The sequence below is a fragment of the Phascolarctos cinereus genome, unplaced genomic scaffold, assembly GCF_003287225.1.
Source record: "Phascolarctos cinereus isolate Bilbo 61053 unplaced genomic scaffold, phaCin_HiC Scaffold_726;HRSCAF=1367, whole genome shotgun sequence".
Taxonomy (NCBI): domain Eukaryota; kingdom Metazoa; phylum Chordata; class Mammalia; order Diprotodontia; family Phascolarctidae; genus Phascolarctos; species Phascolarctos cinereus.
Window position 1 is genome coordinate 167,491,316 of NW_027556098.1, and position 72,089 is coordinate 167,563,404.

Genomic DNA, 72,089 nt, shown 5'->3' on the forward strand with positions numbered 1-72,089 from the left:
TATATAACATTTTAAGGTTTTCAAAATAGTTTATGCATATTATTTCATTTGATTCTCAAAATGACCCTGTGAGGTAGTTGCTATTATTATCTTCATTTTACAAATTGGGAAACTGAGACTAAAGTCTCAGAAACTATGACTAAAGGGGTCAAATGATTTGCCCAGGGTCACATAGCTAATATCTAAGGTAGAATTTCAACTGAGGTCTTCCTCAATCCAGCACTCTAACTACTATACCAGCTGATTTCATGTAGGAGCTCAATATGTCTTTATTTCTTGATGTAATGTTTCCCTTGCTGCTGTGTGATATCAAAGAAGCTGTTGAAACTTTCTATGCCTTCCCTCCTTCAGCTGTTAAAACAACAACTTCACAAATAATAAGCAATTCTTTTCTAATGCAGGTCTGCTAAAGGAACAGGTTTTTTTCTTTATGCTTTTTTCTATCTTTTCTGAAACCTTTCACTGAAGAATTTCAGGCTCAGAAATATTCTTCTTGTTGAACCTGAAAGTCTTAGTAAAGTCATCTATACTGCAGTGCATATGCAATCTCCTGGATGTGGGGATTTTTTCCACAGAAGCCAATTTATAAGCCTTGTATTGCTTGCTCATCCTTTGTCATCCACGTTCTCGCCTAAGTTTTCTACAGGTAGCCCACTAAACATATTGGAGAGGGGAGTCTTCCTTGTATTCTTTTGACATTCCGCAGAAAACACAAAGTCCTACTCATATGGTTCACTGGATGAGGAGGGTGACCCTGTGTTCTTGAAAGCTACAGCAGTACATCACAAGGAGTGACAACATCTAGTATGTTGGAAAGACTTTGAGTATGAATCAAACCATGCCTGCTTTCTGAGGACCAGGCTGGTTGTCCTTCATGCTTGAAGAAGACCAAAATGACATCACTATGTCAGGATCAAGGCACAGCGTGTGTGACTATGGATGATCAGACCAATATGAGTTGCAAAGGCTCTACTACAAAAATAGATGCCTCCAAACTTTTGCATCTCATGTTTCTTTTGAGCTGGTGAAATTCTGTTTTATTCATAGAGCACAGTGCCTTTTTTGATTCTGGCACACCATGCTAGGCAGTCCTGCAGCAGTGTCACCAATGTCTTAATCTGGAGATGCTCACGACTAGGAGCTTGGATGCTTGGCGATCAGTTCTTTGGCTATGGCAATAAGCAGTCAAAATCATTTTGAAATTCCCCTTTTTTCCCCAGCCACAGTTGATGATGCATATTCTCACCCTTGCTCTCTGGGAATTAAACTTAAGGAATTAAACTTCCTTATTAGAACTTGAGAGATACTAGTCAATTTAAGGTCTGCTGAGTTACTAGTACCCAGTCCTAGAACATCATGACAGAATGAAAGAACAGCTGACTAGAAAGCCAGGGAACCTCAGTTTTAGCTAGGACTTTCTAGCTGAGTGACTATGGATAAGTCTCTATGTGTCGTTGATTTTCTGTCTCATCACTTATGATAAATTGCATATTTTGTAAGGAAAAATACTTTGTAAAGTGTTTTATATAAATCATCATTATTATTGTATAGTATCAGGATTGCAACCCTAGGAAAATTGTGAAGAAAGTGACTTATTTGGGAAGCCTTTTTTTCCTGTCTAATGGTCCCCAGCTACTCCAAACTTTCCATTATTATGCCACACCTAGATATGTCCTTCTTACTCTAGATCCTTCTGTCCCTTTTATAATCTTAAAGTAAAAATATGCTTTGTCTATGTTCCTTTCCCTCAAGGCCTATGAACTTACAAGATGGCTACAGATGATAAAGTAATATGATATCCCATTTCCATAAAAGCTATAGATGCCTTCACCCAAAAGAGTAGCTAATATTAGGCAGTGTAATGAAGAATTTTGTTTTGGCTAAGGTGCTTTTTAGCACTCTTCAAATCATACCATCAAGGCATATCTAACTGGTTATGCAAAGATCTGTCCCTGCAGGGTGGCCTAATTCATTCACTCATTTTGGATGGAAAAAAAATATAGTCGATATTCTAAAAATTTTTAAGGAGATAACACTTCATTAAGGGAAAAATAATTCAGGTTGCTAAACTTTAAATATGTGTCTAGCCCATATTTCTCTCTTTTAATTTTATATTTTTTCTCCCAGGGGAAGAGAAGCCTAGAAATTAAAATGAAATAACAGAGCCTCTTACTCTTTCCAGGTGTCAGATGTTGCAAAATAATGAAACAAATTTCAAATTATCTTTGATTCCATGACTATCTTAAGATACCTTTATAACTACTTGGTAAATCACTTATTTGCTTGACATGGAGTGTGATTATCCATTGAAATATCTAATCTAAGTCCAAATTCCTTAGTCTGGCATTCAAGGCTCTCTCTAAATTCTTTTTCAGCTGAATCTACTTATATCTCCAATCAGCTGCTCCATTCTTCAAGCAAACTAGAAGCTCTTGCTGGCTCTTGAAACATATTCTGTGGTGTCTACCCCTATATTTTTGTTCATTTCATTCTATCCTCTACCTGTTTGAAATCATACTTATCCTTCAAGGTTCAACCCAAATGTGAAGTCTTTTATTAATACTGACTTACATAACTAACAGAAGTTGCTCTCTTTTCTGAACGTTCACGTAACTTTGCACCTCTTTTGGGAATTTATCAAATTTTGACCTCTATAAGTGTCATTTGCCTCCCTGCCAGATGATTATGAATTTCTTGAGAGGTGTCCATCCTTTCAAAGGTCAGAATGGAAAGGAACCTTCATACCACGTCATATAAATCATACCAGATAAAGAATCCCTCTACACCATACCAAACATGTAGTCATTCAGTCTTTGCTTGAAGACCTCTAAATAAAGAAAACCCACTGCTTCTGGAGTGTCGGAGACTGCTTTTGTAAAACTGATTGTTAGGAAGTTTTGTTTTTGTTTTATTTTCTTTGACATTAAGCTTACATTTGCCTTTTTGCAATTTAAACTTACATTGCTCTTAGCTTTGCCCTGTGGGACCAAACAGAATAAAGGTAATTCCTATTCTGAGTGGAAACATTTCAAATATTTTAAAGATAGACACCAAGTCCCTGATGTTCTTCCCACCCCTACCCCAGACTTCTAAAAATCCTTAGTTCCTTTCTTTGTTCTTCAAATAGCAGGATCTGGACACCCTTTTCTATCTTAGTCACTCTCACTTTGGATATTCTCTCATTTATCAAGCAATTCCTCAAATGTGAAACCCAGAACTGGACTCTAGATGTGGCCTAATCAGGAAAGAGTAGGACAGGGCTAGCACATCCCTAGACCTTGACATTGTACCTCTATTAATTTACTTTAAGACTATGACAACTTTGTTTGACTATCATATCATAGTATTAACCCACACTGAGTTTGTAATCTAGTAAAAAATTGATTAGCAATAAAATATTAATCAGTTACCCTAATAAATATGACAATCATCTTTTATTAATGAATATTTCTCAAAGTAAAACATAGACTACAAAACCAAATTTCAAATGATTTTTTTTGAGGCAATTGGGGTTAATTGACTTGCCTAGAGTCACTTATGTGTTGTGTTATGTGTCTGAAGTCACATTTGAACTCCTCCTGACTCCAGGGCCTGTGCTCTATCCACTTTCCACCTAGCTGCCCAGAAAGGATTTTCTTAAAGAAGAAAGAAAAGTACTACAGTTGGGCTGTTTAGATATAAATAGGCAGCAAATGGATTGGGAATGGGATTAAAAGATGAATTATGAGGATGGATAAATGGATGAGATCAAATATATTTGAACACAGAATTTAAAAGAGAATAAGGAGAAATGAATAAATGAAAAAGACAGCAAAGTCTACCAGGAGGCAGCAAGGGATGGAGTCAAATTTATTCATTCAAATATATGTGTGTGTGTGTATGTATATATGTATATATACATGTATGTATATATACATATATACATGTGTATATATGTATATATACACGTGTATGTATATATACACACACACTTATATATAATCTCAAAATTCTACTACAGACATAGTGCTGTGCTAATTGCTGTGGGTGAAACCAGGTGTGTGCATACCATATTTAAACAAAGTGGTAGAGTAAAAGGTATATATTGGGTAATAGTGGTAGAAGAGGTTGGGGAAAAAAAAAACTAATTGGAGAATGATTATCTATGCCATGCTTTAGGAGTCTTGGATTTTTCCTGCTTCAGAGGATGGGTGGAGAAAGACACTGAAGGCTAATGAATAGGAAAGTGATGACAAGATAAAGGACTTTTTTTTTCTTTTTAGAATACTCATCTAGTTGAAGTGTGGAGGGCCAACTGGATAGGAGAGAGAAAGGGAGAATGGTTAGGAGTTTTTGTTGTTATTGTTTAAAACAGGCAGGAAGGGATAAAAGCTTGAACCAAGCCGTGAGAACGAAAAGGAAAGGATAGATACAAGATATGTTTTCCCATGTCTAGATCTGTGATTCATAAGTGTAGAAACTTCCCCTCCACACACACACACACACACACACACACACACACACACACACACACACACACACACACACAGTCGACAACTCATCTGTAACACATTAACCTTAAATGGCCCCTTTTGCTCCAGGAAAAAATTCAAGACTTCTTAGCATGGTTTACATAATTAGGCTCCAGGGAAACTGTAAAGTTGAGCCCAGACACAGTATATATATGCTAAGAGGCAGGATTTGAACCCAAATCTTCTTGACTCCAAGGCCTGTCTGCTCTCCATTATGCAAAACTGTGTCATGTGAAAAATATCACAAAACATGGAATGACAGGGCTTGTTGACTAGTTAGAACTCTGAATTAGAAAGGCAAGAAGGAAGAAAGGAGGGAAGAAAAAAGAGAGAGACAGAGAGAGAGTGAGGAAGGAACAAGGGAAGGAAGGAAGGAGGGAAGAAAGAAAGAAATTTCCCATCATTCAAGTAGATTTCATCCATCTGAGATTATGAGAATAGTAAGAAGGTAAGAAGACTGAGCATGGTTTTGTGGGGCCCTTAAGGTAGAAATGAACTAAGAGGTGAGGGAGAGGATCAAGAGAGGCAATAAGAAAAGAAGGAATTACAATCTAATAACTTCAGGTTTTTTTTTTTTAATGAAAGAACATTTGGAGTCATCAGTGACATAAAGGGGAAGTAAGATGGTCTTGTAGAAAACTTCCCCTTGGTTATACTAGGGATGGCACAGTAGATAGAGCACTGAGCCTAGAGATAAGAAGACCTAAATTCTGGCAAGTACTTAACCCCTATCTGCCTCAGTTTCCCCAACTATTGAATGAGGATAATAATAGTACCTATTTCATAAGGTTGTTATGAGGATCAGATGAAATAATATTTGTAAAGCACTTAGCATGATGTCTGGCAATAGTAGGCACTTAATAAATGCTTGTTCCTTCTCCTCCTCAGATTCAAAGTAGACCACACAAGGAGGCTAGTTTAACAACAGTATAAAATCTTCCCTGTGACTTCGCTTATTTCTCTCTGTACCTTTTAGCAGGGTGAATGGGATGTTAAGGGACGACTAGCACCTCTGGTAGGAGGGCTGGCAGAGCCCTTTGCTACACCTGGTAAAATCATCTCAGCAGGTGGGCTAAACCAGGTTGAGGATAGCTGACTGGCCTTAAACCTGTGGGTCAGGTAAAGAATGTCTGCCTCAAGCATGCGAAGACTTTCCCTCCCTGCCCTCGGATGACTAAGTGGTGAAAGTGACTGAAACAGGCTTTGTGGAGCGCTTGGAGCTTGGTCAGACGTTGAAGAAGCCAAGGTCATCCACTTCTTCCCAGGCCTTTTCTGGTTGTTCTGACTTTTTGTCTCAACACTGGATTTGACTCCAGAAGACAGAGTGAGGCTGATGACTTCATAAAACTCTATGTGCAATTCATGGGCAAGTCAAGACATCACCTTGGTGTCTCTTCAAAATGAAGGACAAACAAAAACCCTTTACCACTTCTCCATTTTTTTCATTGTTTTGTCTTTTTTTGGGGGGGGGGCAATTATTATGAAAAGTCCTTGGGAAACAATCCCCAAAACCTAAATTGTTACTTCAAATATTAAAGGGTATGTCCAAAATGGAGTGGGCAAAATTGAAATTCTTCACCTCCCTTTCTAACTTTGTCAACAGGTACTTAGACTTCCTGTGCTGGTCTGTGAATATTTTTATAGAGCATATTTAAAACATTTGGAGGAATAAAAAAAAGACAAAACAGAGTGAGTCTCTAGAGCTGCTAGTTTTCCTGTCAATTTGAGACAAGTGGCATCTGTAAGACCAGTGATGATAGAGATAGAGATAGGGACTGGACATGTCTTTTAATTGATATGGGTGAGTGGAATAATGACCACTTACCCAAATAAAAACTCAGAGGTATCTCCAGGTAGAAAACAGAAGGTTTTATTCTAGCAAGTCTCAAGCAAGAATTGGGCATCTCCTACCCAGGCCAGACTGGTATAGAGAGGCGAAGCACAAACAACAGCAAGCAGTATACATAGTCTTAGATAAACCACTCCAAAAAGCCCCCCTCCCCACCTGTTTGTCTCAATCTCTTAATCCTCATTGGCTGAGGCAAGAGACCTCACAGTCTATATTTGGAACCGAAGAGATACATTTTACTCAAAACTAGCTTGGGAGCTAGAGGATTGACTTATTTGGTAAAGTTAAGGCACAAAACAACAGAGGGGGTGGTTACAAAACAAGGGAGCCAGGTGGGCAGCTGATGCACAAACCCCTTCTCCAGAAACGAAAGTAAAACTTAGGCCCAGCTCATGCTGAAGCCTTACTACATTTATGGAGCACAACTTACGTCTTACATGAGAAACTTTCACTCGTCCCATACATGGGGTACTTCCTTGTGAGTAAATTAATCGATACAGATTATTTGTAATCTTAGAGTTTTCTAGAGTACTGTGTCTTGCCCAGAGTCATGCAGTTAGTATGTGTCAGATGGGACTGGAACCAAGGTGTTCCTAGCTTTGAAGCTATCACATCATGTTACATCTTTTAAATATTGAGGTTCCTAAATTTTTTGTTAAAAGATCCATCTTCAGAATAGATTAATCAGATTTTATTTTTTTAATCATTCTATTCCAAATGACTTATCAAGCAGAAAGATAAGGATAAAAAAGAAGAAAAAAGTAGAAGTTGTGAAAGTGAATTCTTGTGTCTAGGGGGGATAAATGGAGATAGGCATTGTTAGAAATGTTCAACTAGATAGCTTTTTGGTTGGTTAATAAGAGGAATAAAGACAGCTGTGAGTTAGAAAAGAACAGGAAAGGTCACTTTATAATTCTTGTGCTTCGATGAGAGTGCTTTCGATGCCTCATCTTGTGAGGGTGAATTTGAGTCTCTGAAGGCTAGGCCAAAGGAGCATAAATTCTCTCAGGTCCTGGTAAATTGAGCTAAGGTGTGGAGAAAGGATATATACACACACACACACACACACACACGTATACATATGTACATATATAAACACATATATACATATGTACATATATACACATATATACACATGCACATACATACATATATATGTATATATATGATTGTAAGCTCCTTGAGGGCAGGAACTGTCTTTTGCCTTTTTTTGTATCCCTAGTACCTAGCACAGTGCCTGGCACTATGGTAAGCACCTGGTAGGTGCTTAATATATGTTTATTGATATGTTTTTATATGCCTATATATAGACATTCTCTCTCTCTCTCTCTCTCTCTGTATAAAACTTTCTCAACTGTAAAATGGGGGTAATAAAAAACACCTACTTCACAGGGTTGTTATGAGGATAACAAGAAGTAATATTTGTGCATACACACAAAAAAAGCACATTATTAAAACACTTTGAGACATGTTGATAGTAAAAATAAAAGGAAGCAAGATAGCCCCTACCCTTAATGAGCTTACACTCTAATGGGATTGCAGTGGAGGGTGGGGGATAGATGAAGATGATATCTAGAGTGTAGGCAATGTGTTGTGGAGATCACTGGGAAGATTAATACTTAACACATTTGGCCTCTTTAATTAACCTCATTTAACCTAATTGAATTCACCTTTTATGTAAGTTATTGGTATGGTTAATAATTTTAGCTACTTCTTTGGGGTATAACAGAAAGAAACCCTTGGCCCAGCATGCATCTAATCAAGTATGTTTTACTGTCATTCAGTTCTATTGAATCAAAGAGTTTTAGTGCTAGGAGAGATGGTGTCCTGAAAAGAGCATGGTCTGAGAGTCAGGCAACTTGGGTTCTAATATCAGCTCTGTCACTAATTAGCTGTGTGACCCTGGGCAAATAGGAACTCCCTGGGTTTCTGTCCCCATATCTGTAAAGTGAAGAGGTAGGCAGAGAAAATCTCAAGATTATAGAACTTTAAAGTTAAGGGAGATTTTAGTAATTATCTCATTTTATAGAAATTAAGCTTTAAAAGCTTCAGTGATTACCCAAAATCTGACCAATTCCAGGGTTCCAGTTCTTTTGGTTCTAAAGTCTGAGATTCAAGTAGACCAAATCATAGTAAAATGTAATTAATCGGATGAATGCTGAGACAGTGTAACAATTTTCCAAATAGAAGGAGATTGTTAAAGTCACTGTGAGCTTGATCTATTTAGAACTTCATATTCCTTAAACTTTTAAAGCATTTAAGCTGTCATATAACTGTATATGTCCATTTAAAAATGTGATGGCTATTTAAGCAAAGAATGAAATTCACAAGACATTTCAAAATGCTTTTGGAAAATATTGGAAGGGGGGTAGGGAAAGAGTGACCGGAAGAGAAGACGGTGGGGGAAAAAAATTGAATGAAATTTGTTTTCCCCCTTTGGGGAAACAGCTGCACTACTGATAGTCCTTTTTCTTCTGTGGAATTGAGTACTTGCTCCAAAACCTAGGACTATTTGCAACATATTTCACTTGCAAGAATTTCAGCAAATAGATAATGTCTCCTCTTTAGGTAATTTCTTGTTCTTTGCTTGGCAATTTATCCTATGTAAGCTCAAACATTAACTATTGAACAGAATTAATGATCTTTATAGAGATGTCTTTATACTCAGGAGATTACTAAATAAACCATAGATGTATCCAGGTAAGAGTTGGAAGATCTCAGAGGTCATATAGTAGAAGCCCTAAGATCATACTACTGAGTGGTAATACCCTTCATTCATTAAATACTATAGTAGTGGGTCAGCCAGTTGGTGCCAGGCCTGAAATCAGGAAAACTCATCTTCCTAAATTCAAATCTGGCCTCAGACACTTACTAACTCCGTGACCCTGGATTTCACAATTAAGAGATAATTCATAACTCTGCAGAAAGTTATTCCAGTCAAGTGATGAGGTCAGAAGCTAGAATGTGAAGGATTGAGGAATGAGTAAGAGGAGAGGAAACAGAGATGTCAAGGGTAGACAACTATTACTACAAGTTTGGCTGAAAAAGAAGAGGAGTATATAGGATAGAAGCTTAAGGGGTTCATGGGGTAATTGAAAGATTTTTTTAATATGATGCAGGAGACTTGGCCATGTATGAGGGCAGTGGTTGAAGATAGGTGGGAATGTGTGTGATAGAATTTGCAATCTGCTAGGGAAGACAAGAGGAGATGTAATCAAGGGCCCCTCAGTATAGGTTACCCTTGGCAAGGAGAAGTTGTCTGAAGCCTATTGAAAGGAGAAGGAAATGGGGAATGATGTCAAGGGGTTTTCATATGGAGAGAAGTTGAGGAGAAGGTGCTCATTTTAATTTTCTCAGTGAAATAAAAGGCAAGGCCTTCAGCTAAGAGAGAGGTGAAAGAAGGAGCTATGGGAGGCTAGGGGAAAAAAAGTGGCATTTGGAATATTTTATGAGGGGAATGAGACATGAACTTGATTAGGGAGGAACACAAAGTTTACCATGTTACAGTGAGTCAATTAAGTTGTGTAATGTGAATTTTAATGTACCCAGTCAACATGGCTGTGGGACTTCCTCCAATCCATTTTGCCGATGTTGGAAGTAATGCAATGTTGAGATTTAGGAAGGGATAAGTAGTGATAAAACAAGAGGCTGTGGCGTTCAGAAAAGGGCAATGTAGAATTTAATCAGCTGAAGTCTAAACGTGGTAGACAACCTATGAAAAGGCATGGGGATGAAGGATGGGGTGTCATCAAGCAAAAATGATAGTTTGGCTGGAGGTTAGAGTGTATAGGATGGAGTACTATTTATTTGGCCAAGAAAGGAAGACTGATAATGAAGGACTTTAAATGCAAAACAAAAGAATTCATTCCAGGGGCAAGAGGGAGCCACTGAAGCTTTTAGGGAGGTGGGGGTGGCATAGTCAGGTCTGTGCTTTAGGAATATGGTTTTTGGCAGCTATGTGGAGGATGAATTGGAAAAGGGGAGAGACAAGGTAGGTGCTTATTACAATACTCTAGATGAGAGATGCTGAAGGCCTGAACTCTAGTCATTGTGGTATGAGTGAGTAAAAGTTTCTGAATGAAAAAGTAGATTTTCTAATGAGCCTTGGAAAGAGCAAAAATCTCTAGGGTCCTCATGGATTCCCAATCTGATACACTAGAAAAATTTTTATCTGGCATTTAAGGCTCTCCACAATCTGGTCTCAGCCTACCTCTCCAGCCTCATTTAATACTATCTCCCAGGCTAATTCCAGCTGAATTGGAGTAGTTTGAGGGCAAGAAGGGACTTGAAAGATCACTTGTTTTCAGCACTCTTCCCTCTCTCCCAATTGACATATGAGAAACTGAAGCCAAAATAAGTCAAGTGGCTTCCCTCAAATCACACAGATATTAAATGGCAAAACCAAGATTTGAAGGCAGCTATAGATACCAGAGGCAGTACTCTGTCATACAACCTATTGCCTTTCATTCTACCTATTAATAGGTACACTATCATGGTGCCTTCTCCCCGCAAATTCATTAGTGCCTAGCTCTTCTCTGTTCTCAAAATCTTCTTTCTTCAGGGTCCAGGTTGGATGCCACTTTCAAGTCTCCCTGCACCTCCTAACTGAAAGTAATCTCTCTCTCATTCTCTCTCTCTCTCTCTCTCTCTCTCTCTCTCTCTCTCTCTCTCTCTCTCTCTCTCTCTCTCTCTCTCTCTCTCACATTGCTAGAACATCATGTCCTGATTTTCCCTTTCCTTATCATCACATTCTATCCTGTTTCATACTGGTATATAGTTCTTTAAGGTCAGGGATGAATTCAGTTTTCCATCTTTGCATCTTCTTCTGGCCAACCACCTAATAGGTGCTCAGTAAGTATTTATTAAATTGAGTTGAACTTTATACCCTGTGCTGCATCTGCTTCCTCCCACTAAACCCCCTTTCAGCATGACTGGTAACTTCATCACACAACTGAAATTACTCTCTTCAAAATTACCTATGATATTTTAATTGGTAAATCCCATGACTTTTTTCTTAGATTCCATCCTTTGTGACCTCTGCAGCATTTGGCATTGTAAACAATTTTCTGTATATTCTTTCCTTTCTGGCATTTTGTGACTCTGCTATCTCTTTTACTTTTGACATAGTAGGCTATTTCTTCTCAGTCTACTTTGCTAAATCATCAGTCACATCCTTCTCCTTAACTGTGAATGTACTCCAGTACTCTCTTGGGCCCTCTTTGCTTCTCTCTTTATAGTCACTCTCTCTGGGATCTCATCAGCTCCCTGGGATTCAATTATCTTTTCCCTGTACATGACTCCCAGATCTTCATACTCATCCCTAGCCTTTCTCCAACTGTTTTTCGAACACTTCCAACTGTATTTCCTCTAGATATATCTAAGTTAATATGTACAAATCAGAAGCCATTATCCCTGTCCTAAAAACCACTCCTCTTCCTAACTTCACCACTTATGTTGAGGGTACCATTATCCTTCAAGCCACTAAGGTTCTCAATTTCAGTAGCATGCTTGACGGTTTGACTCTCCTGCCCTGTATCTGATCATTTGCCATGTCTTTTTTCTTCAACATCTCTTGCATCTGTCCTATGCTCTCCATTCACATGGGCATTACCCTTGTTTAAAGTCTAATCATTTATCACCTGGAATATTAGAATAACCTCCTGATTGGGTTCACTGTCTCTAGTCTCCTCTTTCTAATCCATCCTCCATATATCACAAAATGAAATACCACAGCTGTGACCTTGTTATTCTGGTGATCAAAAAGCTCCAGAGGTTTCCTATTGTCCCAAGGATAAAATATAACAATTTGTTTGTCATTTAAGGCCCTCTACAATCTGGCCCCAGTCCTACCATTCTAGGCTTATTCCATATTTTTACTCTCCCTATACTTTTCTGTTTAGGCAAAGTGTTCTATTTGTTATTCCACAAATAGGTAATATTCCCTCTCTCATCCCTGTGCGTTGACCTAGGCTGTTCCCCATGCCTGTAATGTCCTCCCTTCTCATCTGGACCTCTTAGGGAACCCTTAGATTCCTTTGAGAGCTCAGGTCAAGTAGCAGCTCTTTCAAGAGGTCTTATACAACTCCCGTTGTAAGTTCCTTCCACCAACTTTTATTAATTTACTTTGTATATGTTTTCATATATGTAAGAGAGAGAGAGAGAGGGAGAGAGAGAGTTAGTTTCTCTTCCTCTTACCCTATATCCACAGAATATAAACTGCATGAAGTCAGGAATTGTTTAATTTTTGTCTCTATATGCCCAGTGCCTAAACAGGGGTGGGGAACCTTCGGCTTTGAAGCTACATGTGGACCTCTCGGTCCTCAAGTGTGGCCCTTTGACTGAATCTAAACTTCACAGAACAAAGGGGACTGGGGATCTATTCTGTGAAGTTTGGATGCAATCAAAGGGCTGCACTTGAGGACCTGGAGGGCCACATGTGATCTTGAGGCTGCAGGTTGCTCACCCCAGTTTAAAACATAGCATTGTTGTTAGTCAACCACTTCAGTCATATCTGGCTCCTTGTGACCCTATTTGAGGTTTTCTTGGCAAAGATACCAGAATTGTTTGCCTTTTCCTTCTGCAGCTCATTTTACATATGAGGAAACTAAGGCAAACAGCATTAAGTGATTTGCCCCTGGGTCACACTGCTAGTAAATGTCTGAGGCCAGATTTGAACTCAGGAAGATGAATCTTCTTGACTTTAGGCTCAGAACTCTATCCACTGCACCACCTAGCTGCTCTTTGGAACATAGTAGGTGCTTAATCAACATTTATTGAAAGACTGATTGATAATAACACGGTGTGAAGCACTGTGGAAACACTAGAACAAAGCTGTCACACCTGGAGAGGGGGTTAAGTAACATGACAAATTATCCCAGCTTTTATTTCTGAAGTAAAAAATTTCCTTGAGTAAAAGTTCTCCAGTTTTGCTACTTTTATCTGGCTTATATTTATACTTAGTATGGTTTTCAAGTTATCCCTTTCACTTGCCTTTTTTCTAATTAGCTAAGATATAGTGAACAAAGATTCCTCTATATTAGGGACAAACTAGCAAGCATCATGAGCAACAGATAATGATCTGACCCACAGACTGGGTCTTGGAGGTCCACAAACAGCTTTAAGTCTTGGTTGGTGGATGGTTCAGATGTCTGGTTGGAGACGTTGATCATGGGATTGTCAAGCCTGGTTTTGCATAGATTTAGACATCTATCATGCCAATCAATAACAAGTTTAAATGAATAAATTTATTACCAAGTGACAAGTTGTTTCCACCTATAGACCAAAAATTATTTTTGTTATCTTGTCCAGACCACTTATAGGAAGGTTCCCTTTCCAAAACTCATGGCCAGTAGTGTTTTGGAAAATCTGAATTCTTGAAGTGGCACTATTTCAAATGACACTTCTATAGAGGAATGGAAAGGGGTATACATCAGAAAGAAGCAGTGGTTGGTGCATATATGTATGTAGAAAGGAAGTGCATGTAATCCTGGGTGGATATAAAGGAATATACTGTAGGAGAGAAAATTTAGGTATCCCAATTATTTTTTTCAAGGGTTATCAAAGTTGTTTGTATAAGAAAAGCTGGTACTTAGGTAACAAAATTAAGACAGCTACATCCATGAGCTATGGAGAGGGATCATTGACAAGAACAGCTTTGGGAAAAACAGATGTAACATATATTTAAGAAACTAAGCCAAAGTCTCATCCTCCCTAACCCTATGGTTTAGGTTTCCCAGGGGATTACAAAGGATGCAGTGCTGGGACAGCGTGTTTTCTTTCTCACAGTCTACTTTACCTTTTCCCTGTATCTTTGGAAATATCTGCTATTTGTTGCTGCCCATTTTGGTTTTCTGCCTTTCTTCATTTTTTTGCTTTTCCACCTTCACTGAGTCCTGCACTTGTGTTATTAGGCAGGGAGCTTGCTCCCCACACAGTCCAAAACAAGCAAAAGCCCCTTCAAAAGGCTCCCTCTTCCATCGCCCCCAACAACAGCATTGTCCATTTTAATGTATGCCTAGAGAATGTTACAGTCTGTTTCCTTCCCTGTGTTAGAACAGCTGGAATGAAATGAATAGAGGCGGGTTGAGCAGCTCAGCAAAATCTTTGATAATAGAGAAGTCCAAGTGCTCCCCGTCAGCAGTGGGAATGATAATTTCACTTGTATGAATGATGTAACAAAGTAGTTGTATATCACTGCCCCATTCTTTTCTTGTCCCAAGACACCCTTGGAAATGTGATGCTACATCTCAATGGGATTTTCCAGTACAAAGATCCTTTTCAAATAAAATAATTGTGGACACACACCACTCCTACAGAGGTAAGTATACTGAAGATGTGCCAAAACACTGGGGCTGAAATGCAGTTGCTCTGGAACATAAGCAGGAATCCAACAATTTGCTATTATAAATAAGTTTTTGTAGACCCCAAGACAACAAAGTATATGTTTTCCATGACACTCAAATTGCTTGTTTATTTGTTTTTGAGGAAAACAACTTTGTAAATGAAATAAAATGCTTCCAGGGAAACAATATTTTTATTCAATGGCTGTTTCTATAAATTTATATTATGCACTGTCACAAGGAGTCACATAGAAGTTTATATGCTAGTGATACAGTGAGATAGTACCTTCCTTAGTATTGCTACTAGACATCTTTCTTTCCTTGCTCCTTCCCTTGCTTCTTTCCTTCCCTCCTTCCTTTTCTCTTTCTTTCTCTTCCTTTCTTTTTCTTTTTTCTTTACTTTCTTCCTCTCTCTTTCCCTCTCCCTCCTTCTTGACCTTCTTTCCTCCCTCTTCCCTCCTTTTTCTCCTTCTTTCTTTCTTTTTTGACTGGGTATCCCTATCTTACCAAGCTTAGAAGTACACTGGCCACTCATTGAGCCAGTCCCCAAACTGATCAGTAGGGGACAATTAGATTGTTTTCTGTTTCTAGCCTGGACCAGTTTGCCTCTCCTGTGGTAGCCTCATAGGCCTTAACTCCAAGAAATCACTGTATTTGTGCCAGATCATTGTGGACACTCAAATGGATCAGTACATTGCATCTAGGTATTGCCAAGCTCAAGTGATCCACCTGTTTCAGTTTTACTATTAGCAGGGACTAAAGACATGTAACACTAAGCCTGGCTGGAGATAAAATTTGCTCAGAACTCTCTTCTTGTTACTACCAAAAAGAAAAAATCTCCAAATTGTCAAAGCTATAAATAAGGTAGGATGACTGGGGCTCTGCCACAGGTCTCTGAAATTTACAGAGCACAAAAAGTTAACTTATGCCTTCCTTGTGCAGAAAACACCATAATAAATTCTTTTTTGCCCAATTAAATTTGTATATTATTATTATAATTGCTGTTATTATGTTTAAAATGAAAGGCTGAATGGCATGATTAATTGAAAGATAGATTTAGAGTGAAGAAGAATTGAGTTCAAGTCCTCACTCTGACACATAGTGCCTGCATTTTTCTGGGCAAATCACTTAAACTCTTAGTGCTCTTGCTTTTCTTTTTCTTTTTCTTTTCCTTTTTTTTTTTTTAAAGTCAAAGTAGTGAAGTTTTATTATAATACCAGAATGGCAGGCAAGATTCCTTGTAAATCTGCCTTGGTCTTGCTTTTCAAAGACAATAATTTACTTGCTGAGTTTCCCGATGCCAATAAATCTCAGGTCCCATCACATCCCATTATTTTTCATCATATATTGTAAAGTTGATTTGAAGGGAGTGCTCCATGCTGATTGCCCTGGGTGTCAAAATTTCTAGTTAAGATTCTTCAAACTGAGATCAACCCAAATGAAGTCCTGGGGAAGAGACTAGCACAGTAGGAAGGATAGTAGGGAAAGGTTAGAAAACAAGCTACCCTGAGGGTAAGGAATCAGGGAGTTTTACTAACACCATAACAGTTGAAGGAACTGGGGATGTCTAGCCTATAGAAGAACAATGGGGGATGTGATAGCTGTCTTTAAATCTTGGAAGTGCAGTAATGTAGAAGATGAGTAGACTAGTTCTGTCATTCCAGAGGCCAGAGTAGGGACTAGCAAATGCTAATTATAGCTAGGCAGTTATCAAGTCAATATTAAAAAATATCTTTGTAATAATAAGCACTGGCCCAAGAGTGTGCATGTAGCCATTTGGAACAGTGAGCTTCCTTTGAGTTACTTACATAGAACCTGGATGAGGGTTGCCAATCTGCTAGAATTGCTGAAATCTTCACACTAGCACTTCTTTCCTCTAAATAGCTAGAAATAATGTGTAAATATATGAAAAATCAATAAAACATGGGCCTAAAAATCAGGAAATATAGATCCTAGTATGATCTCTTTGACCACCTAGTCATGCATTCATGTTGTTTATCATCTCCAAGTATCATTTCCCATAACTATTCCTTTTAAGTCTAAAGATATATACATATATATGTATATATATGTATATATATATATATATAAATAACACATATATGTATATATAATGTATGTGTATGTACATAGCTAAATCAAATGGGGTCATGAAGAATCAGACATGACTGAAAATGACTTCAACAACAAAAATAAAAGGACATCTCAGTTCATTGGTTCTCTTTGCGGGGATAAATATAGGAGCTGGTAGACTTGTTCTCATCCTGTGGCCAAAGTCCACAAAAAACAAACAAACAAACAACTTTATGGCATAATCTTATGAGTTGAAGCATAAGCACAGAAACCACCATGAAAATAATTGCAACAAATGCACCAATATTTCCAGCAGACGATGAGAGGTAGTAATGATGAAAATAATTTATTTTAAAAATGATAAGACGTTTATTCCACTCATTAGATATGTGTACTCTACCTTCCATTTTCAGGTTTCTTTTTCTTCCTTTTTTTTTTTGTTTTTGGAAAAGCTGCAAAAAGTCATCTAGTCTAAGTTCTCGAATTACAGATAGGGAAATTGAGGCCCAAAAAGTTGAAATGAAATGCTTTTGGTCACACAGGCAATAAACAGTAAGGCCATATAACCCTAAATGCAGCACTCTAAACCACTGTGTTTGTTACTCAGAAGTATTCTGGGATGATATGCCTTAATTGGGGCTCATACTATACCTTCTGCACACTCCATCTCTCACACTTCTGCTCTTCACTATTTTATAAGATAATACTGCTCATAATCATCTAAAATCCTCACTAAAAATTTGCAAATGACTTAATATTTTAAAGCAGCATTGCATGTACTTACCCCATCTCCCTACCTGGTAAAGAAATATAGTGTTTCCTAGCTGAGACTAGTCTGGGACTCTTTTGGCCTCTTCACTGTGATTACTCCACATTAGTTAAATTTTGTGGGAAATGGTGGTAGTCTGTTTCAATATCATTTGCTTTATTCATTTGCCATTGTTCAGCATCAATAGCTTTTTGAAATACGTCAGGTGAGAGTTGGAAATGCCTGTCATTTCATCTTTACCTCTTCATCTTGTCTTTTAGTTTAGTTTTAATTTTGATCTTTGCTCTAATAAGTCAAAGATCTGACTGCACAGAAAGCATTTTTCTGTACTCCTAAATTAGTAATGAATCATTTCCTTTTTGTTAAGATTTAGTTTGTGATTTTTTTCTGCTCTTACTCAGTGTTTGCCATATCTAATGCCTTATGACACTTTCATAGAAAAAAGCATTCATAGTCTATAGAACCTAAGCAGTCCAAAAGTCTTTGGCTTGTTTTCTTTGGTCTCTTCCTTAATTCTGAACAAATTATCCAACATATTTTGAGTCCTCCCCTATGTCTACCTTTTCAAAAAATTATTTGTTTGTTTTTCACTTAGGTCAGTGTGTATTAAGGGATATGTTGGCTGATTTGGGGGCATCTTATGAAATTCTTCATAGACTAGATAACTTTTTGCAGCTTTTCCAGAAAAAAAAAAAGAAAGAAATCTACGATACTAAGAAAATGGAAGGCAGATAACACGTATCTAGTATGTGCAAAAAATCTCTCATCATTTCTAAAATAATTTTTTTCATCATTACTGGTAGGATCACCACATTTTAACTTTTTACTTAATCACAGTCCTTGATGAATCATATAAGAAAATTATAATAGATGACGATGATGATAATGGAATAGACAGTTTGACCAGACCAACTACACAGAGAAGAGATCTTTTGTGGAGATGATACAATTTTGAAAGCATTGGTAAATTGATTCACACAATATGTGATAAAGGAGAAGATAATGAAATGAGAACAAAATTATGACTGGCATGACTATCACTAAAAAGAGGTGATTGAAAGAATATCTTAACTAATGTCATGTTCTTACTTCGTAATCTCTATAAATTCATCATGAGAATTATCCAGACAGTGAGGGAGGACATCTTTGATGGAGAAGGAGGGAATAAGCAGGCCTTTGCAATTTTTAAAACTTTTATTTTGGAGCAGACTACATAGTCAATCATTCAACTGACTGAAACATGCAAAGAATACCGGATCACACAAGTTCATTGCCTTTTAATAATTTTAAAATAAAAAAATACTGTATTATAATAATAAATCTAGTCTGAGAACTTCCCAAAATATAGATTGCATGCATTGTGATCACATAAAATGCCTTTAGAGATACAATAGTGATAACTTTGCTAAGCAGTACTCTGATCATTTAGTATTGAAAGAAATATAAAACAGAAATATATGAATGAACACATGAATTAAAAAGCATCTATTTAGCACTTTTTATGTACCAAGCCTAGAAATAGAGTGGAAGATACATATAAAATTAAGAAAAAAAGCTTGCTTTCAACATGCTTATTAATCTAACAGAGGGAGATGATATATATGAGCAATGGTAGCCAAAGAAGAATGTTTAGCCATAGGGATGGTGAGCAGAGTCAAAGGGTAATTGAATGGCTTGTTTTTCCAGGTATTGTAGTGCTGATTTGATTTCTTTTCCTAGACCCTGAGGTGGAAAATGTAAGGGGGTTGAGGGGATAATGGTAGAAAGAGAGCCTGAGTACAGCAGGCTCTGGCTCTGACTAGATATTGAAGCTTTCATCAATGAGGAGAGAATAGAAGGGTGGTGGTGGGATCTGGAAGACCAGCAGGGGTTGGAGGGTGGAAGGCAGTGACATGTCAGGATGATGGTGTTCAACTAAGCATTGTTCAAAACTGTCATGAAATGGTAGATCAAGGCAGAAAGAGTATACTTGTAAAGTCTATGGACAGCTTGAAGATGCTAAGCATTTCAGTCTCATAGGAGAAGAGTGAGAAACAAGAAGTCCAAAAATGTAATTCAACTTAAAAGTTTTGTCAATGACATAATATATAACAAAAGTCTTTAATTGCTTTGACTGTCTTTTGGTCCCTTTCTATCCAATTACATGTTTTTTCCTCCTTCACATCCCTATTAAAGTAAAGCTCTTTCACAAAGCCTTTTTATGCTAACCATATTTTTTTCTAGTCACTCCTATATGCATGGTATCCTTTATTCTATATCCCTAGACATTCCTGAATACTATGGTTGGTCATTAAAGGCTGTTGATTAAAAAAAAATTCCACTTGTTTTTATTTTCCTGGATCCTCTGTTCCTGTCAATATTTTGTAGTCTACACAGTCAATAATTTAGATGGCAAACTTCATGTAGATGAAAATCCAGATAGGCTAGAGAAACTCATCATGATACCTTATTTATTATATTAATATATTACATAATATAGAAGATACGTTACCATTTGCTTTGCCACTTTACCCAAGGGCCTCTGACCTTTCCATCTGACTTGTAGCCAAAACCTTCCATGTGTATTGTCTCCCCCACTAGACTTGAGAGCATAGATTGTTTTACTTTTCCATTTATAGCTCTAACAATTAGCACAGTGTTTTGCACATAGTAAGTGTTTAATAAATGTTTCGTTCATTCATTTATATGGATATAGCCAATTCTTAATTTGCCAGAACATCCGGGAAGAGAGAGAGGTACACAACTATGGTTTTATCAGTACTGTGTATAAACTTTCTCTGTGGATAGAGATTGGCAACTCTTTTGGGTACTAACAGGTTAAGTGCCTTGCTTATGGCCATATATCAGTATGTGTCAGAGGAATTGTTGAATTCAAGGTTTACGGTCTCCACTGAGTCTTTGTCTCTACTAGATTTTGCTGCTTCTTGTTAATGTTATTTTACTTTCCTAAGGAGGTTTTATGAGTATCCTAACATGACGATGCTCTTGTCAAGGATTTCTTGATTTCACTTACAATGAAATTATTTTATTAAATAAAATTGTTATTCTGAAATATTCATTTACTTGAATGACTACTACCTGTGTAACCCTGGGCAAATCATTTCATCTCTGTTTGCTTCAGTTTCCTCATCTGTAAAATGAGGTTAATAATAGTACCTACAGTTGTGAAGATGAAATGAAATATTTGCAAAGCACTTAGTATAATGCTTGATATGTACTAGGTGCTACATAAAGATTAGCTATTACTATTGTTTGTGGTTGTTGTTGAATAAACAAAGTCTAGAGCTACCTCTAGAGCACCTTCTTCCTCTCTTCTGACACAAAACACATTGTAAGGAGGAGATGCATGCAATAAAAATTGAGGTGAGGGAAAGTGCTTATACGTGTCGTTATAAGAAATCCGTTTTCTTTATAATCCATAATAGTGGGAAATTAATAGGGAATGGTGAATCTAGCACTGTAGTTCTAGTATAAATCAAGTAAGATGTCATAAACTGTCATACTGGGGGCCTGTTTTTGTAGTAAGAAATATGGCTATGGAAAATGTGCCTTTGGTAAATATGAGAAAAGAAGAAACTGTACCTTATGCTATCAGTAAATAGCGGTTGTCAGGCTTATTTTCTTTTTGGATCCAATTCAATAAACACATGACTTTTGAGGGGAATACAATTCTAACTCATCATTTCCAAACTGGTCTACTCAATACTATTGCAAAGCTTTTAAAAAAAAATACATTGGGGTTACATGTTAGTCAACCAGAACTTCTTGCTGAAATAAGGGCATGCTTGTTAATAAGTAATTATCTCATTGAGGCAGATTTGTGACGATGACTATCACATTAAGTTTGACATTTTGAGATCTTCTTTATGTTGTGTGATCTCCACCAGATTCTTCTTGTTCAGCATATTACTCTCTCTCAATTGACACACACACACACACACACACACACACACACACACACACACACACACACATAGATGTGTGTGTGTGTGTGTGTATGTATGTATGTATTGTCACTCAGTTGCTAGTCAAATACTTGAAGATTGTTGAATAACCTAGCTCTGAACTAATAGCTACAAGAAGTTCTGGTAGTTACAGTTTTCCTGGAAAGAGATATATCTTGGAATGGTTCTGTATTTTTCCTAGTTTGGAAAAAAATTGGCAATTACCAAAAATCCATGCATCTATTGGTACAATATGGGGCTGTAGTTGAATCACTGACCCTTAGGGATGAGCATTGTTCAAAATAGGTTGTATACAGGAGTCTGTGAAAACGTAGCTTTTATTTAAGGAACCACACCCAGGTTTCATGTCAAAGGAGGTACTAGAATACTCATACCATTTCTAAGGAAGGCAAGGAGTGGGGATGGGACAGGAACAGGGACACATCTTCTCTGGACTTGTTACTTGTTCACAATAAAACGGAATTTGGCTTTGTGGAGCAAAATTAAAGGTTTTCCTTAAACAAGGTATCTCTGATGTATCCCTTCAGATTATATAAGCACAGGGAGATTCTGTGGAAAGAAGTCTGGGATTGGAATGAGGATCTAGAGATGTTTCATTACTTATGTAGGGATGGGGAAAACTGTCTGAAGGAGATGAAATGACTTGCCCAAATTCACACAAGTAGTATATTGCAGATCTGGGATTTAAACCCAGATAATTGACCTGCAAGTTTACCTCTTTTCCCACTATTTTGGTGTCATTTCTTTTAAATGAAAAAAAAATTGTTACTGGAATGAGCACTTATCATTTTAGTGGTTGTAGCAGCACTAACTGGACAGCCACAGTTTGCTTGGTTTATACCAGGGAAAACCTCCCATGGTAAAGTTTCTCTTCCCCTTCCCCAAACTTTATTAATTGAGATGAGATGCTGTCTATGAGCAGCTTTAGTAAGCATTGCTATTCTGTAACTTATGTCTGTCCCTAATTGCCCTTCCCTCCCCAAAATTGTTTGCTCTTACCTCACCTTCAGCATCTCAGTTGGTAGAAAGGGAATCCCCAAACGTTCCCTGATTAAATTCTCGTTTTATGCTTGTAAGTTAATATTGAGATGCTGAGCCAGAAGGTGGAGGCATTGTTAGTGACAACTAAAATGAAAAAAACAAACTGAGAATTAATTTGTTTTTCTAGCTGTCGGTGGGGAATCCTATAAGCGAATATGGAATACTAGTTGGTTTGGCTGTGCTGATGGGGAAAGCACTTGCCTGCCCTGGTGTTGTATGGGGTTGCTCATCTTCAGTAAACACCAGTCATTTGACATTTAGTGGATTTTTAGGTCATCAAACATCATGATGCCTTATTTAATTTCTGCCCTCCTTAATGTGCTGTGCAGCTTTGTTTCGTGTATTCGCTTTCTCATAGAAGCTTTACTGTACTTCAGCAATAGATAAAACAACCTACAGCTAATTGTATTTTGCTTCTTCTAATTGTTGTGTTACTCAGATGATGAAATTCTTGCCTGCCTTTGGCTGCTACATATAACCAATATGGAGTCTTGGAAGCTATTCTCATAAAAATGATGAGAATTCCTAAGGGTATCTAAATTAAATGCAGAGAGATTCAGTAATTGAGAAAGGAATACCACGTCCATTTAGGATTTGGGGGCTGATTCATTCTACCAATTTCCCTAATGAATATGTCACCTCTTTATAGCCAGTGTGGTGCTCTGGCCTATGTCCTATACTTCTGATTTCTCAGTCACAATTATTTAGTATTAATGCCCTAGAGGCAAGATGCATATAGTCTCCCCATCCAACCCCCTATCCCTAAGACCCTCAGATGCAACTCTCTATTCAGATCAGCCCTGAGTCTCTGTTGTCCCATTAACCCCATTCACCCCCTCTCCTCATTCTTCTATGTGTTTGGAACACCACTCAACTCTTAGCAAACTCTCCTATCTCTTTAATTTGACTGAAACCTGGTTTTCCTCTAAGCCTATCAAATCTTTTGCAATGAAATGGAGGCTGCTTCTCCCCTTTGTCCCAATTCTTAAAGTCCAAATGGGGTGTTCCTATGTCCTTGGCTCATCCACTTGCACACACTTGTCTTCCTTTAAAGTTTGTGAAATATTATTGTTATTGTCTGTCCTTTATTTTCAGAGGACAAATGACACCATGGGGTGATGTCTTGACTTGCATGTGAATTGGATTTAAGTGAGACAGAGTTGCACAAAGTCATCAGCCTCACTCTCTCTTCAAGAGTCATGGAAGTCCAGTGTCAAGACAAAAATCAAGATGACTGCTAATGGCCTCTATATAGAAAATAACCTTGGCATCTTTGATATCTTACCAAGCTCTAAGTATGCCATAGTTCCTACTTCAGCCACCTTCATGGCCATTGGAACAAATTGTTCTCATCCACCCATTCTAGAAATCTTCACATGCTTGGGGTAGACATTCCCCTAATTCACCAACAGATTTGAGGCCTGCTGATTACCCTTAACCTGGTTTGTCCCATCTGCCAAGATGGTTTTACCAGTATGTGGCCACTGAGCAGGCTATAGCTTCGTAGAGCCACAGGCAAGAGTTGGGTGATAGGCGGACACCAAAGGTAGATGAGCAGCCCTGAAAAGGGCAAGCCTTCACACCAGAGGTGCCAGTCCTTCCTGAACACCGTATATACCTTTAGTAATCATTATACATACTATCATATCCTTATCATTGTTGCTATTCTGTAGGAGATTTTCACGATATTCTCAACAATCACAACCATAGCTGAACAAAACTCCATCACTGTTTATCACAGCCTCCAGAATGTGGTAGACACTTAATAAGTGCTTGTTCATGAATTGGTAATAGGATGTAGGCTACTCATACATGGTGCATATCTTTCTATGCCATTTTGGTCACCTATAATTGATATTCTAACGAGATGATGGCAACATGGTCAAGATAGATCACTGGAAGATTTGGGGCATTAAAAAAAATGGGCTTCTGTGGTAGTAAACATTCAAGGTCATTTGAAAGTGCTTCATAACTTCCCATATGTAATGCTGGATTATCTCTTATTTGATTCTGGGCCCTGTTTACTGTACATCTATGACACCAGTCCAAGGTGTATCTATTGAAGGACTGACTCCATTGGTTACTTGTCCAATTGCATGTTATAGTCTGAACAATGTTAATTCTTCATCCACTTTAGTTTTCTCTTGTGAATGGCAAAGCTAAACTCTTTTGAGAGCCTATGAATCTTACTGAGGAGGGCCTAGAGTTTCCTGTGCCTCTATGCAGTCCTCTAAAAAGTATTCATCAAAAGGAGAATCTGTTGAACCTCAACATTGATAAGGAATTGCTATTGTATTTGGACTTGCTCAGGGCATCTTCAATGACACTGGCAAACAACTTGGGTGAGCATATGTCTCCCTGTTGGATGCTTTGCTTGATGCTGATATGCAGCAGATTGCTGAGCAAAGTGATCTCCGTGGTTGCATCTGTCATGGAATCTTGTATGCTCTTAACATATGCATCACAGACATGTTATTCAAGGAATGCCTTCAAGGCCTTTTTTTCCTTTATCAAGTCAAGTCCAGCCCTTCTATTCACTCGCTCACTTAGGTGACCTTGGGCAAATTACTCTGAGCCTCTCAGTTTTATCATATGTACAAAAAGGAAAATTTGAACAAGATATTGGACTCATATTAAAATGTCTAAGAAAACAATAAATTCTTCTCTGGTTTCTTAATGATTTCCTGGGACTGGTCTAAGGTTTCCTGAAACTCTGAATCGTATTATCCTATGTAATGCTTTTGGTAATCAACAAATATTGGTCACCACTCATTTTATGTCCTCAACACTTCTCTGTTAATTGTAATGAAGATGTAGTCTGCTACAGAAAATTGTCCATTAGCATAAGCATATAACCTTGCCATAATTTTATCAAAGATACCCTCAATGACAACTGTCTTAAGATTTTGCAGAAGTGAGAAAATTGACATATGGATTAGTATTTGCTCATGACCTCTTCATAACATCTTTAAAAATAATGAAATTTTCTATAAAATTTTCCATGTTTTGGAATCCTTCTCTTTTGGAGCTACTTCAAAAACTAATGACTCAGTTACTTGTGTAATCGTTACCTCACTTTTCACTTTGAGTGCAATTACTACTACCTCACATAATTCAATGAGTGTTGACATCAAAGAGTCCAAATTTGTTGGTTCCAATGTTGCCTTTGAAGAGATTATGTATATATGTACATGTATGCACATATAGATATATACACGTATATACATATACAGAGAGATCTATCTATACATATGCATATGTGTATGTGTAACTCTGTGTATGTGTGTATTTGTTGTCCTTAGTCCAGTTTCATCTGCATATATTCCCCTGTTATTTTGGCTTCGCTTTATCTTACAACTTGTTTTCCATTCACTTTTTTTCCCCACCATTTTTGAAATGACAAAGTTGAAATCTTCTCTTCATCATTCTCTATACTGGTTTGCAACATTATCATGTCATGCTTGGGCTTTGAAGTAGTGTTGTGCTTGGATACCAGAGCACTCTATTTGCTAAGGAGATCAAGTGATTGCTACATGCGATAATTCACATAGTCTCCTTGCTATAGTTACTGTTTTGCATTGTCTAACTTTCTCCAAGAAATAATGACCATCAAAGTCACTTTATTTTGGCCCCTTTCTCTCTCTCTCTTCCTCTTTCTCCTTCCCTCCCTCTCCTTCTCTCTCTCTTAAAATCTCTCTCCCTCTTTTCCCTCTCTCTCTCTCTCTCTCCCCCCCCCCACTCCTTTCCCTTTGGAATTTGTTTTGTATATACAGGTCAACTTGCATATAACATAGCTATATAATTTTTTTTTATCCTTTCTTAAAGGACAGTATTGATTTCAACTTTTATTTTAACCAATCAATGATCCAACTGCTTCTTATTCTGTTAAACTATAACCAGGTAGGTGTCACAGTGAATAGAGCACTGTACCTGGCTGTGAGAAGACCTGAATTCAGATCACATCTCAGATACTTATTAGCTGTGTGACCCTGGGCAAGCTATTTACTATCTATTTGTTTCAGTTTCCTCATCTGTAAAATAAGGACAATAATAGCATCTATCTCCCAGGGTTGTTAAGAGGCTAAAGTGAGATAATATTTGTAAAGCACTTTATAAACTTTAAAGGATTATATACATACTAGATATTAGCTGTAACTAATTTCATTACATTTGCACCCTTATCAGATCTAGTAACGTTTTCCTCTCAGAAAAAAAACATTATATATATGTGTAAAATTTCTAAGTAGGCTGTAAACATTTGGCTGTTTTCATTTTTTTGTTCCTGAAGCATATTTTAAAGACATTTTTTGTGATCATCCTCTTTAATTATCTTTACATAAATGTAAAGACAATTTCCACCCCTACTCCAATAAGCCCCAAGCAACAATCAGTTAAAAGTGTAGACTAGTTATGAATAAGTCTTCAATCATTTTGAGTGTGTTTTTAGGCTTTGGACCATTGGGTAAAGACAGATGATGCTACATAGTACATATCTTATGGACTGAAAGAATTAGTCATACCTTTGGGTCTATGTATAAAACTAACAATATGGTAGGAAGCAAGTCAGTTAATTGATGAAGTAGTCTAGTGGTGGAATAATTATAGTGTAAAGAAGTACAATTCAAACTATTGTGCTATAAGAAATGATGAGCAAGTGGAACTCAGAAAAAACTGGAAAGACGTATATGGACCGATGCTGAGTGAAATAAGCAGAACCAGAACATTGTACACAGTAGCAGCCACATTGTGTGATGACTAACTTTGATAGACTTAGCTCTTCTCAGCAATGCAAGGATCTAAGACATCTCCAAAAGTCTCATGATGGAAAATTCCATTTACATTTGAATGTAGACTGAGGCATACTATTTGCTCTTTTTTTCCTTTTTCTCTTCTATTTTGCTTTATTTCTTCTTTCTTGTGGTTCCTCCTATTGGTTCTATTTCTTCTTTACAACATGACTAATGTGAAAATATGTTTAATAGCAATGTATATGTAGAGACTATATCAGATTACATGCCATCTTGGGGAGGGGGGAGAGAACTAAAAAGCTTATGGAAGTGAATGTTAAAAACTGAAAATAAATTAATAAAAAAGAAAAAAACATTTTTACATGTAACTGGGGAAATATAAAATATGAAATAAATTTTTGAAACTAAAAAAGCACAATTCCAGAATTAGAGCTGAGAATCAGGAAGATCTGAGTAGTTCAAAACTGATCTCAGGCACTAGCTGTGTGACTGAGCAAACTGCTGTTTACCTCAGTTACCTCATCTGTGAAATGGGGACAATATATTAGTACCCAGTTCCCAGAATCGTTTTGAGGATCAAATGAGATAACAATTATAAATAGCTTAGCACAGTGCCTGGCAGGCAGTAAGCATTATGTAGATAAATGTTGTTATTGTTATCTGCTGTGCAACAGAAATTCTACAATGTAATGACAAGATCACAGGATCTGCAGTATCATAGATCTAGAGCTGAAAATACCAGAGAAGCCAACTTGTCCAATCTGATTTTTTTAACAGATAAATTGATGCCCTTGAGTTTAAGTGACCTGTCCAAGAACATACACATAGTAGAATCACTCCAAAGCCAGGTCTATTTACTGTATCATGTAACAAAATAAGTAGAAATTTAACTCCATGGCACCTACAATCCCTTCTAGCTCTAAGTTTGTGATCCCATATTTCCATCACCAGTTTGATCAAATTTGTCAACTCCTGAACAATCCCATCTTTCTTTAGGATAATAATACTGACAATTTAAATGAATTCCCATACAACTTTGGAGAAGTTGTTTTAAGCTATATAAAAGTTGGAAGGAATACTCAGAAATCTCAATCCAGATAACCCTTGACCAGTGCTTCTGGCACAACACCCATAACTAGGTGACCAAACAAGAGAGATTACTGCAAACCAGGAAGCAAATGCTCATCATCAGAAAACTTCAGGGACAATGTATATGTCAGTCATAATAGCACTTGAAGATTTGCAAAGTGTTTTTTAAATACACGATTCCATCTAACTCTTGTGGTAATCCAATGAAGGAAGTGATAAAAGTGTTATTATTCTTATTTTACAGATGAACAACTGAGGCTTAGAGAGATTATGATTTTCCAGAGGTCACAGGACTTACTGAGTCTATTAGGTAGAACTTGATACCAAATCTTCCTGATCTCAGGTCTAACACTTTATCATTATGGCACACTACCTCTTGTTTGAGGTTGTATTCCAGGTAGCCTAACATCAAGGCCACATGTTGACTTAGAAAATCACAAATTAACATTATCTGTGTTATACTATATTTTTCTATATTTTGTTTAACCTTTGCCAGTTACATTTTAATCTGGTTCAGGCTTCACTCTGGAGTTTTCTGAGTTTCATGAAGCTTTGAGATGAACACTTCTGGCTTAGAAGAACCTACAGTTACACAATTTCAGAGTTAATTGAGGCCTCATGGGTCACCTATCCCAAATCATGCTTGGACAACTACTCTACAATATTCCCATCAGTCATTCAACCTCCTGGACACTTCCAGTGATGGTGAATTTAATATCTAGATGCACAAGACAGCTCCTTCCACTTTTGGATACCTCTCATTTTTAAGAACCTTTATTTTGAGTAAAATTGGTTTCTCTACAACATCTACTCACAGCTCCTAGTTTTGCCCTTTGGGATTAAACAAAACAAGCTTTATCTTTCAAATACTTGAAGATAACTATCACATCTCCCCCACCCCACAACAGTCTTCTCTTTCCATTTCCATTTCCCTTACCTAATCCTTGTGACTTTTTTTTTAAAGTCTTTAACCATCCTGGTTTTCTAATCTAGGAAGATCCAGCTTATTAAATCAATTAATCAACAAGCATTTATTAAGCACCTACTCTGTGCTAAGCTTTGGGACAATTTCTGGGGATAGATCTTTCTTAAAGATGGCATCTAGAATTTAACCCAGTCCTTTAGGAGGTGCTTTCTCCAGGGTTGAGTACAGTAAGATTGTTATCTTTCTTTTTCAGGAAACTATGCTGTTGTTAATTTGTCCCAAGATCACATTGTATTTTATGTCTATCACATCATGCTGTTGATATACATTAGTTTTGTAAGAGCAAGGGTTCATAAAGCAATACGACTTAAATGAGAACTTGGATGAGGACAAGCCAAATGGTCCCAACCACGTTCTCTCTATCATGAAGATCCTCACTTGCATTACTGAGGTAAGGGACAGCCCATAAGTAGAAGACTTGTAAGTTCAGTTGTCATCCAGGAACCAGGGGGCCAAAAGAGATTTAAGCTATCAAAGATACCTTTGGTTCTTTTAGTCACAATGCAGAAGTAGAAGCAGGGAAATTCCATAGGAAGAAAGGGCTATATACTAATATGACTGGCCTTCAATAGAAAGGAAATACATCATATTCAAACCCTGAGAAAAGCAGATGAAACAAAGGGACTATGAAACACACTTAATAAACTGGCCATCACATGAGAAGGTGTTCAACCAACCAACCCATTAGCTAACCTTTGTTAAGTTTCAAGGTCAGAAGAAAGGAAGGAAGACAGAAAAAGAGAAAGAAAAAGAAAGAGAGAAAGAAAGGGAGGAAGAAAAAAGAAAAGGAAGGAAAGGGAAAGGAAGGAAGGAAGGAAGGAAGGAAGGAAGGAAGGAAGGAAGGAAGGAAGGAAGGAAGGAAGGAAGGAAAGAAAGAGGAAAGGAAGGAAGGATGGAAGGAAGGAAAGAAGGAAGGAACGAAGGAAGAAAAAGACAAACTATTCATTCTCAAGGATTTTATTCAGCCCCATCAGGAAAGACAGTGGTAGATTGGTGTTCATGCAGTGCAACCAGCCACCTGGTGTCCATGAAAATAGATAAATTCACTGAATCACCAGATCTCTGAGTTGTAAAAATCCCCAAAAGGTATTTCCTTCAGCTTATACCTGAATTCCCTCCATTATAAAACATTTTGTCATGTAGCTTTTGCTTAAAGTCTATAGCATTTCTATGTTCCAGCTTCAAGGGGTTAATTGGGGGTAAAAATACACACACACACACACACACACACACACACACACACACTCACACACACACATTTTTAAAGAATTAGAATGGGGAAGGATGATCCATATTCAGGAATAATTTTAGTGCAAAATGGAAGCTGGCAGTAGAAACACAAGGCCAAGAAGGAACTAGAATAGTGTCATTGGGAAGGGCCAGATACTTCTACTTAAAGGCTTCTGAAATCACACAAAATAAGCTGAAGGGGTCAATCAAGAGTCATGGGGTTAGAGCATTTGATCATCAGACTAACAACAATTCTGCCATTGTTGTAGGATGAGTGATGATGTGGGAAGGAGACAGGGCTCTGAGGAGGCTGGTGGTGATGATCCTTCATTTATCTTGATAATTCTGCAGATATTTTTAAACTTTTTGAATCTATCTATTGCTGTGCTGGAAAGCTTCTTCTTTAGGGGAATCTAGAGAGGCCTTGCATAATGTATATTCTCTCCTTTTAAGACATGTTCTATATTCCTTCAGCCAAGCACTTCAGGAGGTATTTGAGGATCTCTGAGCAAAGAAATCCAATTGGATGTAATGAATCAATGTTACCTCAGTGAAAGCTGAGTCCTGAATTATTCTTTTTGAGCTGCAGTCTTTTCCTTGGGGTGTGTCTGAGTCAGAAGTAGAAGTATGCCCTTCGGATCACACTGCTTTATTTTAGACTCTGGTAAATAGTGTCAATTAATTAAATGAAAGAAATGTTCACTTTTTTAAAACTCTGATTTACTTATTTTAGACATTCTGGAATCAGGATTTAAAATAATATTAATTCAGAGAAAGGATTTTACTTAATGTGTCATAAGCACCAATCCTTGAAATATCCTGTAGTGCAACCAGCTGCTAAGGGATATTGACCTTAATTAATTAAGTTGTCAGATTTAGTAAGAACATATAATAGGAATATATTGTTATGCAGCTTTAATGATTACACCCAAAATAATAAATAAATGTAGGGAGGGAAAGGAAAAGGGGTCATTGGCATGTCCCATCCTATTTCTCACTCTTCTGTCAAGGGATTCCCATAAAATTTGCTCTTGAAGGTTGGATTTAATTCAGATCTCTAAGAACTATTTGTGGCCATTTAATTTTGTACTTGAATTTGAGAGGAAAAACAAAATGAAAAGCACTACTTTTTCTTGCCCAGTTAGGATGTCTGAGAAAGGGAAACTTCAGCTTGCAGTGAGAAGAAAACAAACAAACAAACATGCAAATTAAGTGTAAAAAAGTAAATTGTTCTGAAAAGAGGCAACAGCAACATTAAAAGAACAGGGTCATCAAGGGAAATTCAAATCCAGGACACAACTGAGCAAAACCACAGAAAGCTGTGAGTATCAACACTAGTTTTAAAAGGATCAGGGTTTCTTACAAAGGGAATACTCAATGAAAACCATGAACCTAAATTCTTTCTGTTAAGAGAAGATCATTGAGCAATGGCTTAAGTACCATTGAACATATTAAAAAAAAATAATACATTTCTTAAGGAGGAAATCTCCCTTAAATTAGTGGAGATTGTACAGAATTACTGTATTAAGTTGTCTTCATTTTTATAATTTATGTAAGGTAAATTCACTTACTCAAGTATTGTCTAAAGAATAGACTTTCTGAGTTAGTCAAACATTCTGATTAACAAGGTTTCTTCCTTCCTTCCTTTCTCCCATCCTGCCTTCCTCCCTTCCTTCTTTTCCTCCTTCCAATCCAACCAACATTTATCAAGTGCCTATTTTGTGCCAGATTTTGTGCTAAGCATTGGGACCACAATTAAGAAAAGGAAAGTCCTCCCTTGTCTTCAAGTAGTTTACCATCTAATGGAGGGAAATTCTTTACAAAAGGAGGTTAAAAAAAAATCAGTGGGGGTTGGAGTGGTAGAGAAGGAATGGGACACTGAGGTACCCTGCATGGCCGCATATTGTTCCATGGTGTTGAAACCAGGCAGAGCAGTAGATGCAAAGAGGAGCGAGTTGGAGAATCCAATTTCTGCCCTCTAAAAAGGAAAGCTTTGGGAGAGGTTTTGTACTCTACCCTCCAGCCCTCCAATAAGAGGGGAGAAGAGGCTGAGGGAGGTGGTGTCAATCAAGTCTTGAGTTAGTTTCCTGATGGTGAGATTAGTACTGATGAGATTATCCTGGAGGAGCATAGTCTGTGGAGTTGAAACCAGGAAGAGCAGCAGATGCAAAGTTCTTTCTATAATCTATTTTCTAGCTAGCTAGAAGATATAGCTGATATGAGAATAACTAGCTGCCTAGCTAGAAAATCCATGTGTAATACTTTGTTAACCTCAATGTTTTGTTTACCAGGAAAATCCATTGATGTGTGTGTGTGTGTGTGTGTGTGTGTGTGTGTGTATGTGTGTGTAACTAGCTAATTTTCTTTACTATATTTTTGTTTCATCATTTCCCAATTATATTTTAAAAAACTAACATTCTTTTTAAAAAAAAAATTAAATTCTTAATTCTCTCCCTCCCTTCTGTCCCTCCCCCACCCCTTAATAAAGCAAGCAATTTGATATTGATTGTACATGTGAAGTCATACAAATTTATAGTTCCATATTTAGCTAGTTAATTTTCAAATAATTGGGCATATGATTAGATGTACCCAACATTAAAATGAAAATGTGTACAATTTAATATTTAAGATAATTCAGCAAGTTCTTCAATTTATTTTTATTTTTAAAAAATGATCTAGAGAATTCTACAACTTTATTCATTCAGCAAACATTTATTAAACACTAATATTTAGGGCTGTGCTTCAGGAGGTAAAAAGTATCCAACATAGGCCCTTTTTAATGTCCAGGTAGAAGAATAATATATTACTACAGAGAATTATAAAATGCAACAATGCATAGTAAAAGTGAATTAAAGAGGAAACTGACTGACATTTCATGAGGTTGTGAGGGGAAGGCTGTTTGTTACTGAAAGGACTTATTATCTTTCTCCCCAGTGTCCCCCACTCCCATTGCAAACTTCCCTCTCAAGTTTAGGCCACCTTTCTGTGGTCACCCAGCCAGTGTATATGTATGTCACCTTTGACTCCTCACTTTCTCTCAGCATACATATCCAGTCAGTTGCTAAATCTTGTCATTTCTATCTCTGCAACATAAGTATCCTCTTCTCTTTTCTCACACAGACAGGATACTACTTCAGGTTCTCATCACCTCTCACATAGACCATTTCAATAGTCTCCTAATTGTTCTCTAAGCCTTGTCTCTCTCCCCACTCTAATCCAGCATCCCTGGAGCTGCCAAAGTTATTATTGAATTTCCTAAAGTTCAGATCTAACTTGGTTCTTAATCTTTCTACTCTCTTCTTCCCACTCCATTCCCAGTGAACTTCAGGGGCTCCTCATGAACTTTTCTGTTTGACATTTACAGCTCTTGACAACCTGGCCCCTTTCTTTCTTTCCAGCCTTCTTATATATTATAACTTTCCACATACTAAAGTTAAGTTATAATGGACTACTTTCTGTTCCTCATGTGAAACTATCCATCTTCTATATCCATGCCTTTACACTGTCTGTATCCCATGCCTTGAATGCTCTCTCTTCTCACCTCTGCCACTTGGTATCTCTGCCTTCCCTCAGGACTCAGCTCAGAAAAAAAAAAAAACAAAGAAACAACAAAAAAACCAAAACCAAAAACAAACAGACGGACAAACAAAAAACAAACCCTCCACCGCCCCCCACACACAGCTCCAATCCTCTCTCCTATAGGAGGCTTTTTTTTAGACCTTTCCTCCTTTCTTTCCCATAGTAGCTAGTGTTTTTCAATCTAAAATTATTGTAGGCAGGCACTATTTTTCCTTTTTGAAGGCTATATAGTCCAGATATTGTTTTGTGTTTGTTTTTTCTGTGTTATTTATTTATTTGTTTGTTTTTTGGTGAGGTAATTGGGATTAAATGACTTGCCCAGAATCACACGGCTGGTAAGTGTCAAGTGTTTGAATCTGGATTTGAACTCAGATCCTCCTGACTCCAGGGCTAGTGCTCTAGCCACTGGACCACCTAGCTGCCATTGTCTTTCATTTTTTTCAAAGAGATCCAATGACATCATAGGGTAAGATCTTGACTTGCACATGAATTGGATTTATGTGAGATATAGCAGCACAAAGTCATCAGTCTCACTCTCTCTTCCAGAGTCCTGAAAGTCTAGTTGCAAGACAAAAGTCAAGATGACTAGCAATGGGCCAAGATGCAGGAGATAACCTTGGTGTCTTTGATGTCTGACCAAGTTCTTCATGGCCATTGGAATGAAACAAACAAACAAACAAACAAACAAATCCACCCATTTTGTTGAGAGAAATCTTCACACACTTGGAGTAGACATCCCCCTAAATCACCAATGAATTTGGGACCTGTCAATTACCCCCAACCAGGTTTATACTATCTGCCCAGACAGTTTTATCAGAGTGTGGCCACTGTACATGCTGCAGCTTCTTGGAGTGGGAGGTGAGAGCTCGGTTATAGGTGAACACCAAAGATAGATGAGTAGTCCTGAAAAGGGCTCAGCAGCCCTCACACCAGAGGTTATCTTCCTGACTCCAGGCCTGGCACTCTATCCATTGTACCCCCTAGCTACCTTGCCAATAGCAGTGCCTGAAAGCAAGTCTGAGCTCCATGCTTCCACATTTAAGTTATTTGTTAAATTGAAGTATTTCTAGTGTACCTTTGGTCCCTTATCCACCTCCCTGTCTTGATCCTTGTTATCTATCTGCCTCTGCTTCTCTGCTACAATCTCAATCCTTAACTTCCTGAAATCTCCTTTGGCCTTGCCAAATGTATAATAATATAATAATAATAAACATCATAGGATTTTAAGATCAAGAAGGCACTGGAGAGATGATCTAGTCCAATCACCTCATTTAACTGAGGTGCAGAGACACTGAGGTGCTGGTGAACAGTTGGGGTGGAATTCTAACCTGAGTCCTCAGATTTCAAAGCTGGTGCTCTTTCCTTTATGCCAAGGAAATGATGGGCTTGAAGGTATAAATGTAATAATATGCTTTCAGACACTGGGTATGTAGTGGAGACCAATGAAGTAGGTGAGGGAAAGGGACCAGTCACAATGATGGTAGGAGGTTTAAGTAGTGTAGTGAAAACTATACCACTTGACTTGGAGTCATAGGACATGGGTTCTAATCCTGGCTTTGCTCTTTACTACTAGTGTGACCTTAGATGAGTCATTTAGAACCTTAATTAATCTGTGAAATGATGAGGTTAGACTAAATAACCTCGAATTCTCTCTCACTTTGCAAATCCTATGACTAGTATATTACTGGTCTATATTTTGAGGTCAGAAACCACTATTTATGAATAATTGACCTCATTCTATGTTGATTGGAAAAATAAATGGAATAAGAGGTGAAAGGGTCTTTTATTTCCAAGAATCCTGCAATAGGAGAATTGCTCGGTTGGTAGTTGGTACTTATACACTACAAGTTCAGGCTACCTGTGTCAATCTAGCAATTCTTTAGCAAGTCAGATATAATACAATGGAGATTCTTAGGCAGACAGATCATTTCTGCCAACTCACCTGGTTGGGCTGAAAAGCCTTCCTTCTTAAGATAGAATACCATTTGTATGATAAATGGATAAAACATTTCAAAGGACATAGGCAATCCGTCCATTAAGACATGCTACTAGGAACCATATGAACTCTTTGTTCACCCTTGCCCAGTCCTCCTTTTATTCCCTAGCAGGTTGATATGTGAGTTTTTCCAAAAATAAATCTCATCCTTAGCCCAGGGAGTGAAACTAGGACTTAGTCACAAGGCAAGTCTTAGATAAATCTCTCCCACTCCTGGATTCCAATAGAAATTTGTCCTCAAAATACTGAGATCCTTCCCTCTGAACTACCTGACATGATGCAATCATACTTTAAAAAATAACTGCCATTTGTTTTCCAAAGTATTGGATTATTTAACTGATTAAAATATCAAATGCATAATATAATGTATGTCAACTGACATTTCTCAGGTAAAAAAACAAGTAAATAAAGAAGTCTTATGAAGCATCCTTAGAAGAACTATTCTATATCCTACACATAAAGTACCATAGAAAATGTTATCCAATGGGCTGATGTTAACTTAAAGTGCACATTGTTTGGAAAAAGAGTTAATTAACAACTTATTAATTGGATAGAAAGTCTGAAACTGTTGTACTTCTAGCAAATACATAATTTTCTTCAAGTATTATTAAAGCGTTTTTGTTGTACCTATTAAAGATTCTTGTCTCTAAGTTAATTTCATTATGCTAATAAGCTATCATCGTTACAGAACCTAAGCTTTGATCCATGTTAATTGTCGTGATCTTCAAAGACAAAGTCACCACTTACTTTAAATGAATTTTACATCTTTTTAAAGAATCACACGGAAATTAGGGGAAGTAATTAATTTTTTATTATGTGTCTCAATATTTTTAAGGGAGGAAGTCAATGGTATTGGCTAGAATTCATTTTAACATTTAACTAGGGAAAACAGCATGAGGCAAAAAAAGTTCAGATGCAAAAGATTAAAGAAAATTTGAAACTGGGACCTAATTTGTCTTGATAAACTTTGGTGTTTAATATGCTTCTTTTGTTCTCAGTGTGAAACTGCAGGGTTTTGATTTGTAAAAACTTTTTGAAGAATTAATTCTTTCTAATTTTTATTCCTTTCTTTGCCTTTCTTTTGCAGTAAGACAGACAAGATGACCTTCAAACCATAACACTTTTAAATATCTATGAACTTACAAGGTTAAATCTATTAGTGGCCAGAGATTAGCTATTATACATTTACAAAGTGTGTATGTGTTTTTCCTGCAGCAGATAAAATTTAGCTTTCTCTATGTAATAACAAGCTTAAGAGTTCTCAATTTAAAAAAAAATCCTTAAGTGATTTTTATTTTTTTATAACCTGAAAAAGTTAAATTTGAAAGTATAAACTCCTTGATTTTTATCCAAGGTTCTTGGTATGAAACTCAAATAGTCTTCTTTAAAAATACTCAAAATGGTTGATAATTACTTGTGTCTTGTGTCTCAAGTATCATCTCCATAGTGATTTATGATTTTGAAACATTCCTCAAAATTTCCATAAATCTTATCCCAACACAACAGTTATACAGAATCAAAGGAAAGTAACACATAGGATATATTACCTTTAGACTCCAGATGGGATTATACAATAGAGGATGACTTCATCCAGGGATGAGGAATCTGCTGCCCCAAGGCCACATGTGGCCTTCTAGGTCCTCAAGTGCATCCTTTTGACTGCATCCATGTTTTACAGAACAAATTCTTTTATTAAGAGGATTTGTTCTGTGAAGTTTGGATTCAGTCAAAGGGCTGCACTTGAGGACCTAGAGGGCCACATGTGTCCTTAAGGCAGCAGATTCTCTATCCCTATATAAACTTTCATAATTTAAATTTTCAACTATTTATTCTCACCTAGAATAAATACAGCATGCCTGTTTATTTTTTAACTGACAACACTGAATGTTGAATCTTTCCTAATGGCCTAAGCATATCATAGAGCTCACTGTGACTTAGCCAGTATAACACAAATTTTTCTGGGCTTACAGCATGGGAACCCTTTCAAGGATAAGCCCAGTAATGAGCTTTGTTTGCCTTCTGAAGACTAGGCTAGATGATTTTGAAGAAGCCCATCACCAGAAGGTTGGCCCACTTGATAATGGATGGTGTAGGCCTTTGAATTTTGCAGTTTTCCTCAGCCAATCAAGAATGCAGACCCATGAAATCATGGATCCTCATGGTAAATTTCCACTTACTGTTGTCAGATCTCATCACAGAGAGTGGAAACAATGAATAGAAAACCAATATACTTTTTTTTTAATAGAGAGACATAAACCTAAGTATTATAAATCCAAGCAAAGATTTTTAAAAATAACTTTGAAATTTAGATGAAAGGTGGTGAGGTATACAACTGTCTTGGCAATCTGATTAATACTGTTATTGATTTAAACTGCTTACTCTTAAATCTGGGTAATTCTTTATTAATAATCATGGCACCACCAATGTGCTGAGAAAATAATCATCAGTCAGATAAATTCTTAGGCAGATTTTAAAAGCAAAACATTTTGAATTTGTTAATATCATATTTTCTGTGTTTATAACAAATATAATAGAAAGAGTAAATCAAGTGTTATCACCTTTTCTGAGTCATGAACCCCTTTTCTGGTCTGCTAGTCTCAGAATAATGTTATTGAATTGATAAAATAAAATACATTGGATTACAAAAATTTATATTTAGATATGGTTATCAAAATGTTAAAAAAAAGTCATGTATCTCAATTTGATCCCCTTATCTAAATGTGCACCTCAAGTGTAGGAATCTATAACTTTATTCCAAAGATGCTGACATTGGCAAAATTACATTTAGCATATATAAAATGCAAATAACCTCAGAGCTAATTATAAGTCATACAATAAAAGTAGTTTTAATATTTTATTGTAAACTCAATTGTGGATTTTTTGGGAGGGGTGTATCAAAAACTCTGATATATTGCTTAATCACTCTTATGTTTAATAATCTTGACTCCATATAAATTTTGAATGCCTCCAAAACAACAAATTAACTCTCAAAAAAGTTGGTGAGAGGGTTAGATTTGGAAGTCAGAGGGCTTGTGTTCAAATCCCACTTTGTGGCAGGTAGGTAGCTTAGTGGATAGAGTGTCAGGTCTGGAGTCAGGAATATTTGAGTTCAAATCTATTCATACACGTTTATTAGCTGTGTGACTCTGAGCAAGTCATTTAATCACTTTCTGCCTCAGTTTCCTCATTTGTAAAATGGATATAATAATAGCATATACCTCCCAGGGTTGTTTTGAGAATCAAATGAAATAATAAACGTAAAATCCTTAGCATAGTGCCTAGTACATAATTAACACTACATAAATGTTAGTTGTTATTTCTGTTGTTATCATTCCTACTACTTTAGGAGACAAGGTGGTGTAATCATTAATGCTCTAGAATTGGAATCAGGAAGATGTAAGTTCAGATCCTATGTAAGTTACTAACTAGCTTTTTGACCTTAGGCAGGCTTTTTTTGTTGTGTGTATTAAGTGAGATAATACATGGAAAGCACTTTATAAACCTTATACTGTTATGTAAATGTGTTTATTATTATTATTATTAGTTACTTTGGGACTTTTGGCAAGTCACTTAAATTCTTTGGGTTTAATTTTCTTCATATACAAAATGAGGGTTTTGGATTAGGTTAACTCTAAATTGGAGCAGCTAGGTGGTAGAGTGGATAGACTGCTGGGCCTCTCTCTCATCTTCCTGAGTTCAGATCTGTCCTCAGATACTTACTATTGGTGTGACCCTGGGAAAGTCACTTAACCCTGTTGGTCTCAATTTCCTCACCTGTAAAATAAGCTGGAGAAGGAAATGGCAAACCACTCCAGTATCTTTGCCAAGAAAACCCCAAACGGTATCAGAAAGAGTTGGAAACAAGTGAACAAAACCTTTAAATTCCCTTTTTTCTGCCTAGGTCTATGGTCCCAGCATTCTTTGATTGAGTATATTAAAAAGAGTATCATGATTTGTACAAATTGCTTTGTCCAAGTTGGAATAGCAATAATTACAACAGATATCATGTAGAATTTTTATTTTCTTTGCCTCTACGTGGTAAATGACTATGTTGTCTCTCTTAGCCTAATGAATTATTAAGTGAAAAAAAAAACTATTGGAATAATTTGGGAATTTTTTTTTCCTCTAGAAATGTTGTTTCATTTGGAAGCCATTTACACAAGATATGATTCCATTTCCCTTCTGAAAACTTAACATAGAAACATTTCCCTTCTGAAAACTTAATAGATAGCATCCACTGGTGCATAGTTTTAATGTGATTAAAACAGAGTCTTGGGTATTGACACCCTTTAAACAGTGAAGGAAAAGGTAAATTTTCCAACAGCAAAGGCCCTATTTATAAAATGCTTGTAAATTATATTCTTAACAAAATTGCAATATAAAGTCTTCAAATGTTCTTTTTCCTGGGGAAAAGAAAAAAAAAGAGTTCCTTTTCCTTGATGAGCAGTAAGACAAAAAACCTTGGGCAGGAAAAACAACCTCAAATTGGCAAGGTGCCCTTAAGCAATACAGTACTGTATGGTTCCTGGTAACACCCGATTAAAGTTTAAATTTACCTTCTCCTTCCCCCATCTTGACCCAAATAGGCAAACAATCATGTCTATCCCCCCCACCCCAGCTTTTACTAGAGGTGAGTGATCATAGCCAAACTTGATTTTGTTTTTTGTCATTAGCATCTGAACAGATGCCAGTGTCAAACCCCCAACTGAGCAGGATGCTCATGAAAAACTATTTTCATGACACTTTAAGATTCAAAAAGTTATAAAGGAATACGTAGCAAGAAAAGCATAAGTAAATAGGAAGACTTATCAAAAGGCTTAAACACTATCCTTAGAGATACATGTGTCCAGGTGATCTTGCCCAGGGCTTCAAAAAAACAATAGGTAAGTGATCTTATTTATTGGGACTGAGAATAAACACAACTACAGCATTAGTCTTCCTTGAGAATGACCTTTTTCATGCATGCAAAAGTAACATTACAACTTCAAAAAAATGCTAAAATACCTTGGGCCAAAGATTATTCTGAGATGTTTGGGGTTAACTGTGTTAGATGCGCCCTTCTTTTAAAGACCTTGGCTTTTCACTAAATGCTTGCTTATCTTTTTAATTTAACATAGTCCCACATTCTTCTTTGTAGTCATTTTGGGCTATCTGATAACATATAATGGAAAACATGTTTATGTCTTCCACCAGTTCTTGTTGCATATTTCAAATGCTTAGAACAACAATTTTCAGAAGCTTTCATTAAGGTTAATTTAAAAACTACATTAAATACAAACAGATTTTCTCACAAACAAAATGCAATGTGTACTTAACAGACTTCTGTATGTTATATTTGATAAACTACCTCATATAAATGCAAATTTTGACTTTCTGCCAGAACCAGGTGGTATGGAAAATATTTCTATTAAACAAATAATGCTGGAGGAGCAAACTTCAAGCTACGGTGTGTCGTGTGGGGGGGAGAGGATGTTTTCATTCAAGTTTGATATATTTTCTCAGGTTGACCTTTACTTCTACGAAAATGAAAGAGACATACTGAGGAATAGGACACAGTCTTCTGTGTGAAAGGACATTTAAGCAAATATACTTAGGGGAAATTTTGCATATTCAGTGAATTGGGCTCAGATGCTTTTGTGTGTTATGGGGTTATTTACTAGTATGATCTCATTCCTTCTTACAGCGATCTAGATGGATTTCATTCGAATAGCTAAGTGAAATTGAACACAAAACCAAATACAGCAGCATCTTACTCAAAATCTTCTTTAGACCAAAATGCCAAAGAGTCACAGGATTTTAATAAGACCATAGATTAAAGCTGGAATGAACCTTAGAAGCTAGCTATTTCAACCACATCTTTTTTATAGATGAGGAAACAGGCCCAGCCAGAGAAGGAAAGTGATTTACTCTTTCTTCTGTTGGCTTAAGGGACATCAGACTCTCCTGGTTCTCCTCCTAGTTCTCTAATTGTTCTGTCACTATTTCCTTATTCACTAACAGACACCACCACATGGTAGATAGTCTGCATGGATCTTTCTTTGGCCCTATTCTTTCTATATACTGCTTCCTTTGGAAATCACATTTGGTTCTGAGATTATACCTATCTTTTCAATTCAGATGCCAGGTATGCTTGTGTGTGGTCAGTCTTCCTCCTCACATCCTCATCTATTAAGTTCCCACAAAGCCTTTATTTGATTGTGTGCTTTTAACAATTTTCTTTTCCAATTCAAATTTCTCTTTCTTTCCATCCCTGATCTCATTTTTTGAGTAGCAGACCTGCAACTTGGATGCTTATAAGGCATATATGCGCAAGTGAGTGTGTGTGTGTTTGTATGTGTATGTCTATGTGTATTTTATAGGATAAAATGAGTTATTTGTTAAGTGCATAGCACAGTGTCTATCACACATTAGGCACCTAATAAATACTTATTCGATTTCTCTCTCTCTCTTTCTCTATGTATATTAATGTGTGTGTGTGTGTGTGTGTATACATACATACACATATCTATGAACTATAGGACATGTAGGTATATACACATATATCTATAGAAATATACTACATACGTATACTATATGTGTGTAAATATATATGTATATCTCTTTGTGCTGCATTTCGATAGATGATAGATAGATGGATAGATAGATAGATAGATAGATAGATAGATAGATAGATAGATAGATAGATAGATATCTAGCACCTTCACCTGAATATGTACAAAATTGAGCTCATTGTCTTTGGACCAAATCACCTTTTTCCTCTGACATTACTATTTATTCATGGGGTGCTGCCATTCACCTGGCCTTTCAAGATCAAAATATTAAATTTATCTTTCATTCTCCCCATACCCCTTCACCTCTCATATCCCTTCAACTATCAAACATTCCTGGTTCAAATTCCAGGACATCTATCACCTCTTTTACCCATTCTCTATTCCCATTGACATCACCCTAGTACAGGTCTTCATTATCACCCACCTGGACCATTTTAACTGCTTCCTAACAGTCCTTCCCATCTTGGCTCTTTTGTCTTTTCTCTATACCACTGTCATACAAATCTTCCTTACTCATATCACCTAGCTCTGGTATAGCTGTAGATTTCCAATTACATTTTCTTATTATAATTTTTCAGCCAGATAATGGCTAATTCTCTAGGTTTCTGGCTATATTTCTATCTCTCTAGATATATTTCTAGTTTTTTTTTTAAAGCTATGTTTGTACTTTCCTAGATACATTTATATGCTTCTGGCTAGATTTTCTTCTTGTTTGTAAGTCTCTAGCTAGTTTTCTAGTTTCTGCCTTTATTTTTAGCTGTCCAATTAGATTTAACTTTCTAACTTTATTAACAGGTAATTAGACCAATTTATTGATTTCTAGGTAGATTTCTAGCTTTCTATAATCTGTAACTTTTTAGCTAGATCTCTAGCATTATAGCTGTGATTACAGGTTCTTTGAAAGATTTCTAGGTTTCTAGTTGTATTTGCAGCTTCCTGGTTGAATCTATAATTTTCTGGCTAGATTTCCAGTTTTCTAGCAGTGTTTATAGGCTCTCAAACAAAATTCCAGCTTTCTAGCTAGTTTTCTAGGTTTTGAGCTATATTTTTAGGTCTGCAGTTAGATTTACAGCTGTGCCTGTAGCATCTTAGCTATGTTGCAGCTTTCTGGCTACACTGCTGTCTTAAAGCGTTTGAAGTTCCTAACTAGATTTCCAGTTCTTTGCTGTCTCTTTTTGTGCTGCATTTCCATCTAGCTATATTCAAATATTTCTAGCCAGCTTTCTAGCTATTTAACTGAGTTTGTAGTTTTCCAACTAGATTTCCAGAATATTAGAAGCCTTCTGGCTAGATTTATTTTTAGATTTCTAACTATATTCTAACTATATTCTAACTATAACTACCTTTCCAACTATGCTTGTTGGTTTCTTGATAATTGTATAGGTTTCTAACTATATATGTAAGTTCATAATAGATCTTCAGATTTCTAGTTAATATGTTTTTAGGTTCCTAAAATTGATTTATATTTTTTAAAGCTATATTTCTAGGCTTCAAGCTAGTTTTCCATGCATTAAGTTGTTTATGGCTCCATTTCAAACTTCTACCCCAAATTTTCAATGACTTCCTATAATTTATCAAGTTAAAATTCCTTCACCAGACATTCAAGTCTCCCTAAAACAAGATGCTATGCTCCTTTTTAAGACATCTCATATTACTTGGCCCACCTTTCCAAGCTGGACTACTGTTGTTTCCCCAAATATGCCCTGAATTCTCCTATCCCCATCCCTTTGCTTTTTTTTGTTTCTTGAGTATGGTCAGTCTTCGTCTTCACATCCTCACCTATTGAATTCCCACAAAGCCTTTATTTGATTGTGTGCTTTTAACAATTTTCTTTTCCAGTTCCACAAACATGTGTACTGTCTACTGAATGAAAAACTAGAAAGCATACAAAGTTTAGATATCAGAATCATACTCGTGGAGATACCAGAAGGCATCTATCCCATCTTTATAGAAGCAATAATCTTCTGTACAACATCCTTGAGAAGTGATCATCCAGCCACCATTTTTATGTTTGTGGACATGGGAAAGTCACAGCCTACAGAGGTAGCCCATTCAATTTAGGAACATATCAAATTTTTAAGAAAATTGTCCTTATGTTGAAACAAAAGTGAACTTCTTGTAACTTGGGTTAGGGGTATATGAGAGGGTGAAAAATTTGTCCTTGATCGCATGGTTGGTTGACGGTGGAGGGACTCAAAACTACAAATCTCCTGACTCCAAGTTCAATGGTCTTTCTATCATGTAACATGTTTTCTCTTTTGTTTGCTGTTTGTGGTTTAAAAGTCTGAATTCCTTTACTTCCATTTCTGTCCTCTGGGGCCAAGTGAAAAAAAATATGGAATCTCTCCGTACCATTTATCATTTCCAAGTACCAATCCCAGTCTTCTCTTCTTGAGCCAAAACACCCCCAGGTCCTTCAAGTGAGCTTCTTCTGACACATATAGATCTCAGGACAGGCCCCTAAATGTCCTTGTCATCTTCCTCTGGATGTTCTTCAGGTTTTCAATATTCTTCCCCAAATATGGTACACAGAACTGAATATAAACTCTAGATGCCTACAAATAATTTAAAGCCCCACTATATAAAAAAATAAAATTTTCTTATCTGTCCCCATCAGAAAGGACTTTCTACCTTAAACTTCACATAGCAATTTTCTTTATACCTTTTGAATGTATTTATCATTTGATACTGAGTGAAACAGTCATCTGTGTTTGTGTCTCATTCCTCTCTTTCATTTTAAGCTCCATAAGGTTAGTAATTGTATTTTATTTAAATTTTATATATATCCCAGTACCTGGCATAGTACTTTACACATTGTAAATGCTTTTTAAATGTCTAATGAATTGAGCAGGATTAACTATAATCACAGAAAATGTAAAAACAAGGGGCTAGAAGCTAGGTCTAGTAGTATTTCCACCATAACATGGTACTCTTTTCTTCAAGTTCATTCCCAATATCCTTCCAGGGTATGCATTCATTGTCAATCTGAGGACCTATTACCATTCAGGGGGTGTAGATACAGGAGTGTATATGTGTGTGTGTGTGTGTGTGTGTGTGTGTGTGTGTGTGTGTGTGTGTGTGTGTGTCAGGGGGGTGGGGGGCTCTGCCTCTGTAGCCGGGGAAAATCCAGGAAGATCTCCTCTTTTTTCTTTGGATATCTTTGGATATCTTCCTATATTATGTAGCCTGATTTATAAATCAGAAATGAGCATGTGGTTGATGGGATACATATGCACACATATGTATATACCTTTATCTATCTATCTAACTGTACAGTCTCTCTGTGTGACAATTTTGTTACCGATTCTCTATTCAAAGATTTTTTTGTCTTTGAGTTGAGTTGAAATATATGTGGTGTTGATGGGTTTTTAATAAGCTATCCACATTTATTTTGGGGTGATAAGATCCCGCCTCTGGCTCTTCCCAATTGATGTGACCATCGATAAGTTATACACTTCCTGAGCCTCAGTTTCCTCATTTGTAAATCAGGATATTCCCATAGTATTTCTCTAACAGGGTTAGTGTGAAAATCAGATGAGATAATGTGTCAAATGCTTTGTAAACATCAAACCACTATAAAAACATCAGCTTACTATTAACACATTTGCAAGACATCTGCCTGGGCTCAGGGACACAATCTTTGAAACGGTTTTTGTTTGTAAAGAGCAAAATAGGCCAAACAGGGATCAAAACCCTTGATCTTGACTTCATTAATACCATGTTTTAATGATTAGCATTTAACCAAACTTGAGCCAATTAGCCTCTTCTTACTCATAGAAGGATAGATCTCGGTTCATAGATATGTATTTTCTTGCAAAAGTTGCTTGTACAGGAAATATATATATATATATATATATATATATACATATAGATAGATAGATAGATAGATATAGATATAGATACACACACACACGTATACATATGTATACATATATACATGTATATATATATGTATACATATATTTAGATAAAGACATAAATGTCTCTGCATATACATGTATATACATATTTACCTGTTTAATCATAGAACAAAAAAAACACATTGTAGAATTTAGCAAACACTTTAAAACACACACACAAAAATACCAGTAATACTAAAAATTAGTCCCAGAATATGATTGCAAAATAGCTTTTATTTTTGTATTTGGCACATACAAGTAATACCCTTGACCTCAAATGAGCCTAAAGCAATTTTAGAGATTTCTGAATCATCTTGTTCATCTATGGGGCAATAATAACTTAACAAACCTGACAATGATAAAGAGCTTTATAAATGTAAGACCTCCTTTCAGAGCTACGAATTCTCTCCAAAAAGAAGGAAGATCTTTAAATTCTTCCTTTTGTTGAAATGGTTAGAGTTTCCATTGACTCCATGACTCGTGACATTGGTAAAAATATAAATGTGAATGAGGCTAGTGAGAAAGGGAGGAAGGCATATTAAGATACTTTGCAAGCTCTTAATTGCAAATTCTCAGAAAAGCAACTAGCTTTTTATGTAAGTATGCAAGGTCTTAGGTTTTCCTACTTATAAATTGTTTCAAAACGTCCTGGTGAGATATTTAGTGTATTCCTGTCAATGGCATTAGCCTGGAATAACTGAGACCTTTCAGTGTCTCTTTTAGCCTTTTCATGTTGTTTCTATTAATATAACAGTCAAAAAATTATTGACTATTATATTAATAATGGCTTCAATATTGTCAATATCTGACCAGACAGACCTTTGTAAAACACAGATTGTTTTTGAATAAAATAAGAACATTTTTATCCCTTTAGCATAAAAACATCTATCTCATTTTAGAAAGAAACTGAGGCCAAAGCATGTGAACAATTTTAAAATCTTTAGAAAGGCGTCTGTTTTTCCCCTGTCATTGAGTTCAGATAAATTAAGGGTAGGTTCACTTTATCCTTCCTGAAAAACTTGTATCAAGTGGAAATTGTGTCTTAGAATGAATATTTAGTTAAAAACACTATTACCGCTAACTCAAACTAAGCCTTCAGTGTCATTAGTTAACTTCATTGCTGAATACTAAATATATGTGTGGCTTTATAGATTGAGCACTGGGTATTGATAAAGACTCAGATGTGGGTTTGAATGTTTATTTATCTACCAGTAGCTGTACAATGCTGGGAGATTTATTTATTCCCTTTGAGCCTCAGTTTCCTCATTTGTAAAATGGGGATAATAGCACCTATTTCACAATGATGTTGCAAGGATCAAATGAGATAAATGTAAAGCATTTTGCAAATCTTAAAAAGCTATATAAATGCTATTATACCTGCTGGTGCTGCTCTGACTACTACTACTACTACTACTACTACTACTACCACTACCACTGCTGCTACCACTACTACCATTACTACTAGCAGCTGCATGGAGATTTGAGAAATAATCAATCCACAAGCTTATATTAATCACCTACTAAATCCTGAACACTGTACTGTCTCAGTGTGTACAAAGATGAAAGTGAGCTGTGTTTTCTTCACTCAGGAAGCTAATATTTTACTGGTGAGAACAAGGTCTGATTCTAATGTTATGAGAGTTAATAGAATTGGACATACTGCATTATACTAGAAATATCAGCTTTAGTGTGATGTGACAAAGGAGTTGTATTTTAGGATGGAATCACTATTTTCTGCTATACGATAACTGAGTAAATTTGTTTTCCTGAATTGTATGTAGTATAAGGACGAGTCAATGAATATGCAAAGCCACAAACTCCCAACTTGCTAATATCAAGTAAAAAAGAACATAAACTATACAAAGATTGTAGAGATTAGCTATTATGAAAAGCAGACATTTGCTAGTATTTTAGATCTTAAAGTAAAACTCTGGGAAACTCAAATACTTCATGTCTGAGTAAAACTTGCATATTGTTATAATAAATAGTGTTTATTTATTTAAAAGAAATCACAGCAACATTAATCTCCTGGATAAATTTCATATTTGAGCCAAGTACAGATTCTTTTGGGGGGAGAGGTAGAAGTCACATGCAACACTTGGAGTATGTTATATTATGTCTAAGAAACAAAGCATTGGATTTCACTGAAGAAAGTAGTCAAGATGCCACATTGTTGGGATTTCTGACCCAATTGCAATGCTTTGGTTGAACTACAAACCCCTGGGCCTAATTCACAAAACAATTACATTTCCTTTTTGTACCCTTGATGCCCAAAACACAGGGATTTGCACTTTTAAACAGGCAAAATCAATTCTCTCTTTCCTCCTTACAAAACTTTAAACTTACAAATGTGACTTACCTCACTTTAACTATACTCCTGCGGGACTTGGCAGGCCAGAGAAAAACGCAGTGGCAGCTAAGGAATGTGTTCCCAGCTCAGTCATACAGTTTATCTATCTTCACGGCAGGAACACTTTCCAAAACACAGGCACATAAAGGAATCCTACAAGGAGCATCTATAAAGGATGTAGCATCCCTTTAAAGACAGGTTTATGTTATCACTTTTCAGTGCATAATCACTATTTCTAAAAGCAAGGATTAAAAATTCCTACCACTGATCATCTCTCTCCTCTTCCCTGTTAGTTCTCCCTTTAACTCTTATCTGTCTTTGGTTATTCTTCTCCACCACTGATATCCATATAGTTTTCCTTTTTAAGTTGATTCCTGCTTATGTTTTCAAAGTACAATATAATTAGCAAATGTACTCCTAATATCAGAAGTTATTTTCAAGCAAGGTAATAAAAATTGGTGACAACTTTTAAAAAATTGAATTTGCTCAAATGGCATAACAAATGCTGATTTCGTTATAAACTATAAATCTTTCTATCTTGATATCTTTATGTACTTATGTATACATATATGTGTGTATCTATAGATTTAATTTGCACATAGCAGAGTTGATGAATAGTCAAATGCGGACATTAAAATTAATATCAAATGAAACATGATATGGTATATATGTATATGCACTTATGGGGGGTTTTTTTTGCTCTCTTTTCAATTGTTTCAGTCATGTGTGCCTCTTTGTGACACCATTTCAGGTTTTCTTAGCAAAAATACTGGACTGGCTTGCTATTTTCCTTCTCCAGATCATTTTACAGATGAGGAAAGGGAGGCAAATAAGATTAAGTGACTTGTCCAGGGTCACACAGCTGGTATCTAAGGCCATATTTGAACTCAGGAAGATGAGTCTTCCTTAGTCCAGGCCTGGGACTTTATCCACTGTGCCATCCAGCTGCTGTATGTGTAGGTATGTATATGTATATATTCACAAATGTTAATACCTAACATGTATATAATACTTTAAGGCTTATAAATCACTTTTCACATACTATTTCATTTGATCCTTACAATGTTATGAGGTAAGTGCTATTGTCTACATTTTGTACATGTGGCATATTGCATCGAGTGTGGGACTTAGCAGGAAGACATAAGTTCAAATACTGTTTCAGAGACTTACTAGCTATGTGGCCTTGGACAAGTCATTTAATCCCTATGTCTTTCTATTTTTTCATCCACAAAATGAAGGTGTTGTTTTTGGGAAGCTCTAAGATCCCTCTCAATTCTCTGATGCATCTTGTAGTGGGGTCTGACATATGTACAGGCCCCATCAGTATGCTAACTTGGCTTCATCGATGTAGATGACACAAGGGAGCTTTTTCCGAAAGATTCATGAGGATTGAATCATGCATGGAAATTCTGTATTGACCTATCACATAATTGAAAGAGGCCTTTTCCGCCTTAGATGCATAGCCTGAGCTTCTGTGGTATTTGTGTCTGAGAGAGCAAGGTGACTCCTTCACTAAAAGGAGAGAGCCATGTTGTGAGGGGAACAGCAACGGACCCTTCTGCCAAATTCCTGTATTTCCGCATAGGAAAAGGTCTGTGCTTTGGCATTTTGGTTTGTTTTCTTCAGTCCTAGGGGTAGGAAGTGGAGTCTCAGGTCTTGACTGGGAGAGTAAGCCAAAGGGTTTGGGTGTCTAGGATTCCAGGTCCAAGTATGGTCTCCTGCTCAGCAGAAGTGGGCAACACTAAACAAGAACTTTAGACAGGAGATTGCAACTGCGCCTAAGATATGAGTCTTACTTTCACCCTACCCTACCCTTCAGACCAAGGGAGATTATGCCCCCAAGATGTTAGAGAAAATAGTTTTCATTTCATCCTGGCTGTATCTTTGAAACAAATATGTCTTGATAAAAGTGAAATCAATATTAGTTGGTTAAATGAAACTGGGGGTGCTAGTCGCTAGCCTCCTAAATAGAGTTAACTTGGTCATTGGGAGTTTGAACTAATAGTCCAGAAGAGACAGGTCAGGAGAACCTTGATGAAGCCAGAGTCAGCAGTGGCATAGGGAAGTTAAAGATTTGCCTAAGTCCATATAGATAGTCTTTGGCAGTCTAAGGCAAGATTAAAATTCAGGTGTTCCTGTTTCTGAGTTTGACATTTAGACATATACCAATTGTGTGATCTTGGACAAGTCACTTAAACTCTCTGCCTCTATGTCCTCATTTAGGGATAATAAAAGTATCTACTCTATGGGACGGTTGTGAGGATCAAATGAGTTAATTGAAAATAATTGGACTATAGGATCATAGATTAAGACCTAGAAGGGACTTTAGAGACCAGTAAATCCAACCACTAAATCCCATTTTTTCAGATAAGGAAACTGAGATAGAGAGTTTAAGTGAATGGTCTAAGCTCACATAGCCAATGCATGTCTGAGGTTGGATTAGAACTCAGATCTTTCTAAATCCAGTATGCTCTATTTATGATACTAAATATAGCCTCTGAAGTTAAATATAGAATAGAATATTCAATATTGTAGGGGCATTACATATGTTAAGGAAAAAGTAATCTGACTCCTGTAACTTGCAACAAATATAGTGATTTTACTTAAGAATTATTTAATTGCTTCAGCATTTTTAACTTATTATTATCATTATTTTGGTGAGGCAATTGGGGTTAAGTGACTTGGCCAGGGTCACCCAGCTAGTTAGTGTTATGTGTCTAAGGGGAGTTTTAAACTCAGGTCCTGCTGATTCCAGGGCTAGTGCTCTATACACTGCACCTCCTAGCTGCTCCAACATCTTTTGTTGAAACTAATACTTAGAATAGTACAGTGGAAAAGTCCTAAATTTAGAATAACAGCACCTGAATTTGAATTATGGCTTACCCAGTGTCACATAGCTAGCTAGTAAGTGTCAAGTGTCTGAGGCTGGATTTGAAACCATGATTACTATCTGTATGACCCTGCTTAAGAAACAAGAACATTAAACAAGATACTTCTAAAGACCATTTTAGCTGGGAGCAGCTAGGTGGTGCAGTGGATAGAGCACTGGCCCTGGAGTCAGGAGGACCTGAGTTCAAATCCGGCCTCAGGCATTTGGTACTTATTAGCTGTGTGACCCTGGGCGAGTTGCTTAGATGCTTCTAGCTCTATGTCTACAAGCCTATGAACCTCCTGATGTTCATGACATATTAGAAATACATAATCAATACTATGACATGGTTCAATGTGCAGCATGGAACAAACCAAGAAATGCTTTGGTTAAACCCATACAAAGGGAACAGTCCTTTTCTTATAGCTGATTTTCTCTTTCTCTCTACCACCTCCTCTCACTCCTGCTTCAAATTATAAATAGAATCAATCTTCTGATAGAGTTAAAGAAAGTAGTGTTCAACTTGGAAAAAAAAACAACATGATGAATTCACTGACAATTATGACTAATTATCACATATATGACAAGTCTCATTTGGTACCAAGATTTATATGTCATTAATGATGTACAATTAATTTAATAAACAACTAAACATGGTGTAGGAGAGAGGTAACTAGAGTGGCATTTGGGGTTTAAGTTCAAAGTCAGCTGCTGACTTCTTGTATGATGTTAGGCAAGTCACTTCATCTGGAAAATAAGAGTAAGGGACTACATAATCTTTAAACTGCCTTGCATCTCTGTTACCTGCTTGATATTTCCTTATTTATGTTCAGAAAGACCTGTGATAGCAGCCTTCACGCTATTACTCATATTTAAAAGTGCAAAGTGAAGCATCAGTGCTGCCAAAATTGGCATTGTTTCCATGGTATATTTGTACCCCTTTAAGCACAAATAATTTATATGAACTTATTTAGAAAATATTCCTTTGGTTTCTGGGGCTTATGGTGTAAATAATTGTAAGCTAGTAGATGTGAAATCCAACCCCACAGGCATTCTGACTTTCTCCTCATGAGCAATCTTTTACCAGAAAGGACTGTGAATTGCTAATGTTATGTATTTGTGTGTTCATGAATTTGGGGAGATTAAACAAGATTGGAGTTCTAAAAGTTCTTAAAGATGCTTTATTTGAATAAGAACTTTAATCTGCAGTTGGCTCACACCACTATTCATTAATTCTCTGGGTTAGAACAAGTTGTTGTTGATAACCCTGATCCAAAAGACCATCTAGATGTGTTACTAAGGTTCAGTTTAATTAAAACACTTTCATCATATAAGTTCCAGAAATGAAATATTTCATACTTTGTTCTATTATCATCAATCTAGTCTTGATGAAAGAATTTTCAAGAACTAGGAGTTGAAATGGTGCTTATCCTATAAACACTAATTTTAAGGGCAGACAAATTCTTTACAATGGAATTTCATCCACAAGGAACTTAATTGAAAAGCATTATTCATTTCCAATATATTTGTATTATACCTAAAGTTTTCAAAACATTTTTCAGGTATTGAGAGGCAGTGAGCCAAGATGGACAGAGACCTGAACTTGAAGCCAAAAAGGCTGGGGTTCAAGTACCACCTCTGACACATACTGGCATCATGACCTTGGGCAAATTCATTAACCTCTCAGTGCTTTAGCAACACTTCAAAACCATTAATTGCAAAGAAAGTACCAATTTGTATTGTTAGAGTTTCCTCACCTGGGCATTCCCTAAGCCAAAGGAATCATGGGTTCAGTGCCTATCCCTACTAAATTACTGCATTTGATCCTTACATTAACTTTGTGAAGTAGACATTCTGTTTCACTGCTCAGCATAAGTGATTGGCTGCTGAAGAATAGAAAACCTTCAGGAATGAAATTCTGAAGACATAAAGGGAAAGAATTCAAATGAAAAATATCTAACGAGATTACTGCAGATCCACAGAACTCACCAAACAATTTTGATTAAAAAGAAAAAGATACACATGAGAATAGAAAGCAAGGGAATGTAACAGAAGATAAATGCAATAGCATAGCATGATCCTATAGAACAGCATGAGTTCCAAAACTCATAATGATCCAAGTCAATTAAACACACACACAACCACCAAAGGAAGAGCTATTTATTTATTGATTTTACAAAATGTTATTGTTGTTTAAAATTTTTCTCTTGTGTTTATTTTTTCAAATATTTTATTTTTCCAATTGTAAGAACAATTTTTAACATTTTTTTAAAAAATTTTGAGTTCTAAATTCCCTCCTTCCCTCCTTCCTTATTTCCCCCTCAATGAAAAGGCAAGCAATTTCACATAAGATATACATGTGCAGTCATGCAAAACATATTTCCATGCAAATGAAGGAAGAAAAAAAATTAGGAAGGAAGTAGGGAAGGAAGAAAAGAAAGAAGGAAGGAAAGAGGAAGGGAAGGAAGGAATGAGGATGGAAAGGAAGGAAGGATGGAATAAAAGAAGAAAGGGAAGAAAGGGAGAATGGAAAGAGGGAAGCAGGAAGGAAGATGAGAAAACCAAAGAAAGAAACAGAAAAAGAAAGAGAGATTATTTAGAGTCCTAGAGAAATAGTATGGTGAACTAAAATGAACCTTAGAATTGAAAATCAGAAAGTCCATAGAAAACGTATCTTTTCCTCAGGAGAAGACTTAGGTCTCACAATTTACAGATGAGAACATGCTATTCATTGAGTTTAAGTGACTTAGTTAATTTAGCAAATTGGTGGCAATCAAGACTAAAACCAAACTCTCCTAACTTCTAGGTTCCAAGTAGCAAATGGATAGCTTTGAGCTTCAAGGGCTTTCAAATCATTAAAAAATCAATACCTTTTTATACTTATTTTACATTGAAAACCAGAAAGTCATTGGGACATATTCTTCTTCCTTAGAAGCAGGCACTATGTGGAATATCTTCTTTATATCATAGCAGTGTTCCACTTATTTTATATGGTCTGATAAAAGATGGAAACAATAAGTTTTAAAAACCATGATTGTAATGCCATAATATGGAATTCATTGTCATCCACAGTAAATTATTTTATTATGCCTCCCAGTACATGACACCCTAAACTAAGCAGGTTGAAGATATCTTTTGTGTTTAAGGGGCTATTTCTTTGTTTTTCAATCCTGGAAATATGCCTGATTTCACTGATATGGACACTCTATCCACCTCTTTTTACACATGTATTTGATGGTCAATAGGAGTAGCTGCAGCAGAAATACATGATAGGTTCATAGTTTTATACCCGAGGGTTTAAATGTCATCAAGTCCAACCCTTTTGTTTTACACATGAAAACAGTAAGGGCAAAAGAGGTTACATACCTTGCCCAGGGTCATATTACCAGTACATAGCTCAGGTGAGATTGAACCCCAAGTTTTCCAGATTCCATGTCAAACACTATAGCTTCTGTACCATGAAATCATTACCCTATTAGTCAAAGTTCTGATGATGAGACTTTTTGTACTTAATAAGACTGGTGATAAAGGCGTAGATTGTATATCATACTTGAAATTTATAGCTACATGGTGACTTAAGTGGAAACAGAAGAATAAAAGAACTCTTATGCTTTTGCCTTCATGCTATGATGAGTGCCAAGACAATGCAGAAAGGTTAGTGAATGGATATTACTTTAATCTAACAATTCCAAAGGTACACATATTTACAGAATATATATTATTCATATTTGTTAGTTTCTTTAATGGACACATAAATACAAATTTTTCCTGAAGGCTTTTATTTTTGTAAATTATTTAATTTATTTTTTAAAATTAATAGAAACTTTTTTCTCCCTACCCCTTCCTTTTCCCCATGAAAAGAAAGACAAGGCAAAAGACAAACAAAAAAGCTTATAACAAATATTCAGTCAAAACAAATTTCCTCATTGATCATATTAATATTTATAGACCAATTAACAGAGATATGCATGCATGTATGCATATATGTATGTGTACATGTATGCATGTAGCTTATATGAATGCATATATCATTCTGTACCCCTATCTACCAGGAGAAGAGTGGAACATTTCGTGTTTGGTACTGTGGAATGATAGTTGATCACTGTGTCGGTAAGAATTCTTAAGTCTTTCACAGTTGTTAATCTTTCAAAATTATTGTTATTTTATAAATTATTCTCCTGACTCTGCTTGTTTCACTCTATTTTACTTCGGGCAAATCTTTCTAAGATTTTCTGAAACCATACCTTTCACTGTTTCTTATAGCACAATAGAATTACATTCATATGCTGTATTTATTTAAACATTCTTAAGTCAAAATAGGGAAATTAAGGCACCTTTTTAATTTCCAGTTCTCTGCAACCACTACAAAAGCCACTATAAATATTTGCACATGTGTGCCATCATTTCCTCTTTCTTTTTTCTTTAATGGAATTGAATTAAAGTATTTGTTTAGCAAGTTTTAGTATACACACACACACACACACACACACTCAAACATATATACACACGCAATGATTATGATGGCCCAAGCTTATCTCATGACCTGATTGGCCTTGGCTTCCCTGATACAGCTTCTTTATCATAGCATAAACATTCCCAGACATATCAGTTCTGGGCCTGTCAGACTTGGATAGTGCCTAAGACCACAGAAGTCTCTATGCCTTGATGCCTTACTGACACGTGCATTGGCAATGGAGTTGATGGTGGCCATATCTAGAGAAGTTAAGTTCTACTTTAGCTTTGTTGTATATCTTTGCTGTATTGGGATAAAGTAATCCTCTTTATATGGGCAGCTAGGATGTGCAGTGGATAGAGTGCTGGGCCTGAAGTCAGGAAGACTAATCTTCCTGAATTCAAATCCTGCCTTAGACACTTATTAAATGTGTGACCCTGGGCAAGTCACTTACCCCTGTTTGCTTGCATTCCTCATCTGTAAAATGAGCTGGAGAGGGAAATGGCAAATCATTCCAGTTTCTTTGCCAAGAAAACCCCAAATGGGGTCACGAGGAGTCATACATGACTGAACAACAAAAACAACAACAATCTTATAAATATCTATATCTATCTATCTATCTATCTATCTATCTATCTATCTATCTATCTATCTATCTACACACACACATATATATGTATATATACACATATATATACACATATATGTATATATGTGTGTGTGTGTGTATATATATATATACATGTACATACATGTACATACATACATACATGGTTTTGTTGTTCTGTTTTGTTCCTCTCTTTTGAAATCTTTGTTACAAGATATGTCACACTAGGTATGGGAAGTAAGGATGATATATTTGCAAATGAAAGTATGTAAGAATGGAATGCATCCATACAAAGATGTAATTAAAAATAAGAACTAAGAAAAACAACAGAACTTGAGCTACTTTTCTCCTATGAGAAAAATGTGTCTTCTCTCCAAGTTTTGTCCATGATAGGCTTTTCTCTTGTAGAAAAAAAAATAAGTATTTGCTTCTAAAGGCCAGTTTCTTTCGGAACACAGAACAATTACCATCTAAGTGACACCAGCAGACGTTAAGTCCATATTTTAACCTTCTTCTCAATCATCAGATCAATCATATTTGTCCCAAGCTTCTATCTGAATTAAGCTTATAACATCTTTGTAATACCTACCTGATTTCTGATTGTCAAATTGCAGTCACTTAGGGGACCGCCCCACTTCCCTATCAGTGATCCACTAAATTTTATCTGAACTTGATATCTCACCTTCTTGCCCCTCCACTGAGTTTTTCAATACCAAGCCTTTTGTTCTGATCTATTTGGTCTCATTAGAATGGAGGCAAAGGACAAATGACAAACTCTCACAGGAATTCACTTGGAGCCATTACCCTCTATCTTCACCCTTAGGCCCAGCTTTTATCATATGCATATGTTTGGCAAAAAATGTTGACCTTCTTTTCATAATGGTTGGGTTTCATATGGAAGTGTGCTCTTAATGGCCAAGAATAAGCCACTGAAATATATTACTTCAGCACAGCTCATCAATTTATTTGGATTATCTTAAACATAGAATCAGATAAGTTGTATAGCTAAATGCAGTCAATTGTAAAATTCTGAAGGTGGAAAAGAACTTCAAGATGATCTGATTCAATGTTATTATATTTTAACTTAGACTTATAGATGTTAAGAGAGTCACATAGAGAGTTAGTATCTGAATTAAATAAATATAGGACTGAGGTCTGATGCTATTTCTAAAATAGCATTCTAGGGTTTAAGAAAAAAATAATTCAAATTAATTGAATAATTCACTAAATCAATTCAATTATATAATTTATAAATATTTCTTAAGCATTTGTTTTATATAGTCACAGTGTTAGGTACTAAGGCAGGTTCTAAGTTTATATGGGAGATGGCCCTTGGCCTCATGCAGCAACTTGATTCCCACAAAATGAAATTTTCTTCAGAGTGGCTACATACTGAAACCAGCGTGACCATTTTGATTGACTTGACTAACCCAATCAGTCAGAAAAAAAGCAGCTTTTGGCTGACAGGATGGGCCAAGACATTAAAACCTGTTTATGCAAACAGACAAAAGCTCCTCTTAACATTTTCTGGTCATTTCAGTCATATCCTTTCTATTATGTGCTGAATAGTAAATCTAAGTATTGTCATGTTAATATAAGCTTCATAGAATTTTGTAGTAGCAGTTACATTCATCTTTTAATTATGTGTGTTTATATATGTGTAAAGTATGCATGCATGTATGTATACACATACATACACTTACATGTGTGTATGTGCATACACACACACACACACACACACACACACACTTAACTTGTCACCTTGTCACCTTTACCCCTAAACTATTCCTCTCAATTTCAGTTGTAGGCTTTCCCAACTTCCCCCCTGTCATGAGGCTTGAAAAGTCCCCCTTACCTTTCTTTGGCTTTCCCTTCTCACCTTCATTCCCCACATTCAGTTCATTGACAAATTCTCTTAATTCTTCCTCTTCGGTTGCTCTCACCTTTTTCTGTTTCTCTTAATTTGCCTTGTACAACCCCATTTTAGTCCTTCATAAGTTCTCTCCTGGATGTTTGTATTAGCCTCCTAACTGTTCGCTTGTTCTCTATCTAGTCTTTCTTCCACTCCAATCCATCCTTTAAAACCCCGCCAAAATAATACTTCAAATGAATTGGGTTTAATGATGCTTTTCCCCTGCTCCAATAAGTTTAGCAATTCTATATTTGCTATTAGATAGTATACACATTTCCTAAGGTTCCTGGAATTTCAAGCTTTCTATGCCCTGATTCCAGCCTATATTTCCAGCTTTCCTTCACATCACTCCATTTCATGTACTCTATGTTCTAGGCTACTGTCTACTGTCGCTGCTGCTGCTGTTGTTGTTGGAGAAGGTTTTGTATTAACTGTATTTAATAGCTATTAAAACAAACTACCAGCTATTGCCTAATTTTGTCTACCTTAGCCTACATTTATGAATTCTGTAGAATCATGATCCAGCTCAGATGCCACCTCAATCATGAAGCCTTTTCTGACTCTTCAGGATGGAACTCATTTCTCCTTTTTCAAATTTCTTAACATGCTTTGTTCAGACTTCACTGGATTTTTCACATAGTATGTTATCTTTGTATATGTCTTCTCACTTTCCTAATTCCATTACATGGTAGCTTCGAAAGGGGTTTGTACTGACAGTGTCTATCACAATACCTGGTATGCTGGTATATGGGCACTAAAGGAATGTTCATTGAATTGAAATGAAAATCTCATTAATTTTTAAATTTTCAATATATTTTTCTGTTAACTTGAAACATATACGCCCTTTCATGGATATAAGGAAATATATCTGCATGGCATAAGTAAAGGAAAAAGTCTGTACCTGAGGTATGTGAGATATATGCTTCTTACATATGCAGTGTATATGTATAGGATAGTCTCTAGCGCACTGCACTTTAACCAATTCATTCACCATTTAAAAACAATTAAAAAATTCATTAAGCCCGATTCTGCCCTTGGATACACACAACAAAACTCCCATTGAAGTCCATGGAAATTGCACATGCATATCCAGGGGCAGAATTTGGCCCACTGTATTTAATTCACTCTGATCATTCCTATTAATTCAATATTAATATTTCCGTTCATTTATTCAATTAGTTCTGCAGTATTCAAAATTCATTGTATGTAATTCATTGTGATCAGTCAATCATTACGCTCTCAGTCCACTTTCTACAATCAATATTGGAAGTTAGGCACAGGCAAACTGAACTTAAAACCAACAAAAATATAGTTGGTTCCTTGGAACTGCCCTCTGCTGAGCTGCCTCATCTCAAAGTCCCAAAGAAACCTGAGGTCAGAGTTTGGCCCATTGGTCGAATGCCACTTTGTAAGGCATCCAAGGAGGATTATCTAATAACATCCAGATGTAAATGATTACTTATATGAAATACTCACTTTTTAATTTGGTGACTCTGTTGAGCACAGCATAGAACAAGGGACAGATCCAGTTTGGGTTATATCTTACTGCACCACAGGGATCTCTTCTCTCTTCATGAAGTATACTCACCATTTTTCTATGCATCCCTGTTTCTATCTCTATCTATATATCTGATATTAATATTAAGAGGCATTAAAGATCTGGCTAGGTAGGGTAAGACTCAAATATGTAAAATTATCTTTTTTCACATGATATCATCACATTGCCCAGGAGAGCCCCACCTACTTATACAATTTCTGTGTTCATTTTTTTTCTGATCTCCTTCAAAGCATATTTATCAGTATGACTTCTAAAAAGGCACACATACTAATTATATGTTTATTTACAGTATGTCATAAGTGATAACTTTTACATTCATTGAACTTGAAAAAAATCATGTCATTATGTCATATTCACTATTGAATCATCACTGTGTGCAGTGTGCTCACCATCTGTGGCCCAAACTGGGTACAGGAAAGAACAATTGGCAATCGTCTCCCACCACTCTCTATTTCCGTCTTCCACAGCATGAAGCAATGTGGAGATCAAGCAATTATCTAGTTCATTTAATTAATGTAGACCAACTGGATGATTCATACAAAGAAAAATCCACATTGGGCAGGGAATGATCCAGGATGATCATAGAAACATTTATTCTACATTGTTCTAGCCAACCAGATAATTGTGAAATCTCCACTTGGCTTTGCACAGGCCCCAACTCTGTGTACTGTATGTGCCTGAAGCACCTATTATGGCAAACCAGAACTTATCAAAATGGCTCCCCTAAGTTATTTCCTTGATTTATTTGGAGTTACTGAAAGCAAATATCCTGTAGGATGATCCAATTTACTAGAAGGCCCCCTCAAGAACTGTACTCTGATGCCATTATCTTGACTATTCAAAAAATATGGCCACAGCCTATCTTTTTCACTTGACCTTTCAGGGGCAAATCCAAGGTCATCCCTCCCCATTATTTAAAATATATATATGTGTGTGTGTATATATATATGCGCATATATATATAGCAATTACATCCTGCCCAAAGGATGTAATCTTAATAGCATATCTTATTCTTAAACCTAGTAGCTTAAAGACATGTTAATGATTCCACAAAAGGAAGCTTATGACCTTAGTTGGGGAATATGTTTCAGGGATAGGCAAATCATTGAAAAACAAACAGCTAGTGTGTGTACAAATATCTCTTGAGAAGTTAGAGAATACCAGCTATGTTGTACAAAAAAAATTGTTGCTGAGTAGAATGGTTTAAAGAATTCCAGGTGGTCTGTGTGGGTCACTGATGATAGCATTTCATCATTGAGCAATCTTTGTTCTTTTCAAACACGTAGCTTTCTTCAGACCAGTGCTGCATAGAAGTAGGAACAGCTTGGGCTTGTAGACTACTTAAGGATGTGTCTACACACAAAATGAAATGGAAAGTTAAGGCAATGATCTGTATCCAACCATCCCTGAGCTCTTGCCTTTTTCTGGAATATTCAGATAATACAGACAAATGTTGTTTAGGGAGGTGGGAGAAAGCAAAGGTGGCTTAAATTACATGGATCATTTCTTCAGGTAGGCAGCACTATGTAGTGGAAAGAGCTCTCAACTGGGAGCCAGCACCTGAATTCTTGTCTTGGCTTTGAAACTTATGCTCACTAATTTGAGTTGGAGTCATTTCCTTTCTCTGACTTTACTTTTTCTCATCTCTGAAATGGCTTGGGCTCAATTGGAATGAGAGGCCTTTTGTAGAGGAGTGGACAAATTGCCTAGGATTCAGAAAGACTGAGGCTCAAGTACTGAATTTACTGCGTGCTGTGTGACCTTGGACAAGTTACTTTAACTCTCAATGCTTGTCAACTCTTTTAATATTATAAAGTGCAGAACAGCTGCAGATCTGTAGATCTGGGAAAGGGAATTTCCTAAGCCTATGAAATCATGGGTCCAGATTTGGTGCTGACATAGAGGAGGAATTTTCCTTCTAGTATTAACATTCTAAGTTTTGCATTCTTGTTTTCATTTGGCATACTTAGATTTAAGGTAAGTTCACTCACGAGAGAAAATTTTTGCTTAATCAGAGACACTTCTGATATCCAGTAAGAGTTGTGAATTGGTCAAAGTCCACCCATCCCCACACATATAGTGAATATAGAATCATAACAGTAGTATGGAGAGAGAAAAGTAATAGCAAGGACTATGGTAAGGTCTGTAAAAGTGGGAAGAGAAGATCCACCAACAAAATATTTGTTTTTATTGTTCATTTGCCAACCACATTAAAGGAAAAATATAACAGCCCTGGAACTCAAGGAATTTGCCTTCTACTAGTAGCATGTAAAATGTACATAGATAAAAAGATGCCAGATTTATTCAAAGTTTTATAAAGTAATTTCAGAAGGGCAGAGCACTACCAGGTGAAGGGATTCAGAAAAGGCCTTGTGTATGAAGTGGTAGCTGAGCTGTTTACTCTGAAGGAAGTTAAAGGTACTACAAAGAAGAGGTAATGGGGGAGAGCATTTGAGGCCTTCTGCTATACCATGATTCTTCTTGTTCATCTTTCTCTCTCTCTCTCTAATTCATCACTGTAGTTGGAATAGAGCTCATTTAATAATAAAAATGTAATACACACACACACACACACACTCAATTTGGATATACTTCTGGATGAGGGTCGACATGCCATCATAGATAAATATTTTTCTTGGAGACACAATCATAGGTATTCAAGAACTACTTTTGAAATAGTTGTGTCCCCAGGAACAGGTCATTTAATCTTTTAGCATCCCAGGTGACTATATATTATTGAAATGTTGAAGATATGCATTCATGATGGTAATTTCTATACCAGTAGTTCCCTATACCAATGAAACTATAAATTCAGTTTAAAAAATCATATAAACATGTACATGCACACACACATATAATGCATGTGTTCTATGATCACTTGAGTCTCTGCTAAGTCAATCTCCTCCTCTCTGTCTCTGACTCTGTCTCTGTCCCTCTGTTTCTGTATTTCACACACACACACACACACACACACACACACACACACACACTCATGCACACACGGAACCAGGTGTAGTGGATAGAGGTGACTTTGGAATCAGAAAGACTAGGGCTCAAGTTCCCCTTTGGACACATACTGGTTATATGATCCTGGGAAAATCACATAACCTCCTAGTACCCCAGGCAATTTTCTAAGACCATAAGTGGCAGAGAAAGTGCTGTTCTACTTTGTTAGAGATCTGTTAGACGTATCTTCTTCTTCTTCTTCTTCTTCTTCTTCTTCTTCTTCTTCTTCTTCTTCTTCTTCTTCTTCTTCTTCTTCTTCTTCTTCTTCTTCTTCTTTTTTGCTAAAATATAGATAGTATAAAAAGATATCTGTGTGTGTATGTGTGCATGTGGATCCAGAACAGTGGTAATAGTATTGAAGATAATGCAATGTTAAGTGTTGTGCAAGTCTGCATATACATATATTTCCAATGTAGTTTGTAGTCTTATAAAATTATATGTGTTAAAGTGACCTCAAAACTCATCTACTTGAATTTTCTCACTTTATAAATAACTGAACTGACACAAAGACAGGTGAAATAAATTGGTCAATCACTCATGTAAACAGGTGCGGAAGAAGACAAGTCCTACTTGAATTGGCCCTCTATTATAATTAAAGAAACTGTTGTAAGGGTTCTTATTTTCTTGAATTTTATGAAATTCATTTTTTTGAATCTATTTACTTTGGAAGCCTTTAGCCCTTCAGACACAGAACCTGGAACTCCAATCTTCAAATGTATCACTTTTAGACCATTAGAAACTCCCACATGCTTTCTTTAATGAGACAGTGAAAATGTATGAGACAACTGTGAAATATTTTGAAAGATTTCAATATCACTGAGGCAAACCTTTCATTCTCTTTGTTTGGTGGCCAGCTGTAGCTGACACAAATATATGGTTTCTAACTGCAAGACCATTTCAACTGTGGAATTTTGTAGAGAGGTTTATTTATGACTAATTTCTTTATCTTTGTATTGAATAACTTGCTAACTTCTTCAGTTTATAATTATTTTGCTTCACATCAAAGAATTACATTAGAAATTAAAGTCCATTCAGAGTCATGTAAGATTCATAGCTTATATTGCGTATCATATGAAAGATGCTCATTATTCTTTCTTTCCCAAGTCTCCTCCCACCCCCTTGGAACCCAACATCCATCCTAACTCATGCCCATTTCAGTTCTGCTGGTATTAACATTGTGTAAACCATTTTGGTCTATTCCTAGACGTAGGCAATATATAAATGTCAATGAAAGAAGTCCTATCCTGCTCATCAGCTTGACTTATAATCCAAGGCAATCTCTGTTCCTTTGGCACAGCAGAAGGGTGTTTTATAGTTAGATTGTTTAAGTTGACTTCATAAAGCTTTACAAAATTAAAACAGCATGCACAGTACCAAGATGCCTTCACTTCCTGCTCCTTAATGTTAAATCCTATAGCATTGTGAATCTTATAAATGATTGAGTTATTTTTAAACCACTGGATGTCTTCCAGTCACTCTATTTCACACTGGATTAATTATGTAAGAAAACTGACTTGTTCATCACCAATGTTACAACTTTTAAAAACAACATGCTGTTTAAATTCAGGTTTGGCAACTCTTTCCTGAATCCCCTCAAATTTATGGCACCACACCCACAGCATAATAAAATCTTTAGTGGTCTTTTGTCTTTTAGCTTGCCTTCTATTTTTTCTCAAGGGTGTTTTATGCTGGAAGATGCATACAAAAGTTGTCCAGATGTTATTTGTATCAGAGCAGGGATTTCAGTCCAGCTATCTGTGGTTGCAAATGTTTATTTTAATGGGTTATTGTGCAATCCTTGCCGTGTAGACCTTAGTGGCCTTATATGCATGTTCTCAGCAATGCCAGTACATTGTTTTTAAATATATTCTTTTAGTCCAATAGAACTATTACTAGTCACTAGGGGAGCAAAAAATGTAACACCTGTAGTAACACAGAAAATATTTTTGCCAATGTCCCCATGTTGACTTTGTGCAAAATGGTGGATTACGAAACTGTAACCAATCCGCTTTAGGTAAGAGTTGGAAGGTGTGGTCCAAGCCCTAGCAACAGTCACGGCCCTCGGAGACAAAGTTACACTGTTGAAGTAAACATACCACGGGTGTTGAAAAAAAGTCCAGCTGCTACACCACGTATTTTGATGGGATAAAACAAAGAGCTTAACTAAGTCACCAAAGTGTGTGCTGGAAGTTTATTTTAGCTATTGTAGCAAACATGGGGTTGGGTTTATTGTGCATTTTTGGAATTCTAATAAAATCTTAACTGATGTTTCCTTGATACTAAAGTAAATTGTTTACCCTGTAACTAAAAACACTAACATACACAGTGCACCAATTAGAAATGGGTGTATCTCTTCATTAAAATAAATTTTGAAGTTCAATTTTGTCATGTCCATTGTGAAAATAACCTTACAAGAAATGCTACACTGTAGGTCTACCAGTCTTCTCATCTAAGGGCTGATCTAAAATGAATCAGTATATCTACTGTATGTGATTCTTCATTTTAAATCAAATATTTTAAATGGATAAACTCTTAGAGATGTGAATCCCTTGAAAGGAAAACTATACTAAGATAGTTGACCTATGTGAATGACATATCCTCAAATAGAAATTTTCGTATATCATTAGAATCTTTTTGGATTTTCTGTTTTATTTTAAGATAATGAACATAACATTTTATCTGTTTTGTGGGTGATGTCAGGGAGCAGTTAAAATATGTGATCATAAGTTTGTGCTCTTGAAATATTATAGCTAGGATATATACAATTTATGCATATCATCTATACCAGAGATATCAAACATGTGGCCTGCAGGCCAAATCAGATTAGTATGTAATTTGGAAATATTTAACAAATATTTAAAATATATAATAATACATAGGTAACATTATATGTTAAAAGTAAGTCAATATGTGGCCCACGGGGATCCTTATAAGAAGACTAGGGGTCCTCACTGCTTTTTCATCTCGATCCCAGAGCTCTACACACACTCAAAGACCATCAAACTCCAATGATGGAGAATAGATAGGTCTTAGGAAATTCAGGAAAATGTTTCCATTTGAGGTTATTCCAGGAATTTAGAATAATATACATGACTGAAACTCAGAAAATAAATAGTATATAATATTGTGAATCAGACATATAAAATTATAATCGTTTTAGGTAAAATTTCAAAAATGTGTTTCATATTCATGCTGTCTTTTTGTTTTTGTTTTTTTATTGAGAACTATACTATTGGTCTAAGATTATTATCTTTATACAATTTTAATGGTATTCTTATTTGCTCTCTTGGCTTAGTTGGGTATTCTGTAATTATTAACAGCATGTGGGAAGGACAGTAACGAAATGTAGACATTTAGAGGAAATTTAGTTAATTATCTAATAGAGGACTCTTCTTTCATCTGACTCAATTAATCAAAGACCTATTTCAATATAAGGAATATTGTACTACTCTATTGCTATTAAAAACTATACTCATAAATAATCCCCAATTCAATTTTGCATCAATCATATCTACTTTTCTGGGCTAATTAGTTTGTGGTTTTGCATTTAGTTGATTATGCTTTAAATCCAGGAGTGAGCATCTTTATACTCTCTTGTAGGTTAACCTATGATACTAACATACATTGATAGAACTCTGGACTTTTATATATGAAGAGGAAGGGCTCCAGGCTTAGGTCCATTCCTTGACTCAGATTGACCTAGAAAATTTGAAATATAGAAGGGATACCATTACAAGGAAATTGTGGCTTTACAAGAAATCTGGAGAAGTAGCTGTTGAAAGAAACAATTCTAAAACACTAGGGCATGCACTAATAGAATAAGAAAAGTAATAGGAAACCAAAGGATTTGTAGTGAATAACCTGAAAACCCAGGGAAATTAGTTAAAAAATTAAAAAAAATAAATAGAAAATGCAACTGAGAAAGAAATAATATGAACTTCTAGGCACAACTTGAAGAAAGAAAAATTTTAAAAAATGAGATTCGATAGGAATTTACTTTTAAAAGAGAAAATGCTTTTTAAATACATCAAACACAGTAAAAGCAAAAACAAAAGCAATTTTTCATTTAGATAGCAATGAGATGATACTAATATATATGATTGGGTCTAAATCTTCCCCCATCTCTCAAAATTTAAGAATGAAAAGATATATAATCAAAGCTTTGGAGACAGTGTTCTTTAAAGAGTGAGATGTCTTTAAATTACAAGTCTCTCATCATATAGTTGGTTGTACATGAAATTGGTTGTAATGTGTGCATATATGTATATGCACACATATTACTTATACACATTTACTTATTAAACATGCATGATGATACCTACATAATTATAATCATGCATGCATGGTATGCACATATATGACTAGCAAAAAATTGAAAGGGGCTATCATGGTGCATTAACACAATAAAACTATTTGATAAGTGAAAAATTCAGTTAACCCCATTATTTTGTCTATGCAAAGTCAAGACATTGGCTTGAATTAATTTTTTTTTCATTTCCACACTAAATTGGTTAAGGCTGTTCTTTTCTTTTCTTTTTTTTTGTGAGTGTGATAAGGTTATTATAGTGACGTAGCCACTAATTTGGGCTGAAATAAGTAGTTGTAGAAAGAGAATGAAGTACTAATATATTAAATGTATATTTGTAGATTAAATGATCATCATTATTTTCTTTTATTGGAATAGACTTTTTACTGGAATAGACACGATTACCTATGATATATTAGTCATTTTTTTTGGTCTTTTTCCTTATTGCTAGGTTGCTCTGTTCTTAACCTTTAGAGTTCCTCCCCATTCTAGTATGTAACTTCTGATCTGTTACTATCTGAAATATCAGAGTATAGAGGTTAATAATTAATACTGAATTAAATAATTATTACATTTAATTAAGTTATCAAATAATATTGTACCTAAAGTCAATAAGCTCTAAATTACTGAGAATCCCTTCTACCAAAAATAAAATATATTTTAGTACATAAGCTTCATGGAAGTTATTGTTTTTGTGCATTTTCTGCTAACTTGAAAACATCTCTTTCTAAAGTTTGAAATGGCCAGAAGTCAGGCTTTCACAGATAACTGAGTTATACTATATGTGTATCTTGATATAACAACTATCACTCAAACAGTGTCTGTCACCCTGGGGTGTTCATTGAAAGAGAAGATGGTAAAGTGTGTATGTGCATAAGTAAGGGGTTGGTTTCGCAAAATATTATTTAAGTAACCAGAATTAAAGTTAAGTGCCAATGCACATATTAGTAAATACAAATTCTTTAGTACTGTGTATGGACCAGTGATTTCACTGGTGTAGGGAATTCCCAGTAGGGAAACTCACTGCCAGTGCAGATCAGCAACAGTTCTGCAATTTATGGTCTTAGAAAGCTGCCTGTGGACACTAAGAGCTTAAATGATTCCCTAGATCACATAGCCAATACATGCCTGACAAAGGACTGGAACCAAGTTTTTCTTGACTCAAATGCTCAACTGTCTAGGCAGTAGGCCAAGCTTCTTCAGTTAGGTGTTATTACTAACCTCATTTTATGCATAAAGTAACTAAGACTCAGAGAGGTTAGCTAGCCAAAGTTTGCACAACTGTCAATTCATTAAATAACATACATTTAGGATTTAATATTTGTGAGACTCAATGTTAGGTAGCAGATGTATCAAGACAAATGTGAAACATTTCCTGGCCTCCTCAAGAAGCATATTAGCATGTCATTACACGCTGTTAGCATGTTATCATATGTTGATGGCATGTTGTGTGTGTTTTGTGGCATGTTATACCATGTTATGCTGCGCTATACTATATCGTATCAGAGTATACTATACTATACTACACTATAACAGGCCATACCATGCCACACTATGCGATATCATGTTGTTAGCATGTCATCACATGCCACCACATGTTGATGGTATGTTGTGTGTGTGTTGTGGCATGTTATACTATACTACGCTCTACTATATCGTATCACAGCATACTATACCATAACATGCCATACCACACTGTGTGATCACATGTTGTTAGCATGTTATCACACGTTGACGGCATGTTGTATTGTTTGTGGCATGTTATGCAATGTTATACTATGCTACACTATACTATATTGTATCACAGTATACTGCACTACACTATAATATGCCATACCACGCCACACTGTGCGATCACATGTTGTTAGCACATTGACACGTGTTCTTCACATGCTGTCAGCATGTCATCACATGTTGTTAGCATGTTTGACATGTGTTGTATACTATGCTACACTATATCACATCAAAGTGTACTACACTATAGCATGCCACACCACACTGTGAACAGATGTTCTTAGCATAACGACATGTGTTGTTAGCATGTTATCGGCATGTTGTGTGTGTGTTTGTGATGTGTTGTTCTACGTTATGCTATATCATGTTATACTATATTATATTATATTATATTATATTATATTATATTATATTATATTATATATTATATTATATTATATTATATTATATTATATTATATTATATTACATTATAATTCAAATCCAGCTACTTTGGTTCCAAAACTAACAATTTTTCATGCGCTAACCTGCTATGTAAATGTTTTGGAAGTAATTCTTCCAAAATGATAAAACTTTCAAGTGTCTCACAAAAAACACTGAGGCAAGGAGGGCTAGAAGTTTGTTGTCTACATAAGATCTTGTTACAAAAAACAGCCAGATTACTGTATATTTGCATTTAGCCATTGGTAGGAATGTAACAAGTAGAGTCATGTAGCGAAAACTGTAGGAAAGGCCTGGAGAAAGATGGAAAAGCACACTAAAGATATGAAACCTGCTCAAGGACCATTAAAGAAAGAAGACACTATGATATTTAAGAAGCAAAAGTTATGTAGAATCTGTTTGATCAGTAGTGAGAAGAGACATGAGAAAAGAGGAAATAAGAAAGGATAGAAGTTAGATTTTATCAGAACACCATCTTACAAATTTAATGTCAACTTTAGGCAAACACTTCCAACTCACACTAGCTAGCAGGACTGGGTCTAGCAGGTAAGGTTCACAGAAGGAAATGACTGCTTCTCTCTACAGGGATCTAGTGATAACAGTGAAGGTTGGGGAGTTTCTAATACTGATTCTCTTGAGTCCCAACCAGGTATGCTCCTCAGTTTGATCAACCAGTTGACATCAATTAGTTTTTATAAAAGGTATATTTACTAAGACTGTCTAGCAAAAAACATACATTATACATCATTCCCCATACCAAGAGTACACTCTCTCCTCTACACATCTATAAATACATTTTCCCTGAGGAAAGTGGGCTCAAATTTAGAGCACAAAGGTAACGAGGCACACATGTATGCACTATAAGGAGATAAGAGGTACAATATCTGACCAAGGGAGTATTTTTCTCATTTCACAGAGTCCCTACCAAGTTCATTTCAAGGTGAGATATCATTGTCGGATTGCTCCTTTGCTCAGCTGAGCTGTGTCCTTCCTGGAAATATTTTCCAAGCTGAGGATCAATCAACTTTTTAGCTTGATAAAGAAGATTGGTCTACATATCCACTGGCTTCTCACCAGTCTTGGGTTCTGCTGCTAAAGGCTTTGGTCAACAGATGGACCTATTATAGTTTTGATGCGTTTCCTCATATCATTTGTTACCAGAACAGTTCTCTCTAAGAATATTTATTTGCTTACTATCAGTAACAAATCAACACAAAACTAAAAAAAAAATGCATCATGGACCCATTGCAGATGAAGGGAAACAGGATAGCTTTCCTAGCTAGCAAACCAGTCATTTCCCATATACCATGAGGAAGCAAAAACTCAAAGTGGTAAAAGGAGAGACATTATCAGAAGAATGCTGGAGAAGCTTAAATCATCACTAGATCCAATTGTTATTTTCTTGTAAAAAATATTTGAACTTTTATTTTAGGTTCCTAAATCTCTCCCTCCTGTCTTCCTTACTTGTTCAGAAGGCAAGAAAAAGAGAAAATTCATTACAAATAGGTATAGACATGCAAAAGAAGTCCACATTAGCCATATTTCAAAATAAGAAAGAAATAAATCTTTGCTCTAACCCTATTAGTTCTCTTTCTGGAATTATTGTTCCATTATTGTTGGTCATTGTGTTTTTCAGAAATACTACAGAAATTCAAAAGACATAATTTCCCCCATTTCTTCTCTCACTTTTCTCCCTCTCCCAGTATTTTCTTCTTCCCTATGATTCTATTCTTTTTTTTTGGGGGGGGGCGAGGCAATTGGGGTTAAGTGACTTGCCCAGGGACACACAGCTAGTGAGAATCATGTGTCCGAGGCTGGATTTGAACTCAAGTCTTCCTGACTTCAGGGCCAGTGCTATATCCACCGCACCACCTAGCTGCCCCTCTATTCTTCTTTTGAGATCATCTAGCAACATGAATTCTCACTCATATTTTTATACTTCTTTTGATGTCCATTTTTCCTATGTAAGATTATGCTTTGTTTTGCTAGGAAAGTTAGTGTAGTCTACATTGTAATTTTTGATCATTTGCCTTCTGGAACATTGTGTTCCAAGTTCTCTGGTCCATTAAACTATTCGCTGCTAAATCTTGTGTGATCCTGCTTAAGACTTTATGGTAATGGAATCATTTCATTCTGCTACTTGTATTATTTTCTCCTTGACCTGAGAGCTCTGGATTTTGACTACAATATTCTTGTTCATTTGGGATTTATTTCAGGTGGTTACCTTCAA